Source organism: Primulina eburnea, chromosome 9 (assembly GCF_022965805.1).
Source record: "Primulina eburnea isolate SZY01 chromosome 9, ASM2296580v1, whole genome shotgun sequence".
In the NCBI taxonomy this organism is placed as follows: domain Eukaryota; kingdom Viridiplantae; phylum Streptophyta; class Magnoliopsida; order Lamiales; family Gesneriaceae; genus Primulina; species Primulina eburnea.
In genome coordinates, this window is record NC_133109.1 from 19,808,642 (window position 1) to 19,880,730 (window position 72,089).

Here is a 72,089-nt window from a genome sequence, read left to right on the forward strand (position 1 = left end):
CATTTTGACATTCTTGAGTCCACTCAAATGCAGTGTCTTTTGTTAACAGGTTACAAATGGGTTTAGAGATTAAACTAAAGTCCTTTATAAACCTCCTATAAAATCCAGTATGCCCCAAAAATGAGTGAATTTCTTTAATGGTTTTTGGAAGGGGTAAATTGGCAATGACATCAACTTTGGCTTTATCGACTTCAATTCCATGAGATGACACGTAATGTCCCAGAACAATCCCAGAAGTAATCATGTAATGACATTTTTCCCAATTTAAAAAAAGACCTTTTTCCTCGCATCTTTTTAAAATTTTTTCCAAATTTTCAATACAATTATCAAATTTATTCCCAAAGACAGTTAAATCATCCATGAAAATTTCCAAACAATTTTCAACCATGTCACAAAAAATGCTTAGCATACATCTTTGAAATGTTGCTGGGGCATTGCATAAACCAAATGGCATCCTTCTGAATGCAAATGTTCCAAAAGGACATGTGAATGTAGTTTTTTCTTGATCTTCGAGTGCAATGGGAATTTGATAATAGCCTGAATATCCGTCAAGAAAACAGTAGTAGGGATGACCAGCTACTCTTTCTAAAATTTGATCCAAAAATGGTAATGGAAAATGATCTTTTCTAGTGGCATCATTTAATTTTCTGTAATCAATACACATCCGCCAACTAGATGGGACTCGACTTGTTAACAATTCACCTTTTTTCATTTTTTATCACTGTGATGCCATATTTTTTTGGAACTACTTGCGTTGGACTTACCCAGTTACTATCAGAAATAGGATATATAATTCCAACATAAAAGTAGTTTGAGAACTTCAGTTTTCACAACATCTTTCATTTGTGGATTTAATCTCCTTTGTGGTTGTTGAGATGTTTTAGCATTTTCTTCTAAATGAATTTTGTGTGTGCAAATTAGTGGATTAATGCCCTTGAGATCTTTTAGTGTCCAACCAATTGTATTTTTATGTCTTTTAAGCATATCAACTAATTTACCTTCTTCATCACTTGCTAGTTTGGAAGAAATTACCACCGGATATGTTTCATCTTCTCCAAAAAAATGCATAGTTCAATTCTTCTGGCAAGGTTTTTAACTCCAATATGGGTGGTTCGTCTTTGTTATCATATTTTACTTCAAATTCTTTCTCTGATCCTGGTAACGAGTGATACTTGATAAAATCATCAAGATCAATTTCAATTGAACAAATATCTAATTGATCACAAGTACTCCCTTCTTGAATGTTTTCTTCCACAAGAGTTTCAATAATATTTTCATCTTCACTTTCATCTCCTTTGTCATGTGGTTGCTTACAAAGATTAAAAACATTGAGCTCCAAGGTCATGTTACCAAATGACAACTTCATTATTCCATTCCTGCAATTTATAAGAGCATTAGATGTTTCTAAAAATGGACGACCCAGAATTACAGGAATTGCATTACAAGCTTTGATAGGTTGTGTATCTAAAACTATGAAATCGACAGGATATATAAAGTTATCAACTTGGACCAATACGTCTTCTACCATACCTCTTGGCACTTTAACAGATCTATCTGCAAGTAAAAGTGTTACCGAAGTAGATTTGAAGTCGCCTAGATTGAGTTCTTGATAAATTGAATATGGAAGTAAATTCACACTAGCTCCAAGATCAAGCAAGGCTTTTTTAATCTTTCATTCTCCAATAATATATGGAACAGTAGGATCTTTGTATTTCAAAGTATTATTATTTTGAATGATTGCACTTACTCGTTCGGCTAAAAATGCTTTCTTTTTCACATTCAATTTTCTTTTCACAGTGCATAAGTCTTTCAAAAATTTGGCATATGATAGTACCTGCTTTATTGCATCTAATAAAAGAATATTAACTTTTACTTGTTTAAAAATATCATATATATCAGAATTCAAATTTGATTTTTTTGTATTTTTCAATGCATGAGGGAATGGTGGTGACACTGTCTGTTGAACCACCTCTTCGCAAGTTATGGGTTCCACTTCCTTACCCTTTGGAGTTGATTTATCATCATCTTTACAAGGCTCAAGAATGGATTTTTCCACAACCTTACCACTTCGAAGGGTAATAACAGATTTTACCTGATCCATCGGTTGAGTTCTAGAAGTTCCAGTTTGTGAATGATGATCCTTGGGATTAGGCAGAGGTTGTGAAGGAAATTTATCTTTTTCATGAACATTAAGTGTAGATGCAAATTAGCAAGAGTATTTTCAAATCTGTCATGGTTTGAGCAGTTTGAGTATTGATAGACTCTTGCTTTGCAATGAAAGAATTCAATGTATCTTCCAAATTTCTTTTAGGTGGAGGAACATAAGGTGCATAATTTTGAAAATTTTATTGATTTTGGAAATGTGGTTGTGAAAATTGTGCAGCATTATCATTCCTCCAACTAAAATTTGGATGATTTCGCCAACCTGGATTGTAATTTCGAGAAAATGGTTCAAAATTTGGCCTTTTGAAATTGTTCAAAACATTGACTTGTTCGTGGAGACATTCTTGAAAAGAGGGCAAAGTGGGAAAATCTTTTGTAGAATGATCACTTGTATCACAGATGTGATACGCAATTTCTTGAATAGATTTTAATTGACCTTTTTTTTTCAATTCAAGTGCCTCAACTTTTCTTGCCAAAGAAGTAAATCTAGCTTGGAGATCATGTTCATCTTTGAGAGTGTACATACCTCCACCAGATATGGAAGATTGAATCTTGTTTGATGGTTCGATTGTACCTATAGTGTCTCAATTTTGAGCATTTTCAGCTAATGAATCGAGATACTCAATTGCCTCGTTTGGATCTTTATCTTCAAATGTTTCATTACACATAAATTCAACCATTTCATATCTTTATGTGTTAAGCCTTCATAAAATTGAGAAACAACTCTCCAAATTTCAAAACCATGATGTGGACAAAGATTAAGCAATTCTTTGTATCTATCCCAACACTGATAAAAAGTTTCTCCTTGTTTTTGAGTGAAAGTGATGATTTTCCTTTTGAAAGAATTTGTTCTATGAGATGGAAAAAACTTTTTCAAAAATTGTTGTTGCAATTCATCCCAAGTTCGAATGGATCCCAATCCAAGATTTTGTAGCCAAGTTTTAGCTTTATCTTTTAATGAAAAAGGAAAAAACTTAAGTCGAATGATGTTCATACTACAATTTACATCATTATATGTGTTGCACACTTTTTCAAATTCTCGTAAATGCATGCATATATTTTCAGAATCTAAGCCATGAAAGTTGGGTAAAAGTTGGATAATACAAGGCTTAAAATTAAAATGAGATGCATCAGGGGGAAAAACTAGACATGAAGGTGCACTAGTACGTGTAGGATTCATGTTGATCTCCAAGTGTTCTTGAATGGGTTCTTCTGCTATGTTTTGTAAAAATAAAGGGTTATTTCGAATGAGTCGACCACTAAGTGTACGTGACCAAATGCTCATGCAAATGCAAAAGAAAAAGAATAAAAACACACAAAAAAATTCAAATAAAGAAAAATAAAATATAAAAAAAATTAAATAGACTTGAAATTAAATTATACTTCCCCGGCAACGGCGCCAAAAACTTGTTGCAACTTTGATTATTGCACTCCCAAGAGCAGGTTGTCCACAAGTAGTATAATTCGATGAGTTCGAATATCGTATCCACGAAAAAGCTAAGGTAATGACAAGTCCACTACAATGTTTTTTTTTTATTTTTTTTAATCGTTTGAATCTTTAATTGGTAGTTTTTAATAGTTCAAATTTTAATTAAGTAGTTGAGTTTAAAGGATCCACTCTTGGTATTTTAATAAAGTTAACAATAACGAACATTATTGAAATCCACTTAATAAAATAGTTTCAATATATTAAATAATCATATTTATATTATGTTATATATTATTATCTTATAAGTATATAATATATTAAAACTTATAAATGTGTCAAAGTATTTATTGTGCTATATATATATATATATATATATATATATATATATATATATATTTGTAAACACTAAATCAAGGTTCCCACTTTAAATGGTTGGTAAAACAAAACTAACATTTAAATGGTACCAAGAAATTAATATTATGATATATTTATATATAGTAAATCAAGGTTCCCACTTTAAATGGTTGGTAAAACCAAACAAACATTTAAATGGTTCCAAGAATTTAATATTATAATATATTCATATATAATTGGCATCCACTTTAAATGGTTGGTAATACCAAACTAACATTTTAATGGTTCTAAGAATTTAGTGTAACATACAGCAACAATAAATCAAAACTCCCACTTATAAGTAGGGTATAAAAATGCTTAAAGAAATAAATATAACATAAACAATAAATAATGATGAAATAATTCAAAACATAGATTCTTACCTTTTTGTAACTTTATTATCATGCCAAGAGTTTCACCTTTTAATCAAAACTTTAGGAAGTTAGCTTTCATTATTCAAAGTGTAAAACTTTGAATATGAAATTAACATGCTAATTATATTTAAATGAAGAAATAAAGGGAAAATATAGAGAGAAATATTATGAACTCAAAGGTTTGTTCATAGAATGAGGGATCTCTCAATACATTACAATGCATCCCTATTTATAGCCAAATTTGGGGATACAACCACAAATAAATATTATTTTTTACATATAAGTCTTCATTGGTGTTCCAAGAAATTAATATTTTACTACACATCACTTTTGAAAATCTTCCCATCAGAATTTTCTTCTCTACATAAAAACAAACATGTAGATATCTGAGTTGCTTGAATTGTGGTATTTTTTCTAACCATTTGACCAAGTAATTTGAGAGACGTGGTCAAAATACTAGAGTATGTTAAAACTGCCACTTCTTTGATAACTTTAATTGTTGCTTAATTTGATCCCACTTGTGAGAATATTTTTATCTCATGCTTGCCACCAATATTGTTGATATTAACATCAACTTGCTACAGGTCCAAGAATCATCTTAATCTCATTTGCAACGCCAAGTTTATTCTTGTTTTATCGAACCTGTAAAAGATAGTAAAAACTTATAATTACACAACAACTTATATTTTATATAATTTATTATAAAAAATATAATATTTAAATATTTAATAAAACAAAAACTATATATTTATATTATAAAACATTTAATTAATATTCAATTTTTTATCTTTATCATACACGGACCCACGGACGGACCCTGGCACGGGGTCCGTGCCTTTGCTTCTTATTGGTGCCATTTTTTGCGACCCAACACGGACCCGGAGCCGGACCAAGGCACGGGGTCCGTGTTCCTTCAATTGCCGAGTATCCCTTTTTGTGCACCTACACGGACCCGGAGCCAGACCAGGGCACGGGGTCCGTGTCCTTTCTTTCTTGTTGGTATTCCCTTTGTGCACCTACATGGACCAATACACGGACCCAGACCCGGGGTCCGTGTACTTCATGTTTTGGGAAATGTTTAATGTTTGCTTTGGGGTTTCATGTGATGGGTTAGTACATTGATTTGAATGATGTCAATTCCCAAGTGTTTAGAAAGTCTTAAGTAATTTATGGAGTTTGGTGGTGAGCATGTGTATTTACGTCTAAGTTATGCAAGTTAAGTGATTTTAATTCATGTTAGTATGTGTAACAACGACACCAATCAAAGTCCAACGAATCCATCAACGCCAAGTAAGTATGTTGACGTGCAAAAGAAAATATTTTAATTTTTTCAGGTATACTAAATGTCTTGTGACCAAATTATGAATGGGTTTGGAAGTCGGTGAACGTGGCCGAGGACCTCTCCACCCCGTTAAATTATGAACGGGTTTAGATCGTGATTGGAAAGCGTTAAATCATGAACGTTGACCAATCAGCCCGTTAAATTATCAATGGAGATTTCATGTATGTTGCAGTGGATACGTCCCTGTCATCCAAGTACTGTGGTTTAGTCTGATCAGGCGATTATGTTATGGGTCACTTGCTTTGAAACATATCTCTACGCAAAATGATGAAGTATGTATGTTCAAGTATGTTCAAGTATGCAAGCATGTTTAAGAAAAGTTTATGGCATGTCTAAGTATGTATGTACGTATGATCAGGTTTTGTTATGCAAGTTCAGTTTCAAGTATGCATGTCCTATTTTAAAGTTGCATGAGATTTTATTACGTAGTACTTGTTACTTCCAGTTTATACGTGTTGAGTCATTAGACTCACTGGACTTGAACGATGCAGGTGAGGATGTTTATGAGGAGGCTAGGGTGGTGACCAAGGAGCTGGCTTGGACTGAGCGGGAGGCTAAACCCAAGGACCATCCATGTTCTGAAGTTTTTATGAAATGTTTAAAAGTACTGTGATTTATAATACTGGTTTTTTGAAAATACTTTTGGCAAAATTTACGATGAGATTTCTTCATTACAATGGTTGTTGAGATGAACAATTTATTTTATCAAATTTTGAAGGTTCACTTCTTATTCAAGAAAATTTTTAATTTTTCCGCAAATTTTAAGTAGCAAAAGTACGGTACGTTACAGTTGGTATCAGAGCCGCATTCGTGTAAAGGGTTATGCCTACTTTCAGTCGCAAGAAGCTCACGAATTCACATCTCAAGTCTGTAAGTTTTAAGGTTTCAAATTTATGTTATGTAGTAAGCCTTGATTCAGCATGTTCACATTTTTAGTTCAAAGTACGTGCATCTTATGTTGTCTATAACATGTTCTTGCATGTGGGGTTTACGTGTTGGGTAAATTTTGGAACAGTATGCCTCCTAGACGTGTGATCGACCGTGAAGCAAGGGATGAGGACAGGGAGCCTCGAGAGGTGAGAAGAGACGCTCCTCCACCTCCACCGCCAGATATGCGGGCACAGATGCTTGCAGGTATGACGCAGTTCTTCGTACAGTTTGGGAGGGACCAGACTGCAGTAGATGCTGGGAAGAGACCCAAACCGGAAGCAGTGTATGAGAGGTTCAGGAGAATGAATCCGAAGGAGTTTTCGGGTACCACCAACCCGATGATAGCTGAGGGATGGATCAAGTCCATCGAGGTAATTTTTGACTTTATGGAACTGACTGATGCAGATAGGGTTAGGTGTGCCACGTTCCTTCTGTCAGGGGACGCCAGGTTATGGTGGGAGAGTGCGTCTGTGGCAGTCAACTTGCAGGTGCTGCCTTGGAATGGTTTCAAGTAGGTCTTTTACTCCAAGTACTTCACTGAGGAAGTACACTCTCGCCTAACCAGGGAGTTTATGACACTGCGACAGGGAGACAGTAGTGTTGCAGAATTTGTTAGGAAGTTTGACAGGGGATGTCACTTTGTGCCCCTGATAGCTAATGATGCCCAGAGTAAGCTGAGGCATTTCATCGATGGATTGTGGACGATCTTACGCCGTGATGTGAGAGTAGTTGGTCCAACTAGCTATGCAGTCGCTATATCTAGAGCATTGGCGCAAGAGCAGGATCTGAGGGATATCGAGATGGACAGACAGGGCAAGAGGCCCTATCAGGAACCGCCGCAACACCAGCAGCAGCAGCATCAGAGGCCTCAGTTCAAGAGGCTGTTTCAGAGGCAGCCGAGGAAGAAGCCATATCAGGGACCGCCAAAGGGCAAGGGTCCAATTCAGCAGCAGGTGGCGCCTCAGAAGCCCGGGAATTTCCCAGTGTGTCAGAAATGCAATCGCCAGCATCGCGGACAATGTTTATGGGGATCCAATAAATGTTTTAAATGTGAAGCCAGTGACCACGTGCTTAAGGACTGTCCGTAGTGGGTGCAGCCGACCCAAGGGAGGGTATTCGACATGCATGCTCAGGAGGCGAACCCAGACACTACACTACTGACCGGTAAACTTTTGTACCTAAGCTCAGTATTATTGTTTTTTGCCTTGCATGTTGGAATTTATTTGGGATTATTAGGATGCTAGTTTTATTTTGAGTGGGATATTAATTTCTACTATGCTTGATATTAATGTTAGTAATTTGGGAAATAAGTTTGTGTTGTGCTAACGTCTCTCGGAAAATATTTTCATTAAGATATTAGCTACTTAGGCCTTGATAGATTCAGGAGCCACCCATTCTTTCATTTCGGAAACATTAGCTAGTCACTTGGTGATAAGTGCATTTTGTGCACTTAAATTATCTTTATAATTCATACAGATTGTTAGTTTTTTTTTTTGGCAAAATTATGCCTTTGGTGTTGTTTTTGGTGTAATTGCAGGAGCCGAAGTGCGGCCACGACATGGGCGTGAAAATGAACCAAAATGGCGCTTAGTAGAAGAAATGTGAGCCAAGCAAGCGCAACTAGGACAGAAAGATCGGCGCACATGCGCCTCCCAAAGCCGCGCACATGCGTGACCCATACAGTGAGCCTCGCGCATATGCGCCGCTCATGGTGCGCATATGCGCGAGAGACAACTGGCGATATCCAGAGAGCAGCGCGCATATGCGCTGCTCATGGCACACATATGCACGAAAGAAGAAGGCCAGCACCAGAAGCACCCGCGCATATGCGCGAGTCTAGGGCGCGCATATGCGCGCGGCGCGAACTTTCAGTAATAAATAGGCTTCGGCGTGTTCTTTTTAGGGGTTCTGAAATTTTACACGCAGCTGCCATCAGAGAGTGCAAAGGAAAAGCGAGAGCCAACGACGGAGCGCGAAGAACGGAAATAGAAGACGTTGAATCCGGACACGGAGACACACTTCCATCTCTCGCCAACACAGTTTCTACTTCAGTTCTTTACTTTTACGTTTTTAATGATTACAAACAGGTTTTGTAATGATTTAAATTCGAGTATGAACTAATATTATTTTCTAGAGATTGACGTAGTCGAGGTCGAACCTATGTATTGACGTTTTGAATTTTCATTGATTTAATTCATCGTGTTTATTTGTGATTTCTTGTCTTTAATGCTTTTGGATTACTGACCATAATTCGACTGATCTAATAATTGAGATCTAACACTCGAGAGAGGTGATCGAAATTAGGACAGGGGAAATCGCATTGTCAGATTTTTATAGCGTACAAAAGACGTATAACTTTGGCGAATCCGTAACAGGACCTTGTGTGCATTTATTACGTGTTACATGATTTTGAATAGACATATTAAAATCGGTATTAGGTAATACTGTTCTATTTATCACTCGACAGAGGGAATAGAAAATATTGTGAGTTCTTGGTTAATAAATATGTTGTGATTTAATTAAATGTTAGTCAATGTTAATTTAGCACAGGTGAGACTCGACGAAATCATATCTCTAGATTTATTTACTCATTGAATTTCTACTGCGTGTTAGAATTACAGGAATTGTTATTTTATTTGACTTGATTTTAAACCAACTATTTGATTTGTCTAAATAAAGTTGAGCTATGTCAATTATGGTAATTAATATACAAGTTTAAATAATTACTCTTCGTGGGATCGATATCTGTACTCAAACCAGTACTAAAACTTGACACCGTTCACTTGCGGTAGTGAAAACACGCAACAAGTTTTTGGCACCATTGCCGGGGAGTAAACTGTTTAATTGCATATTAATATCGTTACTAAGTAGTCTTTACTTTAATTTAGATTTTATTTTATTTAATTATTTTGTTACGTTATAATGTTTTCTGTTTTGCAGTGCATGCTAAGATCGCACACCCCTGATTTGCTTATCTTTGATACTGAGATCGAAAGAACTGCAAGGAGACTAAGAAAAGCGAGAAGGGAAGAAATCCAAACAATGGCTGAAAACAGAGAGGACGCGAGATATAACCCGCCAGACGCCATACCTATCGTAGACCACTTCAGACCAGTGATCAACAATCATTACTCTAGTATTGCAAGAGGGACCATAAATGCAAAAAATTTGAGTTGAAGCCCGCACTGATAAATATGGTTCAACAGAACCAATTTTCTGGAACTGCCACGTCTGATCCTCATGTTAATTTAAGGAAATTCCTGGAGATCACGGATACGGTAAAAATTAATAATGTTTCTGATGATATTATTAGATTGCGCTTGTTTCCATTTTCTCTCAGGGACCAGGCGAGAGGATGGATCCAATCACTTCCTTTGGGAAGTATCACTACATGGCAGGAGTTGGCGACGAAATTTCTTTCTAAATATTTTCCCCCAGCTAAGTCCGCGCAATTGAAGATTGAGATCAGTACTTTCAGGCAAACTGATTTTGAGCAGCTTTATGAGGCGTGGGAAAGGTACAAAAAGTTATTGCGGAGGTGCCCTAATCATGGTTTTGAATATTGGGTCCAGATTGAGCTTTTCTATAACGGGTTGAATGGTCAGACACGGGCAACAGTGGATGCAGCAGCAGGTGGCACGATATTTGCCAAATCTCCTGCTCAAGCCTACGACTTGCTTGAGAAGATGACTATTAACAGCTACCAATGGCCGTCTGAGAGGTCAGGAGTACAGAGGACTGCTGGAGTGTATGTTGTGGGCCCTATCACATCACTCGCTGCACAAGTATCAGCATTGACTACACAGATAGCAACCATGAATAAAGTGAGCTCATCAAATATGAAGGACCATCTCCTGTCGTTGAAGAAGCACATTTTCTTGAAGAAGCTCAGTATATCAACAACAGAAATGTTGGAGGGTTTGGCGGATATCGAGGTAACCCTCCCCCTAATACTTATCACCCTGGAGTGAGAAATCATGAAAATTTTTCTTATGCAAACAATAAGAATATGTTGAATCCTCCACCGGGGTTCAATACATCAAATGGGGAAGGGAAGCCATCATTTGAAGATTTAGTCGGAACATTTGTTGTTGAATCTGGTAAAAGGATGTCTAGAACTGAATCTAGACTGGACAACCTTGAGACACACATGGCGAGTATTGCTGCGACCTTGAAAATCCTGAAATCGCAAGTGGGGCAGATAACGAAGCAACTAACGTCTCAACCGTCAAGCGCAGTTCAAAAGACTACAGGCCCAAATCTGAGAGAGGTGAATGCCATTTTTGTACATCATGAAGAGATTTGTGTGGTAGGCAGAGAAGAGAGGGAGGTTGAACTCACATTTGTTCGGGATGAAAAGCTAAGTCCAACCAAAAGAGCCAGAGGTAAGAAATCTGAGAGGTATGATTTAAATCAATTCATTGATATTTCTTTACTTCCCTACCCCCAACGATTTTTACAAATACAAGCTGAATTTCAAAAGAAAAAAGGTCTTGAAGATCTCAAGAACCTAAACACTAATATTGAGTTTGTGCGGAAGGTGAAGTTACCGAAGGAACACGAAGAAATCGTCCTCAGAAGTTGCTAGATCCCGGTGAATTTATTGTACCATGTGAAATAGGGGGTCATTTAGTAAAAAAAGCTATCTGTGACTCAGGAGCAAGTATAAATATGATGCCAAGTTCTCTCTACGAGAAACTTGGATTGAGCAAGATGAGATCCACCGAATTAAGCGTGCAGCTGGCAGATAAATTGGTGAAGGTGCCATTGGGTATTGTGGATGATGTTGAACTGAAGATTGACAAATTGAAAGTTCTAGCAGAATTCTTGGTACTCGATATGGAGAATAGTCAGGACGTTCATGTCATTCTAGGACGACCATTATTGGCTGCTGTTGGAGCTATCATTGACGTGAAACGAGGAAAGATGACCATGGAAGTGGAAATTCAGCTGGTGGAAATAAGGGCATCCAAGAAATCATACGACCCACCATGAACAGGAGAAAGTCGGGCTGACAAAGTTAAACCAAGCGCTGTGTGGGAGGCAACCCACACTTATTTATTTTTGCATTCGTTTTGTTTTTATTATTTCAAATCCTTAGTTTATTAATTTTAACTTTCTCTATTGAAGTATTAATTTTCATTTTGTTATTTTTGCAGGTATTTTTTTTAAAAAAAATATTCGAAAAGAACTGATGTACAGAGCGCCCCCACGCACATGCGCGACGTATTTGTGCGCACATGCGCGATATTGGCAGAGGGCTCGGCGCACATGCGCCACTCAAGGCGCGCACATGCTCGAAGAAGACAGAGGCCTCGGCGCATATGCGCCAATCCGGGCCCGCATATGCGCACAAAGTTTATGTATCACACTCACAAGGCAGTAGAGTCCGCGCATCTGCGCCACATTAGAACGCGCACATGCGCGAAGCACCTCCAGCGAGACAGTAGAAGCCGCGCATATGTGCCACTAAGGACGCGCATATGCGCCATTCGACAGTACAAATGGATAGTGGAGTCCGCGCATATGCGCCACCTCAAGTCGCGCATATGCGCGCGACTCAGTTCAAAGAAAAAAAAAGGGGACATCGCGAACAAACTCTCATAAACACACTCCCCTCTAAACAAAACCCTCACCGCCGCCCCTCTCCCGAAAAGACGCCGCCACACCTCCCCCGAAAGCCGACCGCCGCTGCCAATCACCGTCGTGATTTACGCGTGTCTCTTAATTCCGGTCATTTTCTGGTACACGTAAGGGTTTTAACCAAATATTTTACAATTTGTCGGCATACTTGGAATATTATGTTCGATCTTTAGGGGAACTTCTGTTATTGTGAAGTGGGCGCTTCGATTTGTTTTATATTAGTTTGCGATTATTTGGTTTGCACGTCTATTGCTCACTGGATTAATTGGTGTGGTTAAATCATATTGTTCAAGTTTTGGAAGTCCGATTATCTTCGATTTTGGCGTTACTGTGGGTTGAGTTTGGTGTTGATTGTGATATTTTGATACATTAATTGATATGGCGCCGAAAAAGAGGTAAAAAAAGGGTGCTTATTCCTCGTCAAGCTTCGACTCTCACAGGTTTTGGAACGAGGAGGCCCAGCAGATATATGACAGTACTATGAAACGGCCCATAATACCGGAACGAGGGTTCAATTTGTCCATTGCACGTGGTATGATCATAAATGAACTGGAACGAAGGCAATAGGTTGAATTCGCTCAACATCCGTCGGACGCCGTCATCTCAATTGTGCGAGAATTCTAAACCAACCTCCGGATTCGGCATGACGAATCTAAAGTATTGGTCCGAGGGAAATTGGTGACGTTCGATTCTCGAATGATCAACACGCTATATCAGATGCACAGTTTCGATCAGGACGAATACAGTGAGTTCCTCGAAGCAGGAGTTAATTACACAGAGGTCATCCGGACCATTTGTGATGCCGGCGCTGTCTGGAAAATGATCGCGAGCGGGCCTACATCTTTAAAGAAATCCAACATGGGGCCTAACGCCAGCGCTCGGACATCTTTTGTACTAGCCCGAATTCTCCCGTCTTCTCACTACTACGATGTCACTAAAGACAAAGCCGCATTGGTTTATGCCATCCTAAAGGGCAAATCAGTTGACGTGGGGAAACTCATTTATGGCTCGATTATGAGAGCTGGCCCAGGGTTAGCCATGGTTGCTCTTCCTTGTCCTCACACGGTTACCGAGCTATGCCGCCAGGCTGGCGTCACATGGGCCCCTGATGAGCCGGTACTCAAGCCGAAGGCTCCCATTGTTGCTTTTTTTGGAGCAGCATCTTATGTTCCCCACGAGTATCCAGCTGAAGAGGAGCTCCCGCATCCACAGCTTCTAGGACCACCACCGGCAGCAGCCAGAGAGCGTAGGGGAGACAAATTGAGGCGACTAGAGAATGAGATGCAGGATCAGAGACAGTTACTAGTTGAGCAGCGCCAGGTGCTAGATTCACTTCAGTACCGCACCGACCATTTTATGGGATTCATGATGGATTTCACTTCCGTTCTTGCTCAGCGGTTCCCGCCTATAGGTCCAGAGGATCCCATGTTTCCCCAGCCACCTGCTTGGCCACCTCAGTATCCAAAACCCCCACCACAGTATCCAGGACCTCCTCCACAGGCACCACCCCAGCACATGGATGAAGATGTCGATGATGATGACGGCGAGCATTGACGCTCGTCGTGTGAGTTATGCTTGTCCCGTTCTTTCTTGTTTATACATTGAGGACAATGCATATTTTATGTTTTTGGGGGTGAATTGTTTATTCGATCTGAGTTGATTTGCTGCTTTAGTTAGTGTTTAATTTTGATGTTTACTAATTTATAAAAAAAATATTTAACTTAGTCTTGATGTTCTTTTCTTAGTCGTTAAATTTTTTTTGAATTGTGGAATTAAGGTAATAACCAAACAATGATGAGAGTTGACCCGAAATTCATGTTGTTCCTTGATTACGAATCCGAATGCATGCTATCTTTACTTAACCGTTTACACATTAATTCACGATTGCTATGATTGTTGATACACCCGATGTCAAGAGAGTGTTCATGTGATTTGTGACTTGGAATGTATGAATGGACTCCAAAACCTGCATGTTGATTACCTGTTATTAAGTTGCATGTTTACTAACACAAAAATGATTCTGGCAGTCTTTGAAATATGTTGGCCTGTTTTTCCTTGAATAAATTGTCAATTGTTAGCCCTTTGAGCCTAAATGAGAATGAGATGTGGAATTCTTTCTGTTTGAATACCCGAAAACATGATCTGTCTGTGTTTGTTGATTGGTAAATTGAAAGTAGTCTAGAACTTGGTTTGGCACTCTTCGAGGCGAGATACGGGTACTGTGTGACTTAGGGATGATTTAGGCGATTTTTGGAACGTTTGAGCCTTTCAAGCCTACCCATAACATCATATACACCCTAGTGTCCCATGTTTGAGCTTAATGAAAATCGAATGGAGTGTGCCAAGGCACACAAAAGCCCCCATTCGTATCAATTCTAAACTCCTACATCAACTACCAACTTTTGAGCATATACACTAGTACCTACCAAAAACTGAGAGAAAACGAACCTGTGTATCACTACAAAAGTTCTTCTCCCTTGTGTGCATATAAGAATATCATCGAAAATAAAAAGATGAAAAGATGAAAAGAAAGAAAGAAATGTCTATGAAAAAAATAAAAGAAGAGATGTTGAAAAAAAAAGGGGGGGAGAAAGAAAAAGTTGAATAAAGAGTAAAAGAGTATGACATGTGATGTGAAAAAGTGGATAAAATGGTGAATATGTTGTGGCAAGGCAAGCGGAAATGAAACAAAAAGGAAGGAGACACATGTTGAAAAATAAACTGGTTTGTTTTCTCTCACTTTTGATTCCCTATCTTCATTTGTATCCATTAGCCGTAGCCTGACGTTATAAGCTTAAAAGACCTATTAACCAAGTCACATGTAGCCAATATACTAGTGGAGAAGAGTTGTCAAAGTTAAGCCTATGGACACTTGAAAAATGCCGTCGATAGACACAGAATTTGATTGTGTACATGTGCGCATCTCATGATATTGGATTTTATTTTGTTACTTATTGTCTTCATAATACCACTTTGTTTAGCCAAATGTTACCCTATAATTCATGTGGATTTGTGAAGGTAAATGTGTGTCTCAATGATTTTGCTAATTACGTGTGTGTCGAGGAGTCCAGAATTTTATGAGATAAAAAGTTGTGAACTTATCTTGACATTTGGAGTGGGTAAACAAGAATAGCAAAACATACACGCACGTGAACTGTGAGTAATGCGGCATGTGTTTGATTCAAAATCATGGAAACTGTAATCTCTGAGGCTAGTGGTTATCCTTTTATTCCACAATTCTTGTTTGTGTAGTTACTTTCTTTTAGGATGTGTTTAGTCTAGTCTAGTTAATGTTTTATTTATTTTTATTTTGCTCGGGACTAGCAAAAGTTTAAGTTTGGGGGATTTGATAAGTGCATTTGTGCACTTAAATTATCTATATAATTCATACAGATTGTTAGTTTTTTTTTTTGGGCAGAATTATGTGTTTCTTGTTGTTTTTGTTGTGATTGCAGGAACCTAGGTGCGGCCATGACATGGGCGTGAAAATGAACCAAAATGGCGCTTAGTAGAAGAAATGTGAGCCAAGCAAGCGCAACTAGGACAGAAAGATCGGCGCACGTGCGCCCCCCAAAGCCGCGCACATTCGCAACCCATATAGTGAGCCTCGCGCATTTGCACCGCTCATGGCGCGCATATGCGCGGAGACAACAGACGATATCCAGAGAGCAGCGCGCATATGCGCCACTCATGGCGCGCATATGCGCGCAAGAAGAAGGCCAGCACCAGAAGCACCCGTGCATATGCGCGAGTCTAGGGCGCACATATGCGCGCGGCGCGAACTTTCAGTAATAAATAGGCTTCAGCGTGTTCTTTTTAGGGGTTCTAAAATTTTACACGCAGCCTCCATCAGAGAGTGCAAAGGAAAATCGAGAGCCAACGACGGAGCGCGAAGAACGGAAATAGAAGACGTTGAATCCGGACACGGAGACGCACTTCCATCTCTCGCCAACACGTTTCTACTTCGGTTCTTTACTTTTACGTTTTTAATGATCACAAACAGGTTTTGTATTGATTTAAATTCGAGTATGAACTAATTTTATTTTCTAGAGACTGACGTAGTCGAGGTCGAACCTATGTATTGACGTTTTGAATTTTCATTGATTTAATTCATCGTGTTTATTTGTGATTTCTTGTCTTTAATGCTTTTGGATTACTGGCCATAATTCGACTGATCTAATAATTGAGATCTAACACTCGAGAGAGATGATCGAAATTAGGACAGGGGAATCGCATTGCCAGATGTTTATAGCATGCAAAAGACGTATAACTTTGGGGAATTTATAACAGGACCTTGTGTGCATTTATTACGTGTTACATGATTTTGAATAGACATATTAAAATCGGTAATAGGTAATACAGTTCTATTTATCACTCGACAGAGGGAATAGAAATATTGTGAGTTCTTGGTTAATAAATATGGTGGGATTTAATTAAATGTTAGTCGATGTTAATTTAGCATAGGGGAGACTCGACGAAATCATATCTCTAGATTTATTTACTCATTGAATTTCTACTGCGTGCTAGAATTACAGGAATTGTTATTTTATCTGACTTGATTTTAAACCAACTATTTTATTTATCTAAACAAAGTTGAGCTATGTCAATTAAGGTAATTAATATACAATTTTAAATAATTACTATTCGTGGGATCGATATCTGTACTCAAACCAGTACTAAAACTTGACACCGTACACTTGCGGTAGTGAAAACACGCAACACTTGGGTATCAAGACCATTGGGCTCGATGTGAATTATTCAGTAACAGTCCCATCAGGGGAAGAGCTGTCAGCTACTAGCGTGGTCAGAGACATTGATCTGGAATTGCAAGGCCACTTAGTGTATGCCGACTTGATCATCTTGTCGATGCCAGAATTTGATATCATTCTGGGAATGGACTGGCTGACGAAGAACAGAGTCTTGATTGATTTTCAGAAGAGGTCAGTTTTGGTTAGACCGATGGGCATGTAGCAGTTTCTGTTTGAACAAGCCAGATGGAGAAGTTTACATAGCATGATCTCTTGCATGCAGGCTCGGAGGCTTATTTCTAAGGGGTGTCAGGTCTTCCTGGCCAGCGTTATTTCTGCGCCTGACGTACCCACTCCGTCGGTATCAGATGTGCCACTAGTCAGAGACTTCCCAGACGTCTTTCCTAACGACGTCACGGGTCTTCCACCAGAGAGAGAGGTTGAGTTTTCAATTGAGCTCGTGCCAGGCACAGCGCCAATCTTTAAGGCATCGTACCGATTAGTTCCAACTGAGATGTTAGAACTCAAGCAGCAGATTCAGGAGCTTCTCGACGAGAAATTTATCCGCCCTAGTTTCTCACCGTGGGGCGCACCAGTACTCTTTGTGAAGAAGAAGGATGGGAGCATGAGACTTTGCATCGATTACCGAGAATTGAACAAGGTAACGATCAAGAATAAATACCCATTACTTAGGATCGAAGACTTGTTCGATCAGTTGCAGGGAGCTTCAGTGTTCTCTAAGATAGATCTTCGATCGGGGTATCACCAGTTGAAGGTGAAAGATGCAGATGTTCACAAGACAGCCTTCAGAAACAGATATGGGCACTACGAGTTCTTGGTGATGCCGTTTGGACTGACGAATGCTCCAGCAATTTTCAGGACCTCATGAACCGAGTATTCCAGCCCTACTTCGACCAATTCTTCATAGTGTTCATTGACGACATTCTTATTTACTCGAAGGGCCATGAGGAGCACAGTCAACACTTGAAGACAGTTTTGCAGACCTTGCAGAGTCGCAAATTGTTTGCGAAGTTCAGTAAGTGCGAGTTTTGGTTGGAGAATGTAGCGTTTCTGGGTCATATTATATCTAGCAGTGGGATTGAAGTGGATCCAGCCAAGGTGGCAGCGGTTAGAGATTGGGTTGAACCAAGAATGTATCAGAGATCCGTAGCTTTTTGGGTTTAGCCGGTTACTACCGTAAGTTTATTCAGGGGTTTTCGCGCATAGTAGTGCCGCTCACGTCACTGACCAAGAAGAATGTTAAGTTCATGTGGAGTGGCGAGTGCCAGAAGAGCTTCGATACTTTGAAGCAAGCTCTTATCTCAGCACCAGTGTTAGCCATGCCGACAGGGCAAGGTGATTTTGTGCTATACACCGATGCATCTAAGCTCGGGTTAGGCGCAGTGTTGATGCAGCAGGGTCGGGTTATAGCTTATGCTTCCAGGCAGCTGAAGGTGCACATGAAGAATTACCCGACGCATGACTTAGAATTAGATTTCGTTGTCTTCGCATTGAAGATTTGGAGACATTACTTGTACAGCGAGAAATGTTAGATATTTACCGATCACAAGAGTCTCAAGTATTTCTTCAAGCAGAAGGAACTGAACATGGGACAGAGGTGGTGGTTAGAGTTGGTGAAAGACTACGACTGCGAGATTAGCTACCATCCGGGAAAGGCTAATTTTGTCGCAGACGCCTTGAGCATGAAAGTGGTAGTTGTAGCACAGTTGTCAGTGCAGAGATTTCTTCAGTCTGAGATTCAGAAGTTTGGCTTAGCGGTTTATCGCAAGGGCGGAGCTCCGAGGCTATCTAATCTGACAGCCCAATCTTCTCTGCTAGACCGTATTCGTGCAGGTCAGTCTTCAGATGAGCAGTTGCAGAAATGGAGACTGAAGGATGAAGCCAAGGGCAGTGTATTCTACACTGTGTCAGATGGTATTGTGAGATACAGATGTAGAATGTGGGTACCCAGTGTTGATTCGATCAGAGAGGATATTCTGACAGAGGCACACGCATCTCCGTATTCTATTCACCCAGGAGGTACCAAGATGTATAAGGACCTACAGATTTTGTATTGGTGGCCAGGGATGAAGAGAGACATCCGCAGATTTGTGTCTGAATGCCTCACTTGTCAACAGGTGAAGGCAGAGCATCAGAGGCCAGCATGATTGCTTAAGCCACTCCCCATCCCAGAGTGGAAATGAGAGAATGTTACAATGGACTTTGTAGTTGGGTTGCCAAGGTCAGTTAGAGGATCGAATTCCATTTGGGTTATAGTGGATCGACTCACTAAGTCAGCGCACTTCTTGCCAGTAAAGACAACTTTCTCCATGACGCAGTATGCGGAGCTTTATATCAGGGAGATTGTTCGATTGCACGGGATCCCGGTTTCCATTGTGTCCGAGAGGGACCCGAGGTTCACATTGTCTTTTTGGAAGAGTTTGCATGCACCCATGGGGACGAAGTTGCTTTTCAGTACAGCTTTTCACCCGCAGACAGATGGCCAGTCTGAGCGAGTGATCAAGATTTTGGAGGATTTGTTGAGAGCCTGTATGATCGATTTCCAAGGGACTTGGGAGTCGAAGATACCTCTAGTGGAGTTTACATACAACAACATTTTCCAATCATCTATAGGTATAGCTCCCTACGAGGCGTTGTATGGAAGGAAGTGCAGATCACCAGTTTATTGGGATGAGGTTGGTGAAAGGACAGAAACTTGGTCCGGAGATAGTTCAGCAGACTGCAGATGAGGTGGTCAAGATTCGAGACAGAATGAAGACCGCCCAGAGTCGCCAAAAGAGCTATGCCGATAAGAGGAGAAGAGATCTCGAGTTTGCCATAGGTGACCACGTTTTCGTGAATATAGCGCCCATGAAGGGTGTTATGACGTTTGGGAAGAGAGGCAAGCTCAGTACGAGGTTCATTGGACCGTTTGAAATTCTAAACAGAGTTGAGACACTAGCCTATCGTATTGCCCTTCCGTCGAATCTGGCCGGGGTACACAATGTGTTCCACGTCTCAATGCTGAGGAAGTACCTAGCTAACCCTTCGCATGTTCTGAGCTATAAACCGTTACAGTTGGCTCCAGACCTGTCTTATGAGGAGAGACCTGTCCAAATCCTAGACAGACAGGAGCGGAGACTACGAAACAAAGTGACCAAGTTGGTCAAGGTCCGATGGCTAAATCAATCAGTGGAGGAAGCCACTTGGGAAGCAGAAGTAGATATGAGGATTCGCTACTCGGAGTTATTCGGTAAGACTTAATTTCGAGGACGAAATTTTTATAAGTGGCGGAGTAACTGTAGAGCCTAAATTCAGTACACGTATAACCCATGCATTTATTTAATTGTTAAATATTTTATTTAAGTTTAAAATGATTTAGTGATGCATGATTTATATAAGTTGCATTATTTTAATGTTTATGTGGTGCACGTTAAAATGTTTTTCAAGTTTCATGTTTCAGGCAATTACTCGAGGCGGGATCGAGGAAAAGAGACCGGTGACGACTTTGGCGATTTTAAATGTGGTATTTTATTTTAAGTTGAGGTTGAGGTGTTTTAACTAATTGATTAAGTTGTTAGTATTTTTAAAGCCTAATTTATTTATTTAGTGATTTAAGAGTTGAAACTTTTAAAGTTAAGGGAGAGTTAGTATTTCTAAATTAGTTGCTAATTATTAATTAAGCCAATTTTTACACTCCCTAATTTACTAATCACACACACACACACTTTTACACACACTAAAAAAATCTCCTAAACACACACACTCACTTCACTATTCAGATTTTTAATTTCTTTGGAGAGCAAAAACCTAGGGTTTCAAAAGAACTCAGCAGCCGCCCCTCCCTTCATAGAATTTCAGCACTTTTTGGTGAGTTTTATTGCAAGAAAGTCGAGCCGCAAGTCGTCTCGGATCAACCTCGCTTCTTTCCCGCGTCGGTATCGTCATATCGGTATTTCTAATCATCAAAAGGCATGTACAATCTGTTATTTCTGCATCGATCTTGTCATATTATGCGTTGTGTTATGTTTATGCATAAAAATTCATGTGTGACGTTCGTCGTTTAAGCGAGAAATGGTTTGGATCAGTTTTGAAATAATTTTAGATCTAAAACTCGTTTTTGCTGTCATTTTTAAAACCGCTATTTTTCGGTCGTGATTCTGAGAAAACTTTCAATACGAAAATTGTAGAATTTTTTGATACCTTTGATTTGACAGTAAATTAGAAATATTTGGATAAAAATTGAGTGATTTATGGCGTTTTTCGTGGGACTGCTCAAATTGCGTTTTTTTCATAAAATTATGTATTGATGCGTTTTTGAAGTTTAATTGTTGCATGCTTTGTTGTGGATGGACGGGTGATCGTTGTTGTGTCCAGGTATGTTTAGCATGTTGTTGGGATGTATATTGAGGTGTCGTTCCACGTCATTAGACTCTTGGGAGAACGAGTAGTCGTGTAAACCATTTTGTGTCAAAAGTTTTGTTTAAGGATTATTGAGTTATTTGGGATATGTGGTTGTTTTGGGGGCAATCGTATAGGCTCGAGTCATTGATGTAGTGTCCTAAGATGGTCTCATGGTGTCGATTAATGATCCGTGCAATTGAGTCTAGACTGTTAAAAAAAATATGTTCAGAATTTTCGGATGTTGGCTTGTCCCGCAGGTACACGGACCCACGGACGGACCCTGGCACGGGGTCCGTGCTTTTGCTTCTTATTGGTGCCATTTTTGCGAGCCAACCAGTACCCGGAGCCGGACCTGGGCACGGGGTCCGTGTTCCTTCACTTGCCGAGTATCCCTTTTTGCGCACCTACATGGACCCGGAGCCGGACCAGGGCACGAGGTCTGTGTCCTTTCTTTCTTGTTGGTATTCCCTTTGCGCACCTACACGGACCCAGACCCGGGGTCCGTGTACTTCATGTTTTGGGAAAAGTTTAATATTTGCTTTGGGGTTTCATGTGGTGGGTTAGTACATTGATTTGAATGAGGTCAATTCCCGAGTGTTTTAGAAATTCTTAAGTTATTTATAGGAGTTGTTGGTGAGCATGTGTATTTACGTATAAGTTATGCAAGTTAAGTGATTTAAATTCATGTTAGTATGTGTAGCAACGGTCCCGATCGAAGTCCAACGAATCCCTCAATGCCAAGTAAGTATGTTGACGTGCAAAGGAAAATATTTTAGTTTTTGAGGTATGCTAAATGTCTTGTGACAAAATTATGAATGGGTTTGGAAGTCGGTGAACGTGGCCGAGGACCTCTCCACCTTGTTAAATTATGAACAGGTTTATATCGTGATTGAAAAGCGTTAAATCATGAACGTGGACCAATCAGCCCATTAAATTATGAATGGGGATCTCATGTATGTGGTAGTGGATACGTCCATGTCATCCTAGTACTGTGGTTTAGTCTGATCAGGCGATTATCTTATGGGTCACTTGCTTTGAAACATATCTCTACGCAAAATGATGAAGTATGTATGTTCAAGTATGTTCAAGTATGCAAGCATGTTTAAGAAATGTTTATGGCACGTTTAAGTATGTATGTACGTATGTTCAGGTTTTGTTATGCAAGTTCAGTTTCAAGTATATATGTCCTATTTTAAAGCTGCATGAGATTTTATTATGTAGTACTTGTTACTTCCAGTTTATACGTGTTGAGTCTTTAGACTCACTGGACTTGATCGATGCAGGTGAGGATGTTTATGAGGAGGCTAGGGGTGGTGACCAAGGAGCTGGCTTGGACTGAGCGGGAGGCTAAACCCGAGGATCGCCCATGTTCTGAAGTTTTTATGAAATGTTTAAAAGTACTCTGATTTATGTTACTGGCTTTTGAGATTTTTGCAAATACTTTTGGCAAACTTTACGATGAGATTTCTTCGTTACAATGGTTGTTGAGATGAACAATTTATTTTATCAAATTTTAAAGGTTCACTTCTTATTCAAGATAATTTTTAATTTTTCCGCAAATTTTAAATAGTAAAAGTATGGTACGTTACACGTACACTGCAGCTTTGCGGAGTTCCCACTATTTGTTGCAGTCTGCTGTGTATTGTTGTCGGTTAAATGTCCTTTTCGTTAACTGATGACGTGTACAGCTTGAAGGATCAGCTGATAAGAAATAACTGATAAGCTCACAACTGAGTGTAGCAACTGATCAGCTTCCAACTGATCTGTCAGTTGTCTGCGTAAGTTCAGTTGAGCTGGTTCAGTTGCCTTTATTAATCTGCGCATTAATCTTCAGTTATAGGAAACTGTCAGTTTGAGTATTTGTTCAGTTACTTACAACTTCTTAATCATTTAATCCAATTGATTTAAGCACTAGTTTATCAAACAACCGAAATTTAGTTTCCAACAAATGATGAATATGATAATATATTTTGAATGATGGAAGTTGGTTGTGACTAATACGAACACGAACACGAACATGTAAGGCCAAGGCTCAATGGATGGGTAATATTGTCGCTGATGTCCCCGCCGTCAGGTGTCGCAGTTATACGTAGATGGATCCATCGATTAGAGCTGATACGAAAATCACAACTAATGATCTGAATTCAAATAAAGAAAATGAACACGTATATAATGAGATATGTTATGTACATGTTTATTCTTTGACACGTTATGTTTAAACTCATGCTTTTAAGATCGTGAAAGGTATTTTAATTACAATACTTTTCACTGTTGCATGTTATGTATATATACTTGCTATCATGGTTCAGGTGTGTTGAGTCTTTAGACTCACTACGTGTGATTGATGCAGGTGAGCATGATGATGTAGAGACTGGAGGCACTGAAGACTGAGTAGGCGGAACTGGGTGTGGGCACGTTAAACCGAGGACCTTTCATTTTTCTGCATATTATGATCATGAGTCATGGGTGTAAACAATATTTTAAATGTTTTCACATCTCTTTTTACGTTGATGATTTTGACAGACTTTGAGTTCTTTTAAAACAGTAGATTGGAAGATTTAATTCATTTTAATATTTAATTAAGTGTAGTTATTTTTATTCAGTGGTTGGGAGACTTTTTAAAATGCATGATTGACTGCTTTTATTGCAAGCATGTATTTGAGTATTTCCGAAAATAGCTTTTTAAAAAAATAAACAGTTATTTTAAGCAGATGACGTATAACCATTTGTGCATCACAAGCAAGAGTTTTAAGAGATGAAAACTCTAGTTTTATCATGTTTATGCCATAAAAACAAAAATAAAAGAAGTGTATCATGTTTTTCATGCAATCATGTATCAAAATGCCTAATATGGTGTGAAAGATGAGTGAAGGAAGATTAAGGGTGTCTTCGCGTATTTCCGCACGAAAAACAACTTGTGATGCGAGGAACGTTGGCGGAGAGAAGACCTTTTGCTGAATTTCCTTCAAAAATCACGTGAAAAGCCTTAGTTGTGTGGTGTGTGATCGTGTAGGATGATTGAGGAAGAATCATTGTGTTTTCTTTAGGTGGGCGTGAGTTGTATTATAAAGGCCCGAAAATTCGTGTCTGAAAATTTGCAGAAAAATTTAAAATTTTATTTTTAAAGTAATTAAAATGCCTCATTCATAAATTAAACTGATAAGTCAAGTTTAATGTTCACAATAGCAGCGGAATAAATTATTGTTTGCAAAAATAACCATTTAACATAATCCAACGACGGGTAAAAATATTTGATCAATAAATGATAAATGCTGAAAATGAGGTCCTCGGGTTCCACTACTGTCGACCCAAGCTAGATCACTGGTCCCCGCCCTCGGTCCCGACCTCATCAGTACCTATAACAATCAAGTCTAGTGAGTCTAAAGACTCAGCATGCATATATTGTAAATAACGAGTAAATAATATAATAAAATTGCATGCAAGTGAAAATATCATGTCATGAGGCCTAACGTAAAATATCGTGTCATGATTAATTATAATACGTGCATAACGGAACTAAAAAAATCATAGTGAAAATGTTTTCTCCTTGGAGCCCTGTCATAAAATAGCATGTCATAATTTTGTTGAGAATATGTTCTACGCTAATGGCCCCGAGAACTGAACTGCACCGGTAAGTGACCACCGGGTAATGTGATAATCGTCTGATCAGACTAATGCCACAGTATACTGGGTGGAACTGAATTGAACTGAACCGATAAGTGACCACCGGGTGATACAATAATCTCATGATAGTGAAGTGGCCACAAGCAATATCGCATAAATCTCAAAAATGAATCTTTTATATTTTTATGCACGTAATATAATTAAATGGCGTAATTAAATATCCTGTAATAATTTTACCACATGGGTTGGATCGTATCCAGGCTCGCTGTGACCTAAATTTAACATGAAAAATATGCAAATGATTTTCTTGACCAAACTTTGTAATTGAATCCAAAAACGAGACAATTACGCCCAACGATTTCGTATTTAATCATGACTCCGTGCCAACCCGAACCAACACCAAACCATCATTTAGTCATGATTAAAATGCACTTAAAATGATGAAATAATGCTCCTAAAATGGTACAAGTCGAAATTTTGGTGAATGGAGGCCAAAACATGAAACGCTCTTTTGAGAGTCAATTTGGTACATCGCACCGTAAATTCTAGTACGAGCTCTAAACTGATCCAAATCACAAACGGCCAAAAACATGACCTTCATAACTTGATTAGGCACTGTCCAGTCCAAGGCTATAGGCTAAAAGCCAACCAAGAACTCAAACGAGCCTCTGAACCAAAGCAGCAAGTTGCTGTCCAGAAATTCCAGCAACCGCACCTGTACTCACATCGCTTCGTTTGCGAGACTATTGGTCATTGGGGCTTGAACCACCGACCAGAGCCTCTTCTCAACATCCTAAGGTGTGGTTTGAACCATGGCTAAGGGCCCTAGGCCAACCACAATCCAACCCAACACCTAGGACAACACCAAGATTCAACCGAGAACTCAAAAATCTGTACGGTGATGTTTATGAAATTTTGTTTTGTTGCTGTCATGCATCATACCAGTGGCCATATGGTTGACCATGACTTGATCTAGACATCATGGGGTATGGTTTGAACCAGGGCTAAGGGCCAGAGGCCAACCAAGGTCCACTCCAAACCACCAAAAACCAAGGGACACATGCAGAAATGAAATGGGGATCGAAGGGGCTGTTCTTGTTTTGATTTGAAAACCGATTCCACCATGGACCAGGCCTCAAAAGGGCAACTTGGTCACGTTTTAGACATAATAAGGAGATGTTCTAACCATGGCTATAGGCCCTTGGGGCAGCCAAGACCAGAAACTCTCCCCTTGACAGCAAGGTGACAAAAAATAGAACCACAAATGACACTAGGAGGGAGTTGCTGTCATGGATCGATTTCCAACATGCATGGGCTTGAACTATTGGACCAATATGATCCTAACATGTCCTAGTACATGTCTAGATGCAGATTTTGGAGCCTGGACACGAGCCAGCCACCTGAAACCATCAAACAATACCCAAAACCGTGAAGCAATGAAGTGATCGTAAAATTCTGCACATGATTTTTCCAAAAATGCTTCTTATGTATTTCGGTTTTTGCTTCAAAAAAATCATGAGTATGATGTTTTAAAATATTAATATGGCATGATTGAAGAGTAAATAAAAACATATACATGCCTTGGTTCGTTTTGAAAGAAAAACGAACGAAACGACGACGCGGCGCGGAGGAGACAGAGTGATCTTCTTGTTCTTGCTTCTACTCGATTTCTCTCTTGATTTTTATGGCTTCCTCATGTTTTTCTACTCTCAATTCTCTCTGAATTTCAGTGCAAGGGAGAGGGGGAAATGGTTAGGAGAAATGAAGGGGAGTTGCAATATAGAAGGGATTCAAATGGCATGATCAAGTCTTGCTCCCTTTTGAATTTGAAATGGTTTGATATCAAATATTCTTGGAGGGATAATGGAGGTGTAAAGGACCGATTCTTCATGTCAACCAAGGCTAGGATAATGATGGATTAATAATTAAATGGTGATTAAAAAAATGAAGGGTTATCATACTAAGAAATAACAAGGAATGAGTCAAAGGTGGTGAGTTGTCAAAGAAATGTTATATCACTTAGGGGGTGGCCGAAATTAAGCTATTAAGTGGAGGGGAAATATTGCTTAGTTAGTGTATTTTAAATCTTTAGAACCTTACCTATTCTTTAAATAATTTAGTGAATTAACACATTAATTATGGAACCTAAATGAACTTATTTCCTACTTACCTCAAGTTACTTAAATGATTCCTTAAACATCCTTTTAACTTAAATTAACTTATCATTTAGCTCAAATAAACTCTGGCAATGTTTTCTTAACATTAAATTTTATCTCAAAACTCCAACTCCAGTCCGGTCTCACTTAATTAAGTGAAAAGATAACAAGTAAACTACTGCATAAAATAATTAACTTTAAAGAAAAGAATTTAAATACTCATGCAATAAAAATCATTTTAATTTAAATACTAGAATTATGCATGGCTTATGCGTAATCAACTTTACGGGTTCTACAACCGTTCCCACCTAAAAAGAAATTTCGTCCTCGAAATTAAAACTCACCGAATAACTCGGGGTACCGACTCCTCATCTATGGCTCAGACTCCCACGTAGCTTCCTCCTCTGAATGGATAAGCCATTTGACTTTGACTCGCTTAACCAGCTTGTTCCGAAGCTTCTTCTCATGTCTGTGTAAGATCTGCACTGGTCTCTCCTCATAAGACAGGTTCGGAGTAAGCTGCAACGGCTAAAAGTTCAAGACATGCGAAGGATTCGCCATATACTTCCTCAGCATAGAGACGTGGAACACATTGTGTACTCCGGCCAGATTCGGCGGAAGAACCACACGATACGCTAGCGTCCCAACTCTGTCGAGGATCTCAAATGGTCCAATGAATCTCGGACTGAGCTTCCCTTTCTTCCCAAATCGCATGACACCCTTCATAGGTGCTACCTTCACAAAGACATGGTCGCCCACGGCAAACTCTAAATCTCTCCTCCGCTGGTCCGCATAACTCTTCTGTCGACTCTGAGCAGTCCTCATCCTATCACGGATCTTGACTACTACATTGGCTGTCTGCTGAATAATCTCCGAACCCAACTCTGATCTCTCTCCTACCTCATCCTAATGAACAGGAGATCTGCAATTACGGCCATACAGTGCTTTATACGGAGCCATACCTATAGACGACTGAAAGCTGTTGTTATAGGTGAACTCTACCAATGGTAGCTTTGACTCCAACTCCCTGAAAAATCAATCACACCAGCACGGAGAAGATCCTCCAAGATCTGATTAACTCGCTCTGACTGCCCATCTGTGTGTGGATGGAAAGCTGTGCTAAACAGCAACTTCGTCCCCATAGTCAAATGCAAACTCTTCCAAAATAAAGAAGTAAATCTGGGATCTCTGTCAGATACGATAGAAACTGGAATACCATGGAGTCGGACTATCTCTCGGATATACAACTCTACATACTGAATTATGGTGAAATTCGTCTTAATAGGCAAGAAGTGCGCTGATTTGGTAAGGCGATCAACAATCACCCAGATAGCATTTGATCCTCTGACTGACTTCGGCAAACCGGTCATGAAATCCATGGTAACATTCTCCCACTTCCACTCGGGAATAGGAAGAGGTTTAAGCAAACCTGCTGGTCTCTGATGCTCTGCCTTCACTAACTGACAAGTCAGACACTCGGATACAAAACGTCTGATATCCTTCTTAATCCCTGGCCACCAATACAATAACTGCAGGTCTTTGTACATCTTCGTACTCCTAGGGTGAATAGAGTACGGCGACATATGTGCCTCTGATAGAATATCTGCTCGAATAGAACCACTGCTAGGAACCCACATTCTATCTCGGTATCTCACAATACCGTCGCTGACAGTATACAGGACACTGCCCTTGGTCTCATCTCTCTGCTTCCACTTTGTCAACTGATCATCTGCTGACTGGCCACTGCGAATACGGTCTAGAAGAGAGGACTGAATAGTCAAGGTAGATAGACAAGGAACTCTACTTCGAGGATAAGTATCTAGATCAAACCTCTGCATCTCAAACTGAAGAGGTCTCGAAACTGTCAAATGAGCCATCACTGCGACTTTCCTGCTCAGTGTATCTGCAACTAGATTAGCTTTGCCCGGGTGGTAGCTAATATCACAATCATAGTCTTTCACAAGCTCCAACCATCGCCTCTGACGCATATTCAGCTCTTTCTGCGTAAAGAAGTATTTGAGGCTCTTGTGGTCAGTAAAGATCTGGCACTTCTCCCCATACAAAAAATGCCTTCGAATCTTCAAGGCAAATACCACGGCGGCCAACTCTAGATCATGGGTAGGGTAATTCTTCTCATGGGTTTTGTCGAGAAGCATATGCTATCACCTTCCCATGCTGCATCAACACTGCGCCTAAACCGAGCTTCGAAGCATCGGTATACAACACAAAATCTCCGGGCCCTGACGGCATGGCCAAAACTGGTGCTGAGATAAGAGCTTGCTTCAAATTATCGAAGCTCTTCTGACACTACTCGCTCCACACAAATTTAGCATTCTTCTTGGTCAATGATGTGAGTGGAACAGCAATAGAGGATAATCCCTTAATGAACTTCAGATAATATCCTGCTAGCCCAAGAAAACTGCGGATCTCTGATGCATTCTGCGGCACAACCCAATCTCTGACTGCTGCAACTTTCGCTGGGTCTACCTCAATACCGCTGCTGGAAACAATATGGCCTAAGAATGCCACCTACTCTAACCAGAATTCGCACTTACTGAACTTTGCGAATAACTTATGCTTCTGCAAAGGTCTGCAACACTGTGGTCAGATGTCTGCTGTGATCCTCTTGATTCTTGGGGTAGACGAGAATGTCGTCTATGAATACTATCACAAACTGGTCAAGATACGGCTGAAATACGCGATTCATGAGATCCATGAAGATCGCTGGCGCATTCGTCAGACTGAACGGCATCAAAGGAACTCATAGTGGCCATAACGAGTTCTAAAAGCAGTCTTGGAAACATCAGCATCTTCCACCCTCAACTGGTGATAACCGGAACGCAGATCTATCTTGGAGAATATCGAAGCTCCTTGCAACTGGTCAAACAAATCCTCAATCCTCGGAAGTGGGTATTTGTTCTTCACCGTAACCCTATTCAACTATCGGTAGTCGATGCAAAGCCTCATAGAGCCATCCTTCTTCATCACAAATAAGACTGGCACGCCCCATGGTGAAAAACTCGGGCGAATGAACTCCTTATCCAGAAGTTCCTGAATCTGCTTCTTAAGTTCTACAATTTCTGTCGGTGCTAGCCGGTATGACGCTTTGGATATCGGAGTCGTACCTGGCATAAGCTCAATAGAAAACTCCACCTCTCTCTCGGGTGGCATACTAGAGACGTCCTCATGAAAAACGTCTAAGAAGTCTCTAACAATCGGAACATCTGCGGCTGACTGACTGGGTGCCTAGAGGACAGATATAAAGTTGCTAAAAACGCCCGAACCCTCTATACATGAGCTTCCTAGCTTTGACATAAGGAATAATGCGCGGTAAGGGAAGGTACCTGTCCGGCACGAATAAGAACTGCGTCATCCCAGGCGGTCGGACTAGAACAGATCTCCGCTGGAAGTCAATCAAAACTCTGTTCCGCAATAGCCAGTCCATCCCTAGAATGATGTCAAACTCCGGCATCGGCAGAACGATAAGATCCTCATAAACAAGATTACCATGAAGCTCGAGGTCTATGTCTCGGATCACATTAGTAGCTGCCATCTCGTCACCAGAAGGTAATACTACTGAGTAGGCTATATCTAGCCAATGGTCTTGACCTTGAGAAAATTAGCAAAGGCCTCTGAAATAAATGAGTGAGTGGCCCCTGAATCTATCAAGGCCTTCGTAGCGGAACCAGATATAAATATTCTCCCTGAAAGGTTGGAATATTAAGCTTAACCCAATAATCACAAGAACTAACTTATAGACATGCAAAGGTCAAAGTTCTTCTAGCTTAAATTCCCAAAATAATACTGAGTAGAGCATGCAATCCTACTGCAATTTTATGTTCAAAATCTTAACCCAAAAACATTAACTCCCAAATATAAACTTAAAGCGTAAAGGTACCTGTCCTAAGCATGGTCTCCGGGTTAGTTTCCGTAGCATGGAGAGCAAAAACTCTGTCCTTGGGTAGGCAGATTCCTCTGAGGGCACTGCGGTAGCAAGTGGTCTAGGCTACCACACTTATAACACTTCCCGGAACCATACATAAATGCTCCAGGATGGCGGCGTGAGCACTTGGGACAGACTGGATGCTCAAAAGTCCTCGAGGCTGGGCGTCCCCGCTGCTGCTGACCTCTGTTTCTAGGCGGCCCGTGAAAAGGTCTCTTGTTCTGATGCTGCTACTGAGGAGGAGGAGGGCGGTGTGGTACTGGAATCGGTCGCTTACCCTGGCAATCCCTCTCAATGTCACGCTGGTCCTGCTCTGCAGCTAGAGCTCTGGAGACGGCAACATCATAAGTAGTAAGACCAGCCGCCCTAAAATCACGGCGCAAGATCGGCCATAGTCCATCCAGAAAGTGTCTCAACTTTGCTCCAGCATCATTCGAAATTAGGGGCACGAAATGGCAACCCCTCTCAAACTTACGGATGAACTCCGTAACAGTCAAATCTCTCTGCCTCAGTGTAATAAACTCCCTCTTCAACGTGGAACGCACCTCATCAGTAAAATATTTGGAGTAAAATACCTCCGTGAAGCGTGTCCAGCTCAGTGTAGCCAAGTTCAGGGCTACCGACGCTCCTTCCCACTATAAGCGGGCATCTCCTCCGAAAAAATAGGTGGCACATTGAACTCTGTCTGCATCTCCAAGCTCCATGAACTCGAAGATAACCTCAAGGTACTTGATCCAGCCCTCGGCAATCATGGGGTCCGTCGTCCCTGAAAACTCCTTCGGACGCATCTTCATGAATCTCTCATAGACAGCCTCGGGCCCTGTCGGCCTGGTCGCCACAGCATTGTTCCCCGCAAACTATGCGAAGAACTGAGTCATCCCAGCTAGCATCTGGGCATTCATGTCAGGTGGAGGGGGTGGAGGTCTGTTCCTCTCTTGCCTCTGCTCCTCTCTGTCCTCCTGGCGAGGCTCATCATCTCTCGTGCGCTCAAGAATACGTCTAGGGGGCGTACTGTTCCATACATAACCCATACGTAACCAACATGCAAAATTCCATAATTCATTTTAAATTTAAATAAATACTGAACAATTAAAATCTTAACGTAAAACATTTCATTAAAACATGCTGTTAAAACAATTCATGCTTTAAATAAAATGCGTAATGTAAAACTTACAGACCGAAGAAGTGACTTCATGAGCTTCTCGTGGTCAGTAGTAGTTCAACCCTTTACAAGAACATAGGCTCTGATACCAGCTGTAAAGGCCCAAAAATTCGTGTTTGAAAATTTGCGGAAAAATTTAAAATTTTCTTTTTAAAGTAACTAAAATGCCTCATTCATAAAATAAACTGATAAGTCAAGTTAATGTTCACAATAGCAGCGGAAGAAATTATTGTTTGCAAAAATAACCATTTAACATAATCCAACGACGGGTAAAAATATTTGATCAATAAATGATAAATGCTGAAAATGTGGTCCTCGGGTTCCACTACTGCCGACCCAAGCTAGCTCACTTGGTCCCCGCCCTCGGTCCCGACCTCATCAGTACATACAACAATCAAGTCTAGTGAGTCTAAAGACTCAGCATGCATATATCATAAATAACGAGTAAATAATATAATAAAATTGCATGCAAGTGAAAATATCATGTCATGAGGCATAACATAAAATATCATGATTAATTATAATACGTGCATAACTGAACTAAAAAAATCATAGTGAAAATGTTTGCTTCTTGGAGCCCTGTCATAACATAGCATGTCATAATTTTGTTGAGAATATGTTCTATGCTAGTGGCCCCAAGAACTGAACTGAACTGCACCGGTAAGTGACCACCGGGTAATGTAATAATCGTCTGATCAGACTAATGCCATAGTATACTGTGTGGAACTGAACCGGTAAGTGACCACCGGGTGATACAATAATCTCATTATAGTGAAGTGGCCACAAGCAATATCGCATAAATCTCAAAAATGAATCTTTTATATTTTTATACACGTAATATAATTAAATGGCGTAATTAAATATCCTGTAATAATTTTACCACATGGGTTGGATCGTATCCAGGCTCGCTGCGACCTAAATTTAACATGAAAAATATGCAAATGATTTTCTTGACCAAACTTTGTAATTGAATCCAAAAACGAGACAATTACGCCCAACGATTTCGTATTTAATCATGACTCCGTGCCAACCCGAACCAACACCAAACCATCATTTAGTCATGATTAAAATGCACTTAAAATGATGAAATAATGCTCCTAAAATGGTACAAGTCGAAATTTTGGTGAATGGAGTCCAAAACATGAAACGCTCTTTTGAGAGTCAATTTGGTACATCGCACCGTAAATTCTCGTACAAGCTCTAAACTGATCCGAATCACAAAAGACTAAAAGCATGACCTTCCTAACTCAATGAGGCACTGTCCAGCCCAAGTCCATAGGCTGAAAGCCAACCAAGAACTCAAACAAGCCTCTGAACCGAAGCAGCAAGTTGCTGTCCAGAAATTCCAGCAACCGCACCTGTACTTACATCGCTTCGTTTGCGAGACTATTGGTCATTGGGGCTTGAACCATCGACCAGAGCCTCTTCCCAACATCCTAAGGTGTGGTTTGAACCATGGCTAAGGGCCGTAGGCCAATCACAATCCAACCCAACACCTAGGACAACACCAAGATTCAACCGAGAACTCAAAAATTTGTACGGTGATGATTCTGAAATTTTGTTTTGTTGCTGTCATGCATCATACAAGTGGCCATATGGTTGACCATGGCTTGATCTAGACATCATGGGGTATGGTGTGAACCAGGGCTAAGGGCCAGAGGCCAACCAAGGTCCACTCCAAACCACCAAAAACCGAGGGACACATGCAGAAATGAAATGGGGATCGAAGGGGCTGTTCTTGTTTTTATTTGAAAACCGATTCCACCTTGGACCAAGCCTCGAAAGAGCAACTTGGTCACGTCTTAGACATAATAAGGAGATGTTCTAACAATGGCTATAGGCCCTTGGGGCAGCCAAGAACAGAAACTCTCCCCTTGACAGCAAGGTGCCAAAAAATAGAACCACAAAGGACACTAGGAGGGAATTGCTGTCATGGATCGATTTCCAGCATGCATGGGCTTGAATTATTGGACCAATATGATCCTAACATGTCCTAGTACATGTCTAGATGAAGCTTTGGGAGCCTGGACACGAGCCAACCACCTGAAACCATCAAACAATACCCAAAACCGTGAAGCAATGAAGTGATCGTAAAATTCTGCACATGATTTTTCGTCAAATGCTTCTTATGTATTTAGGTTTTTGCTTCAAAAAAATCATGAGTATGATGTTTTAAAATATTAATATGGCTTGATTGAAGAGTAAATAAAAAAATATACATGCCTTGGTTCGTTTTGAAAGAAAAACGAACGAAACGACGACGCGACGCGGAGGAGATGGAGTGATCTTCTTGTTTTTGCTTCTACTCGATTTCTCTCTTGATTTTCTATGGCTTCCTCACGTTTTTTCTCTCTGAACTTCGGTGCAAGGGAGAGGGGTAAATGGTTAGGAGAAATGAAGGGGAGTTGCAATATAGAAGGGATTCAAATGGCATGACCAAGTCTTGCTCCCTTTTCAATTTGAAATGGTTTGATATCAAATATTCTTGGAGGGATAATGGAGGTGTAAAGGACCGATTCTTCATGTCAACCAAGGCTAGGATAATGATGGATTAATAATTAAATGGTGATTAAAAAATGGAGGGTTATCATACTAAGAAATAACAAGAAATGATTTAAAGGTGGTGAGTTGTCAAAGAAATGTTATATCACTTAAGGGGTGGCCGAAATTAAGCTATTAAGTGGAGGGGCAATATTGCTTAGTTAGTGTATTTAAAATCTTTAGAGTCTTACCTATCCTTTAAATAATTTAGTGAATTAACACATTAAATATGGAACCTAAATGAACTTATTTCCTACTTATCTCGAGTTACTTAAATAATTCCTTAAACATCCTTTTAACTTAAATTAACTTATCAGTTAGCTCAAATAAACTCTAGGAATGTTTTCTTAAGATTAAATTTTATCTCAAAACTCCAACTCATGTCCGACCTCACTTAATTAACTGAAAAGATGACAAGTAAACTATTGCATAAAATAATTAACTTTAAAGAAAAGAATTTAAATACTCATGCAATAAAAATCATTTTAATTTAAATACTAGATTTATGCATGGCTTATACGTAATCAACTTTACGGGTTCTATAACCCTTCCCACCTAAAAAGAAATTTCGTCCTCGAAATTAAAACTCACCGAATAACTCGGGGTACCGACTCCTCATCTCTGGCTCAGACTCCCACGTAGCTTCCTCCTCTGAATGGATAAGCCATTTGACTTTGACTCGCTTAACCAGCTTGTTCCGAAGCTTCTTCTCATGTCTGTGTAAGATCTGCACTGGTCTCTCCTCATAAGACAGGTTCGGAGTAAGCTGCAACGGCTCAAAGTTCAAGACATGCGAAGGATTCGTCGTATACTTCCTCAGCATAGAGACGTGGAACACATTGTGTACTCCGGCCAGATTCGGCGGAAGAGCCACACGATACGCTAGCGTCCCAACTCTGTCGAGGATCTCAAATGGTCCAATGAATCTCGGACTGAGCTTCCCTTTCTTCCCAAATTGCATGACACCCTTCATAGGTGCCACCTTCACAAAGACATGGTCGCCCACGGAAAACTCTAAATCTCTCCTCCGCTGGTCCGCATAACTCTTCTGTCGACTCTGAGCAGTCCTCATCCTATCATGGATCTTGACTACTACATCGGCTGTCTGCTGAATATTCTCCGGACCCCTCTGATCTTTCTCCTACCTCATCCCAATGAACAGGAGATCTACACTTACGGCCATACAGTGCTTCATACGGAGCCATACCAATAGACGACTGAAAACTGTTATTATAGGTGAACTCTACCAATGGTAGCTTCGACTCCCAACTCCCTGAAAAATCAATCACACAAGCAAGGAGAAGATCCTCCAAGATCTGAATAACTCGCTCTGACTGCTCATCTGTCTGTGGATGGAAAGCTGTGCTAAACAGCAACTTTGTCCCCATAGTCGAATGCAAACTCTTCCAAAATGAAGAAGTAAATCTGGGATCTCTGTCAGATACGATAGAAACTGGAATACCATGGAGTCGGACTATCTCTCGGAGTGTTTGACATGCCAGCAAGTTAAGGCAGAGCATCAGAGGCCATCCGGAAAGCTTAAGCCACTTCCTATTCCCGAGTGGAAATGGAAAAATATTACCATTGATTTTGTAGTGGGGTTGCCGAGGATTATCAAGGGATTCAATGCCATTTGGATGATAGTTGATCGTCTTATGAAATCAGCGCACTTTCTACCTATTAAGACGAAATTCGCCATGACACAGTATGCATAAATGTATATTCGAGAGATAGTCCGACTACTAGTGTTCATTGTTTCTGACTGAGATCCGAGGTTCACGTCGTCCTTTTGGAAGAGTCTGCATTCGGCAATAGGGAAAATTTTGTTATTCAGTAAAACATTTCATCCTCGAACCGATGGTTAGTCTAAAAGGGTGATTCAAATTTTTGAGGACCTACTCCGAGCTTGTGTGATCGATTTCCAAGGAAGTTGGGAACATAAGTTATTTCTAGTGGAGTTCACCAATAACAATAGCTACCAATCGTCTATAGGAATGGCTCCTTACGAGGAACTTTATGGAATCAATTGTATATCACTCAGACATTGGGACGAGGTTGGTAAAAGTGGGGAATTTGGTCCAGACTTGATCAAGCAAACTGTAGTAGCCCGAATTTCAAATTGGGTAATTAACGGATTAATGGTGATTAAGAAGGTTTAATGTGTAATTTTGACCGTGGTCATGATCGGACGGACCGAAGATGGTTCGGTAGCACCGAAGAGTTCGGACGATCCGAAGTGGGTTCGGTGGATCCGATCATGAGGTGTCAAGAGTTGATCGACACGTCAGTTTGCATGCAAGTTCGGATGATCCGAAGTGTAGGTTCGGTGGATCCGATCATGAGGTGTCAAGAGCCGATGGACACGTAGGAGTTCGGACGTTCCGAAGTGGGTTCGGTGGATCCGAACATAGCCTATAAATAGTGCTCGGATTTCCTCATTTTGTATTGTCAATTCTTGAAGTTGTGTCTCATATTTGAGAGGTTTGGAAGGTTTCGAGGGTTAGTTTGTCGGTCGAGCGTTAGCCAAGAGCTGCCAAGATTAGTAGCGTAGTGACGCCTGAGTTACGAGGCAATCGACATCAAAGGGCTGTCGACGGACGAAGGTAAACCCTAAACCTTTGGTAGTACTGGTTTTGCTAGTCGAGCATGGTAGTATTGTTCATTGGGTATGCTTTTGATGCGTAGGCTTGTTCTAGACCTGATTAGCGGTGTTGCGTAAGGCTAGGCTTGCTGTGATAGAGGTACGAAAGTACTATCTGAGATATCCTGGTCGAGTATACATCCTTATATGTGTTGCATGATTATGTGGTGCATTGATATATGTCATATGATGCATGCTATTATGTCACGTTTTATGATGCATGTTGCATTTCATGTTGAGCCGTATCTCCTTCGAGATAGCCTTTACTGTTGAGCTGTATCTCTTTCGAGATAAGCTATATCTTGTGGGGCCGCTCAGCCCTGTCTTGTGTTGTGGACGCATGGACACCGAGAGTACACAGTGGCCGACGGGTCCGGAGGGCTTCGGTGATCCGGGACATTTTAGGTCCACGTCTGTTCTTGTAGTGGATGCAGTGACCCAGAGGAGTACCGCGCGGCACTATCCACTTGGCGCCTCTAGACTGAGCATTTTGAGATCCTTTGTGACTCCTATTTCTTGACTACCCTGGTATAATATCATAGCATGTGCATTTCATTAGTTATATCATGCTTTTACTGGCGTCTATCGCTCACTCCTCGGTTTGTTTATCTTGGACACCCCATCCCACGGGCAGGCCTAGGTGGAAGTCAGGAGAGAGAGGGGCATGAGTAGAGGTTGTTTAGTTCTCGATATCTTTATTCGATATGTTGAATATTTCGGATTTTTCGATTGGTTGTATAATATCTTTGTACAGTTTCCGCTTTTATTCTAATTGTTTTTAATTAATAATCGATGCTTAGTCTGATTGTAGGTGATCTGAACGGTGACTCCAAACACGAGGTACATACGAGACATGATGAAGACTGGACAAAGCCGACAAAAGAGCTACGCTGATAAGCGAGAAAGAGAACTAGAGTTTGCAGTGGGTGACCACATATTCATGAAAATAGCAACTATGAAGGGTGTTATGAGATTTGGAAAGAAAGACAAACTCAATCTAAGGTTCATAAGACCGTTTCAGATTCTAGAGAAGATTAGGACATTAGCTTATAGAGTGGCGTTGCCACCAATGCTAGTTGGAGTGCATAATGTGTTCCATATTTCGATACTGCGAAAGTACATGTCAAATCCTTCACATGTGCTGAATTACAAACCATTGCAGTTGAATCCTAATACGTCATTTGAGGAAAGACCTATACAAATTTTGGATAGGCAAGAAAGAAGGCTCTAAAACAAAGTTATTCAAATGGTCAAAGTCAAGTGACTAAATCACTTGGACAAAGAAGCTACTTGAGAAACCGAGAGGGACATTAGGAGTCGCTACCTTGAGTTATTCGGTAAGTTTTAATTTCGAGGATGAAATTTCATTTAAAAGAGGGAAAAATTATAAGTCCCAAAATGAGATAACGTAATCCAACTGCAAGCAAATCTAGGAAAAATTGAAAATGGCTAATTAAATTATTTTAATTGCATTTATTGAATATGGTAGGCATGTTTACATGTAAAATGTAGTTTCTACTAGAATGCATAAAACAGTGTTTTAAAGGATATTCACGACGTGATCGAGGAACGGAGACCGTACATCATATACGGGAAAATATTTTTATTAAATGATTATTTTTAATTATTTAATACATGCTATAATTTAAAATTTATTTTCAAAAATGATGCTTTTTGAGGTGTGTTTACGTGCCATAATACACGCCTTAATCTTCATTCACACATCTTTACACCATATTATAGGTTTTGATACATGGTTGTATGAAAAACATGATACACTTTTTATTTTTTCGTTTCTATGGCATAACATGAACAAAACTAGAGTTTTTATTTTTTAGAACTCTTGCTTTCGATGCACAAAGGGGTTGTCATGGTAGGGATACTAGAAGGGACGTTTTTCCACATATTTAAGGGTCTTTAGGTGCATGTTTAAGGGTTAGACAAGATAGGGTAACATGATGCACGAAAATTGGTTTTTTAGAGTCCTAAGGTTTCGTACTTCGGTTCTAGGTGGGCACTGCTACGGGCTGCCATTTGGGATGTGTTCCAGGGGCCTAATGGAGTCTAGTCATGATCCTAGATGGGATGTGCAAGGGCTGGACGCAATCCAGGAGAGGGCTGCACGTTTTGGAGTTTGGGGGGAAACCAGAGTTCAGTTGGGTCTCCTTGGAGGGTGGGTTGCTGGCTATTGTTAGGGCACACCTAGAGGTCCTAAAGGGGCTGAGCTAGTGTCCTAGATAGGTTGAGGGAAGGCTGATGCGAATGCTAGTTTATGGGAGAAGGCCCCAGAAGGAGCCAGTTTATGGGAGAAGGCCCCAGAAGGAGACCGAATATCGTATTTCCATCGAAATGATATGATGATATGTTAGGCCAAGGCTCAATTAACGGATGAGAGTGTCGCTGATGTCACTGCTGCCTGGTATCATGTTTATATATAGATGGATCTACCGACCTATAGCTGAATTGAAGTCATAAATTAACGATCTGAATTCAATAAAAGAAAACTTATACGTATATGATGATAGGAAATGTTTATGATGAATGGTTTAAAGCTATGCATATTCATGAAAAGCTATTTTTAGTAAAAAAAAAAAATTTATTGATACATGTGACTATATATGTTATACTTGTTATCACGATTATGGTTTGCTGAATCATTAGATTCGTTAGGTGTGATCGATACAGGTGATCATGAATTTATGGAGGACTTGATGGTTGAACTAGCTGGACTGATGGTGCATATAACCCGATGATCTTTGTTAGTTTTCCGTATTATGTTTTTGATTTAAGATTATTTTAAATATTTTTATGACTTTTGATGCTTTTGAGAGGTTTTGAGAGGATTTAAGATGTATATGCTTTATTTTGAAAAATGATAAGTTTAAGTTTGGTTGATGTTTTCAATTTTATGTTTTAAATGCTTTCTTTTGAATTTTCAAATATTAGGTTTTTAGATTTATTTTTAAATGATACAAAATATTTATATTTATATGTATGTGTATGTGTTCGGCCAATAGCTTAAGAAGGAAAAAAAAATTGTTGTACAATAAAAAAAATGAGTAGTGAACGTTTCACCAAACATCTAAGCGCAACCTAACTTCTTAAGTTTGGGACTCCATTGTAACATGCCATCCAATCAAGGGGAAAAAAAATAAGATGCCAAAAAAAATTTCCAAACTAATTTTCATTAAAAACATGGTTAATTATAAAGTTGAATTTATTAATTTGAGCATTCTATTCTTATTTTCTTAACTTTTGAAATTGAAGAAATTCAGTATTCATGGTGAAGTACTCGCCAAAATAATATTTAAGAGATTTGATATATATATCTTTAGACATGTTTGATTTGACAAAAGAAGAAACAAATGAATCTGAGAAACACTACCGATATTATTATCTAAACCCAAACCCTCACAATCTCCACACATGCACAGCCAGTTAACAATGGCCGCCACGAAGGCCCGATTAATCCTGACCGTGCGATCATTCGGAACCACTGCGAGCTCGTTAATCGTCCCCACACGATTCTTCTCCTCCACTGCCTCCATTAGTCCGCCGCTCATTAGGTTCGTTCAACCTATGTCCGCCTCTCGCTCGGCCGCGCCCGCCTTATCACATTCCATGGCGGTAATCTGTCCTAATTACACCAGATTCAACACAATACGCTGCCGGGTTAATAGATCGGGTTCGGGTTATTCGCCCCTGAATTCCGGCTCAAACTTCAGCGACCGGCCGCCCACTGAGATGGCCCCACTCTTCCCCGGCTGCGATTATGAGCACTGGCTTATTGTGATGGATAAGCCTGGTGGGGAAGCGGCAACCAAGCAGCAGATGATTGATTGCTATGTTCAAACCCTAGCTAAAGTGCTCGGAAGGTTGACCTTTTTAGATCTTTTTACCCTTGATGCCGTCTTTCGTTCATAATGTTAGTAATGTACTAGAAATAAAACTTATTGAATGATATGGGTTATCCTCAGATTTCCCTCTTCCTTAAAAGCAAAATTCTTAGAATTTTTACATACTTTTTTCTCGATATTTCGCCATAATTACGCTGATTTGCCACAGAAGTTGAATTACTAGATACGCATATTCTTATATTTGCTGTTTGTTTCGTGTGTTGATGATAGTGAGGAGGAGGCCAAGAAGAAAATATATAATGTTTCTTGTGAGAGGTACTTCGGGTTTGGATGTGAGATTGATGAGGAAACATCTAACAAGCTTGAAGGTTCGTGCGTGAAAATAGCTTTGTGTAAAACACAGGGTTGTTACTTTTGGTATGGACTTTTCGTGGCTTTGGGTTATAATAAGCTTGTGTCATGTGTTTATCTCTTCCTGTATGCAGGTTTACCTGGCGTTCTTTTTGTTCTTCCAGATTCTTATGTTGATGCTGAGAACAAGGACTATGGAGGTAATTCTTCCTATATAAATATTGAAATCAAATGATTTTTTGCTTATAATCTATGACAACTGATTGACAATCTTTCTTTTTTACTTACATTTTCATGTTTCGGGTTGGAATTTTCACGTCTTTTTTTATGCATTTTAGGATTGTTCTTTATTTTACAGTGGGTTTTTACCATTTTTATTGTGTTCATAAACAAACTTGAACTCGATTATCTTTCATCTGAAATAATACATGAAAATATGGATAAAGAGAATGAGATCTTCCATTCTTGGAGAAGAGAATATTTTTGTTATTTGGTTTGCTGAAACTGCATTAGCTTCGGTGTCCATTTGAAGTTATTTTTTGATTAAATAAATGGTCACATTGCACTATTTAGTGGTTCAGAAGAACCTCTTCCTGAGTTCGAATAAGCTGTCTAATCCTGATTGTAAAATATTCTATGGTCTGGGCAGCTGAGCTATTTGTAAATGGAGAGATAGTTCAGCGATCTCCAGAGAGACAAAGGAGAGTTGAGCCTGTGCCTCAGAGAGCTCAAGACAGGCCAAGATACAATGATCGAACCCGGTATGTCAGGCGCCGTGATAATATGCGATGAATGGTGTTCTTTGTTTGGTTTGAGACTCAACTATTTGGTAGTCAGATGGTGGCTTTGTATCAACAGCGCATGTGATTATGGATGTTACTTTTTACTGAAATGGTATGGGCTAATAAACTATGTCTCCTATTGTATCAGAGATGTGGATGAGTCAATCTCATGCCTATAGAACTAAGGACATCATGGTTTAAGGTGATAAATTGTTGATTATATGCTAGGTGTAATGAACTGGTATCACTACATCTTTTGTCCTTTTGCTCCAGTTCTGCTTAAATCTTAGATAGTTTTAAAAAAAAGAAGTATGAAACAAAAAATATTTGTTCATGTAACATTTCATGCTATATTTCTGGTTTCTTGGTTTGAATTTTGTGTTCCGATAGTCATCACTTCAAACCGCCCTTCTTCAAGTGGTATATTATTAGTAGTTCTTGATACTTCTGCATCAGTTTTGCCTTCATTGTCCTCATCATCAGATTCTGAGGCATCTAAAGTCAACAAATCAAGAACCGAAACCGCAGGATCCTTTCCTCCCGCGCATTCATATGATTCTTCTCGAACGATACTATGATCGTTTTCATTTTCTACTGGTTTTTTTGCTTCGAGTTCTTGCAACTTAAGTAGAGCTTTGGTGGCAGCATTTGCTGGCCACCCATCATCATTCAAGCCTCTGCAAGTTAAAAAAATAGGAGCTTTGGCAAGTCTAGAAACTTTTTTTGCGTTGATCTATGCGCATACTTGGTATCTTTTGACCTCCGATGGGATTTCAAAATAATTAATCCAAAAGCACAAATTAGAAAAACTAAAAAAACCGATATAATTACCTTAGAGGTTCCAATCCAGCTGTAGTAGAGGATGCTTCCAAATGGGATACAAAATCCATGGGCACCTGTATTGCATTATCCGACAAGTATCCGCCTTGTCTCGCAATTTCAACCAGAAACTGCGAATCCAAGATCAACTGTTTATGGATTAAAAAAAAAAAGATTAACCGACTCGAATTCTGGATTAAAAAAAAAGATTTAACTGACTTGAAGTTTTCACGTATCGAATATAGGGAATTTTTCTCATAAAGAACATGGATACCTGAATGAATTCTTCACGATTATTTGACAAATCTTGTTTGTCAACCGTCCAGATTTTGGATTCACTTGAAATCCATTTAAATACAGCATCCGCTAGCTCCCTACGAAGACCCATCAACCAATTTTTTTCCATGCAATCTTCATTAGCAAGCTTTTCTAGCTTCTTTAACTCTAAATATAGTTCCTGATCAATATACATAATCGCTAGATGATCTCAGAAAATTCCATATGGGTTCGAACTAATGGCATGACAACTTATGTTGGTCTAAATTACAATTTGATTCGTGTCAATTCTAGACATCAACAAGGTCAAAGTGACCACAAAGACAAATATGCATAATTCAAACACTTCAAATATCAACATTTGAGCATACCAGATAAGGAACGGATGGAATGAGATCATGAATCGTGGACTCGTCCCTGTTGATATGACTCTCGGAACTACATGCTTGATGATCATCATCCGGAGAGAGAATATTTTTCATGTACTGCTTGAAAAAACCGGCTCTGAGTCGACCGTAAACGTCTTGGACGAACAACAGAAAGTTGTGAATCTCAAATTCCGAACCATGGATTCCCTCAAATATATTTCTCATAACGCTCGACGAGAATTGCATTAATGTATAAAGATTAGCCAGAATGTAAATTTCTTGAGTTGGAGACTCTGGTAAGTTGATACTTAAACCTTCTTTCTGTAGGACATATGTGTCACCTGTGAGTGCACTTTCAAGAATAACAATATACGCCACGAACAGATCCAGGATCCCTTTGAGAATCCAACTTTCCATTTGTAGAGAAATTAAAGGCGAAATTTCGTCTGCGAGCGACTACCATCAAGGTAAAAATAATTAATTGTTAGCTCACTTAACTCAAGAATAAAACATACGAGGGGCTTAACGAACCTGAAAGACCGTCATGAATTTCCTACCGCTGTTGGAGAGATAGATATACTCCGGCAGTTCATCAATGATACCTTGATTCCTTCCTGTCAAGATCCCTGATACGAGATATCTATCGAGAACCCAAGTGTCAGACGACGTAAAAATACCAACAACTTTATTCAAATGGTTGATATGGCTTCTCAGAACCTCTTCTATGCAAGGGCGAACGTGCTCGATCAAAGATGGCTGCAGGAATAGCCTTTGAGGCTCTAGCAAAGAGCAGTATGACATTGCAATCTGCACAGTATCTAAGGCTAGCACGAATCTACCATTTATTTGGGGAATGGATGAAACATATTTTTCAAAACAAGATGCGAAGAATTTTATCTCTTCGTCTGCCCATTGAGTTAGTTCCGAATCTTGAGCATGATTTTCTCCATTTAAGGCCACAAAACACCTTGCACATTGAGATATCATTGAACAAACCAACCTCGCTGTTTCTTGAACATACGATACATCAGTTAACTCTTTTGAAGACTGTACATCATATCTACGAGATGCAATGCGAGAATGATAATACTGGAGCAATAGCCTAGTAGCAAGATGTGTTTCACCAAGTTGGGACAGTCCAAGAAGCGCCTTCTGCAGCTCTGGTGCAGAAACCCTAGAATGTATAGCCATTGATGAATATTGATCATAAAGAATAGCCCTTTTCTCAGATATGACCGAGTGATAGAACGTTATCTCATTCGATGAAAATTTTTCACCCGAGAACAAATTTTGGAAAATCTCGCCTTCCATCTTCAGCAGAACAAGAGCATCTTGTAATCTGTGCTCAGAAAGAAGAGTATCCAACATTTCTGAAACTTTTTCTGTGTGAGTTTCCAATAGGTTTGGAGAAGATGGCTCGAGATTCAGAGGTTCTTCGACCATTGTTTCTATGGTCTCCGCAGAGAGAACTTCTAAAGAAATTCCGTCAATGAGGTTCTGTACGAGTTTCTTCTGCGAAGAAGCCTGGTGTTTCAGTCCCACCACTTCGCAACTCAAGATTTCTACCTCATTTAATATTCTGAAAACAAAAGTATACATGTTTCAATGCCTCAAAATACCATGTTACAACCTTGCAGTTAAATTCTTGACCCGCCCACCACCAGATATCTCGAATTTCTTCGCAATTCTTTTACTCAGTAGTATGATCAACACATTAAATATTAGGACAATATCCGACACTAGTAACTGTTAGAGTAGATGCCCTGCAAGCCAACGGTTGGCTAGGGAATTTATTGACTCAAGTGTAATAAACAATCTTTATTTTAATATAATTTATTTTTAATGGTTTCGTTATACTTTATCTGTATACCCATGCAAGCAGCATAGATAAAGTCCTTGATTATGCTTTAATACAAATGAATCGTAATTCGATGTTGAAACTCATTTGTAAACACTGCATATTCTAAATTCGTTCCTAGTCGATTCAGCCGCCTAAAACATGGATAAAGGTCGCTTGAGCTCGAGACTAGCATCTGTGATGTTGTGTACTGCGTTTCTTGGTAAGGGCATAGAGATGTCCAAACATACAGATGGGTAGTCATATGATGATTATACCGAATAACCCTCCCTCGGACTTTCCAAGTGGTTATCATTCATCGAGAGGATAAGTTCGTGGTTATGATTGTACACCATTAGTCCTTACGACCCGGGACAACACTGAGGCTCTATATGCTAGGGCTGTGCTTTGACTCGTTTACCGGCTCCAGGAGAGTCATCAGGTGGCGAGGTTGGGTATAGTTGCGATACATATAGGAGCCAGTGCATTGTAGTCGGGGATTCACCGCTCACCTGCGGGTGTGGATATCCTATGTGATCTAATGAAATAATAGTGCATGGAATCTCTGGCCAGAGTATGAGATGTACGTTGGAGAAGGAGTTCTCCAATAGTACACGCGATGCCACTATTATAGTTATCACATAGTTATCGAATAAATATGCAACCCTCGATGAACCAATGGTTGCAGATTCGATTAGGATATATGAGATGAAGGGACCGTATTGTACGTTAATCATAATCGACTGGTTCTTGCAGGCACTATCAGTGATATCTAGGGGATCATGGGGCGATGCTACTAGACGCTCTTACCATGATCCGATGGGTGCAATCAGAAATGAGTTCTGACATTCTTGATCAAGGTGTTGATGAAAAGAATGGGGCTAACTAGGGTAAGCCCGAATAAGAATAAATATTATTCTGAATCACAAAGAGTTGTGAACCCACGGCTGGCTGTATCCCTGAACCATTGAGGGTCACACAAGCACTGGATCGTTTTTTCCCGTTGAGAGAATAAATTCAAGGAGTTGAATTTATATTATGATATAGTAAATTCAAAGAGTTGAATTTATGATAATTAAATTTTGAGAAAATAAATTCAAAGAGTTGAATTTATGAGATAGTAAATTCAAGAAGTTGAATTTATGAAATTTGGAGAGAATAAATTCAAGGAGTTGAATTTATAAAATTTGATAATTTAATTTATTAAACTCAAAAGTTGGGTTTATTAAATATTAAATTTTGGAGGTGATAAAATTCAAGGAGTTGAATTTATAATTTAAATATTAAATTCAAATGTTGAATTTATAATGTATTTAATTTATTAAAGCTCAAATGTTGAGTTTATTAAATAATAAATTAAATATGATGGGTAATATATTTAATGGACTTGTAGGAGTACAAGTCCAATATATTAAATAATTAAAGTTTAATGGACTTTGATTAATTAATTAAACTAGTTGGACTAGTCCAATTAATTAATTTAGCTCATTAATGTTAATTAAATGGGTCCAATTATTTTATTATGGTAATTAGACCAGAGATGTTTTATTTAAATGGGAGACCTAAAAACCTAGTCTCCATAAGATATGCATTGAGATTGCATTTGATAAGGCATGCATTTTAGAATCTTAAATTTACTTAATTAATTGGATTAATTAAGTAAATAATTGTAAGGCTCGAGAATTATCAACTGGCATTGATGTTAGACTGGTAAAGGTAAGAATGCATGACATTTAAATCAGAATTGTGAGGTTTGGGCCGAAGCCACACCGCACCCGCGGTACAGGAAGGACCGCACCCGCGGTGCATTGACAGAAAATTTGGTGAATTTGTGCGAAGCCAGACCGCACCCGCGGTGCTAGTAAGACCGCACCCGCGGTGGTGCGACCGCACCCGCGGTCCGAGAATTTCAGAAAATACAAGGGCTGCCGTGAGCACAGCGCACTCTCGCTCTTGAGATACCGCACCCGCGGTAGTGCGTGTCATTTGAAAAGCATAAACACTCGTCCCTTTGCATGCAATATATGATAGGTGTCTTCATTTCCCTTGCATTCAGAACAAGAACCGAGACCCCTCTCCATGGAATGCTTTCAAGCTTTCTTCATAGCACACTTGGAATTGTGAGAGATTTACACATCTGATTTGGAATCCGAGTGAAGATTCTTGCTCCTGGTATCACAAGCTTCATAAGGGTATACTTTTTACTCACTTGCACCATGTTTCGAAATATATGTGTTGGGGGAATTCAGATTTGAGTTAGAATATGTGTTCTTGATATCTTGAGCTTGGTATATTCGTTACCGGATTGATTTTCGGAAACCGTATGCTATTATTCGAACTTTCAGCATGTATTATGTTAAGATTGTATAGATTTCAGCTTGTGTATTGAAGTGTTGATGAGATTATGAGGTGATTGTGAGTGAGTATATTGGTTTGAGATTATCGGTATCGAAGAAGTACGCCGTTATGCCGTCAACTTGTACCGAGACTGATTATTGATTATTCCAAGACTTGTTTGAGTTGTGTTTTGATATAGAACATTTGTATATGGTCATTTCAGATTAGTCTTGACAGAGTGACATTCCGACTTCAAGATCTCGACACAGACAGTGCGACAAGAAAGGTATAATTCATGTGGTCACGGGATTGCACAATTCGATTCAGATTTGATACGAGTTTCCCTAAATCACATACTAGATTGTTATTACATTTGATTATGTAATGTCTTGTTTATTGATTTATATTCGAGTCCTGAGATAGGAGATATTGGCAGATTTGTCAAAACTAGACGTTTCGGTGTATCGACGCATAGGAGCAGATTTGCTATATGTGTAGACCCTCGATACAGAGTTGACCGAAGTCTTGGAATAAGACGTACCGTCACCCCGAGTGGTTGGGTAGGTGACAGACCGTCTTATTCACACCGGGATCCCTAGATTAGAAACGAATCGAGTCAAGAACTATATGTTGAGTACAGACTTGTATTCTTTTACCTGTTGTAGATTTTACATTCATGTTACTTGATATATGCTATGCTTTTGTATATGATTATTACATTGCATGCATCCATGTTTTATACTGGGATATGTTCTCACCGGAGTTATCCGGCTGTTGTTGTGTCTGTATGTGTGCATGGCAACAGGTGGGGCAGGATCTGGGTCACGAGGCAGATGAGAGATTGTTGATATCGTGGAGGTCTCGGGCGTTGCAGAGTCCTAGTGTTTTCTTATGAGACTTGTACTACTTATGTTTGTAGTTGGTATTTAAACACAAGCGTATGGTTGTACTAGACAGACGTGTATGTACATTATGTTGTTTATTTCAGTTAAAGACATGTTTTGCTTTAATTATACATTTGAATTAATGTTAAAAGCAAATTTTTGACCCACATTTTCGAGCAAAGATCCAATAAATCCCAAAAGAATTGAGTTAGAGCCCGGGTCCCCACAACAGGTGGTATCAGAGCCGTAGGTTCTGTAAATTGAGATAGAATAGAATGAGCGTGGTAGATCGAGTCATCTTCCTTGCTTTTGGGATGCTAGCATGCTTTATTGCTTTCCCTATTATATGTTGTTGTATTATCTGAATTGATTTACAGCATTTCAAGCCTGAATCAGAACCGATTCTCGATCAGAGGTATATGATCAGAGGAGGGCTGAGACAGATTGCATAATTTGTGTACTAATCAGTTTGATAATCAGATTTATGCCGCCTAGACGTATACCACAGCCAGAGCAGGGTAGTACATCCGGTGCACAGATGGATGTTACCGCTACGCCGATGGAGACCTTATTGAAGAGATTTCAGTCTTTCCATCCACCTACCCTGAAGGGCACAGAGAGTGCAGTAGAGTGTGAGAGCTGGCTTGATGATATCGAGATGTTGTTTGAGTCTTTGGCATATACTGATGAGCGACGTGTGAAACTGATAGGGCATCAGATGCAGGAGGTTGCCAAGAGCTGGTGGCTGACTACGAAGAGAGCCTTGGAGCACCGAGGCATTGATATCACGTGGAAAGTCTTCAAGGATGAGTTCTATCAGCGCTTCTTCCCCGTTTCCTACCGAAAAGATAAAGGAGCTGAATTTGCGAATTTAAGGCAGGGACAGTGGAACATCGAGGAGTATGTGGCTAAATTTTCTGCGTTGCTTCGATTTGCACCGCATGTAGCAGGGAATGACGAGGCAGTGGCCGATCAGTTCATCAACGGGTTGAACCCAGATGTTTTTACTTTGGTGAACACGGGACGGCCTAATACTTTTCAGAGGCACTGAACAGAGCTAAGGGAGCAGAGGCTGGCTTGATCAGGCAGCTAGGCGCTTCTTACAGTGTTCAGGGGCAGAGACAGCCACAGCCTACCACTCAGCTTCCACCACCTCCTCCTCGCTTCGATAGTGGATCTAGTGGTAGTGGCAAGAAGGAATTTTTGAAAGCTAAGGGCAAGCAATTTAAGAAATCCGGGAGCAGTTCATCGAGTTCGAGTGGATCTCGACAGAGAGGTCAGGGGTCAGATTACAGTGGCGCGTACTGCACTTCGTGCGGAGGGCGACATGCCACGGAGCAGTGTCAAGGAGTTATGGAACGTTGCAACATCTGTAGGCAACAGGGACTCTTTGCCAGAGTTTGTCCCCAGAGAGGTGCACAACGATTCCAGAGAACAGGGTCATCAGCACCAGTGCCACAGATGGAGAGACAGGCATCCTCTGTACACTCCTTTCAGCCACCCTCCACACAGACCCAGCAGAGACCAGGAGGTAGTCAAACGGTGAGTCAGCCTCCCAGACAGCAGGCACGTGTCTTTGCCCTGACAGAGGAGCAGGCACAGGAGGCGACAGATGACGTCATTGCAGGTAGCTGTTTTCTTTGCGGTTATCCTGCATATGTGTTGATAGACACAGGTGCATCTCATACATTTATATCTGAACATTTTGCATTGAGACATTCATTGCCTGTTGAGCCGATGTCTACGGTAGTGTCTATAGCTTCTCCGTTGGGAAGTGGTTTGATATTTGTGACTACTGTTAGACACTGTATGCTTCAGTTTGAAGGGCATGAGATCGATCTTGATTGTGTAGTACTTGGTTTAGCTGATTTTGATTGTATAGTTGGTATAGACATGTTGACCAAGTACAGGGCCACTGTAGACTGTTTCCACAAGATTGTCAGATTCAGACCCGACATGACAGATGAGTGGAAATTCTACGGCAAGGGTTCCAGATCTCGGATTCCTTTAGTATCTGCTCTGACTATGAGTAGATTGCTTCAGAGAGGAGCAGAGGGCTTTCTCGTATATTCAGTAGATCTACTGAAGTCGAGCCCAGCATTGGAAGATCTGCCAGTGGTTTGCGAGTTTGCAGATGTATTCCCAGATGAGATTCCAGGGTTACCTCCAGCTCGAGAGGTTGATTTCAGCATAGATCTTATGCCCGGTTCTGTTCCTATTTCGAGAGCTCCGTATAGGATGGCACCGATAGAACTGAAAGAGCTGAAAGCACAGTTGGAAGATCTTTTGTCCAAGGGATACATTAGACCAAGCGTGTCTCCTTGGGGTGCTCCGGTGCTTTTCGTTCGAAAGAAAGATGGTTCGATGCGACTGTGTATTGATTACAGACAGTTAAACAAGGCAACAGTAAAGAACAAGTATCCTTTGCCGCGCATCGACGATTTGTTTGATCAGTTACAGGGATCTTTGGTATACTCGAAGATTGATTTGAGATCAGGGTATCATCAGCTCAGAGTTAGAGACGTTGATATTCCGAAGACTGCATTTCGAACCAGGTATGGGCACTACGAGTTTATTGTTATGCCTTTTGGTTTGACAAATGCACCTGCGGTATTTATGAGTTTGATGAACCGCATTTTTCAGAGATATTTAGATGATTTTGTGATTTTGTTCATTGATGATATTTTGGTGTATTCGAAGAGTCTGACTGAACATGCAGATCATCTGAGAATTGTACTGAAGACTTTGAGAAAAGAGCAGTTGTATGCTAAACTGTCCAAGTGCGAATTTTGGCTGAGACAGGTTGTCTTCTTGGGGCATATTATATCTGGAGAGGGTATTGCGGTAGATCCGAGTAAATTTGAGGCTGTGATCAGTTGGCCGAGACCGATTTCTGTGCCTGAGATACGCAGTTTCATGGGTCTAGCCGGGTATTATCGTCGTTTTATCCGAGATTTCTCCAGTATAGCGAAGCCTATAACCCAGTTGACACAGAAGAACATACCATTTGTGTGGTCTGAAGATTGTGAAGCCAGTTTTGTAGAGCTGAAGAAGAGGCTGACTAGTGCGCCTGTCTTGACGATTCCTTCAGGTACAGGTGAGTTCGTTGTATATTGTGACGCATCTCACAGAGGACTAGGATGTGTTCTTATGCAGCGAGGGCACGTGATAGCGTACGCCTCTAGACAGCTGAAGCCGCACGAGACCCGTTATCCGATTCATGATCTTGAATTGGCGGCGATTGTATTTGCACTCAAGATCTGGCGTCATTATCTGTATGGTGAGAAATTTGAGATCTATTCCGATCATAAGAGCCTGAAGTATCTCTTTTCTCAGTCAGAGTTGAACATGAGGCAGCGACGATGGCTTGATCTGCTGAAAGATTTTGATTGCGAGATCAAGTACCATCCAGGGAAGTCGAATGCAGCGGCAAACGCCTTAAGTCGAAAGGTATGTTTTTTGTCCTTGTCGACTATAGGTGTATCGAGTTTAGTAGAAGATTGTTGCTTGTCTGGGTTGACATTTGATACAGAGAGTAGACCGTTGCGACTTGCTGCGATTCAGATTGAGCCAGATCTGATTTTGAGGATCAAAGAAGCGTAGAGAACCGATCCGAGCGTTCAGAAATCGATTGATATGGTCAGAGTTGGTCATATATCAGAGTATCAGGTTAGAGATTCTGTTCTGTATGTGAATAACCCCTTAGTAGTGCCAGAGATTTCAGATTTGAGACGACAGATCATGTCGGAGGCACACTGTAGTCGGTTCAGCATTCATCCTGGTGGCAGGAAGATGTATAACGACTTGAAGACACAATTCTGGTGGAAGCAGATGAAGACAGACATTACAGAGTTTGTGTCTAAGTGCCTGAATTGCCAGCAGGTGAAGGCAAAAAGAAAGAAGCCCGGAGGTTTACTTCAGAGTTTGTCTGTTCCTGAATGGAAATGGGATCACATTTCCATGGACTTCGTGACGAAGTTACCTCGATCTTCGCGGGGCTGTGATGCAATTTGGGTTGTGATAGACAGATTGACCAAATCAGCGTGCTTTATTCCGTACAGAATGACCTATCGACACGATCAGATGGCAGAGTTGTATGTCAGAGAGGTCGTCAGATTGCACGGTGTGCCGAAGTCGATCGTATCAGATCGTGATCCACGATTTACTTCTCACTTTTGGCACAGCTTGCAGCAGGCTTTGGGTACGAACTTACACCTGAGCACTGCTTATCATCCTCAGACGGACGGACAGTCAGAGCGAACTATCCAGACCTTAGAGGACATGCTGAGAGCTGTAGTACTAGATTTCGGTACTAGTTGGCAAGATTCATTGCCGTTGTGTGAGTTTTCATACAACAACAGCTATCAGACTAGCATCGAGATGGCACCGTTCGAAGCTTTATACGGAAAGAAGTACAGATCTCCATTGTACTGGGATGATATTTCTGAGGTACCAGAGTTGGGGCCTGATGTGATTCGTGAGATGACCGAAAAAGTGAAGATCATTCAGAAACGAATGAAGACGACACAGGATAGGTAGGCGAAATACGCCAATATCAGACGCAGACCGTTGATATTTGAACAGGGAGACAGAGTATTTTTGAAGATTTCACCTTTCAGAGGCGTTGTCAGATTTGGAAAGAAAGGGAAGTTGTCTCCTAGATACGTCGGTCCGTATGAAATTCTTGAGAAGATTGGCGATCGAGCATACAGACTTGCTCTTCCTCCTTCACTGTCCGGTATACATGACGTTTTTCATGTATCGATGTTGCGCAGATACATGCCGGATGATTCTCATGTCATTCAACCCGACGAAGCCGAGCTGGATCAGACTTTGAGCTATGTTGAAAGACCGATACAGATTCTTGATCGGAAAGAAAAACAGCTCAGAATGAAGTCCATTCCGCTGGTGAAGGTTCAGTGGAGTCGTCAGGGCATCGAGGAAGCGACTTGGGAGACAGAGTCTGATATGAGACAGAAACATCCAGAGCTATTTATATGATGTAAGTCTTCCTTGCAATTTTGATTAGACTGTTTCATATATACTTGCATGATTACTTGTTAACGAGTTCGAGGACGAACTCCTGTGTAAGAGGGGGAGAAATGTAAGGCTCGAGAATTATCAACTGGCATTGATGTTAGACTGGTAAAGGTAAGAATGCATGACATTTAAATCAGAATTGTGAGGTTTGGGCCGAAGCCACACCGCACCCGCGGTACAGGAAGGACCGCACCCGCGGTGCATTGACAGAAAATTTGGTGAATTTGTGCGAAGCAAGACCGCACCCGCGGTGCTAGTAAGACCGCACCCGCGGTGGTGCGACCGCACCCGCGGTCATGCAAGGACCGCACCCGCGGTCCGAGAATTTCAGAAAATACAAGGGCTGCCGTGAGCACAGCGCACCCGCGCTCTTGAGATACCGCACCCGCGGTAGTGCGTGTCATTTGAAAAGCATAAACACTCGTCCCTTTGCATGCAATATATGATAGGTGTCTTCATTTCCCTTGCATTCAGAACAAGAACCGAGACCCCTCTCCATGGAATGCTTTCAAGCTTTCTTCATAGCACACTTGGAATTGTGAGAGATTTACACATCTGATTTGGAATCCGAGTGAAGATTCTTGCTCCTGGTATCACAAGCTTCATAAGGGTATAATTTTTACTCACTTGCACCATGTTTCGAAATATATGTGTTGGGGGAATTCAGATTTGAGTTAGAATATGTGTTCTTGATATCTTGAGCTTGGTATATTCGTTACCGGATTGATTTTCGGAAACCGTATGCTATTATTCGAACTTTCAGCATGTATTATGTTAAGATTGTATAGATTTCAGCTTGTGTATTGAAGTGTTGATGAGATTATGAGGTGATTGTGAGTGAGTATATTGGTGTGAGATTATCGGTATCGAAGAAGTACGCCGTTATGCCGTCAACTTGTACCGAGACTGATTATTGATTATTCCAAGACTTGTTTGAGTTGTGTTTTGATATAGAACATTTGTATATGGTCATTTCAGATTAGTCTTGTCAGAGTGACATTCCGACTTCAAGATCTCGACACAGACAGTGCGACAAGAAAGGTATAATTCATGTGGTCACGGGATTGCACAACTCGATTCAGATTTGATACGAGTTTCTCTAAATCACATACTAGATTGTTATTACATTTGATTATGTAATGTCTTGTTTATTGATTTATATTCGAGTCCTGAGATAGGAGATATTGACAGATTTGTCAAAACTAGACGTTTCGGTGTATCGACGCATAGGAGCAGATTTGCTATATGTGTAGACCCTCGATACAGAGTTGACCGAAGTCTAGGAATAAGATGTACCGTCACCCCGAGTGGTTGGGTAGGTGACAGACCGTCTTATTCACACCGGGATCCCTAGATTAGAAACGAATCGAGTCCAGAACTATATGTTGAGTACAGACTTGTATTCTTTTACCTGTTGTAGATTTTACATTCATGTTACTTGATATATGCTATGATTTTGTATATGATTATTACATTGCATGCATCCATGTTTTATACTGGGATATGTTCTCACCGGAGTTATCCGGCTGTTGTTGTGTCTGTATGTGTGCATGGCAACAGGTGGGGCAGGATCTGGGTAACGAGGCAGATGAGAGATTGTTGATAGCGTGGAGGTCTCGGGCGTTTTAGAGTCCTAGTGTTTTCTTATGAGACTTGTACTACTTATGTTTGTAGTTGGTATTTAAACACTAGCGTATGGTTGTACTAGACAGACGTGTATGTACATTATGTTGTTTATTTCAGTTAAAGACATGTTTTGCTTTAATTATACATTTGAATTAATGTTAAAAGCAAATTTTTGACCCACATTTTCGAGCAAAGATCCAATAAATCCCAAAAGAATTGAGTTAGAGTCCGGGTCCCCACAATAATAGATTAGAAAGATAATTAGAATTTTTTATTCTAATGGCATGCAATTATCTAGAATAAAAAGGGTAGCCTCCAATTCATGAAAAAGAGATTTTCGAGAATCTCAATGAAAAACTCCTCAAATATTTTCGGCCATATCAAGAGGAATTTTGGTTTGTGCCGCCGCTCTCGTTTTTGATCTCAACGTAAAATCTCTTCTAGTTTTTCTAGTGCAAATCAGAAGAGGAACAATTTTTCTAGTCGTGGACCTAATTAGATGAAACGAAAGGAGTCTCTTGAAGAAAGTTCGTAGGGATTCATCAAGAGCTAGATCTGTTATACCGGATCGGTTGGTGTCCAGTGATTAATTCACCAAAGGTATATAACTCTAACGCCCTATGAATGTTATGAAAATCATACGAGCGTCCAAATCAAATATATTTTGATTGTCAAAATAAAATAAAAATTTTAAAACTTCCGCTGCGTTTGGGCGTGTAGAAACCGGGATCCAACAGTAACTCCAAACAATGAGCAAGGACAAGGATTTTGATTTCGTTACAAGTTGATTGTTTTCATAAATATCAAGAACTTACGCAAGAAAGGCAGTGTAGTTCGAATAGATGTTCTTTTGAAAATCCTCATCGGATTCTTGCTTCAGCTCAAGAAGTTCCGAACATAAGTGCTGGATACCCTACATAAACCAACCAAAAGCAATCCCATGAATTCTTGATACAGAATGTTCGAACTGGTGTGCCCAAAAAGTTCCAGTTTTATTCATAATCTTTTCCAATTGTAAGTTTCTCTTTCTCCTATTTTTTGTAAAACCTTCAATCCTTCGCCAAATTTTCAAATCTTCCCCATCCAAGTAAACAAAAGAATACCTGGCCTTAAGCTCAAAGGGGAGACAACAAATTTAAAAAGACTAGCATTCTAGGTAGAAGTACTTTCAAAGTTTCAAGTTTATTAACCGCTCAATGCACACTTCTTGAGAAAGCGGCGTAAGACAACTTATCATGGGCTTGTTTCCCTCAACTATTTGATATATGCAAGACTAGTGAATGCTGGCAGCGGGTATACTCTCATGGATCTGGACACATGGGCCAGATTACTATCCATCGACTTGGCACGAGGGTCGACATGGGAAAAACTGTATATGTGTGTTAATCCATCCTGGATTCCTTGTAATGTGATTACGTGCCACAACAACAATGGCGACTCAATTATCGCCTTTTCCCAGGTCACACATTTTGCTATGCCGCCTATAACAAGAACGTCCATCGTAGTTCGTAAGTGTAAGAGAAGACTCCAATATTATCCCAAAAACAAGCTTAAGTTCTCAAGCTTATTACTTACAACATAATTATTTGTGGAGCCACTGTAGGAGGAACTCGCTGACAAATTAAATTATGCTAAGGAAAATGTGTTTGATAAAAAAACTTTGACATATGAAAATACTCGAAAAGTTTTCAAAAACAAAAGTTTTGCTAGGAAAATAACCTTGGCAGTCATGGATTGGAGACGTTCTGTATCCTCGTCTTCATGACTCGAAATATACGAAGAATCCGCAGTTGAGCGGCCCTCCGATGATTCATGGTCAGCCATTTCTTGATCGTGGTCTCTGAATCGAAAACTTGGTTTTGAATATGAGGTTGATTCCATGTGGGAATGAAGATCTGATCAAATATCTTTATTATTTTTGGAAGTTGAATTTTCTTCGGGATGAATGAATATGAAGTTTGTTTTCCGAGTATTGTTGCTTGGGAAGCTTTGGTTTGCCCGTTGGATGGTTTGTTTTCCGAGTATTGTTGCTTGGGAAGCTTTGGTTGGCCCGTTGGATCGCAACAAATAATTAATTTGCCGGCGCTGGAACTTTGGAAATGAATGCCGTTTCGTCCTGGAGTGTTTTTATTAAAACTGTTTATTCGTCCTCATGTTTGCCGATTAGTAATTTTTGTCATCAATGAGTTTTATGTTTTGGATCTCGGTTTTCTCGTTCCCAAAACGCAGCGTAAGTTTAATTTTTTTTTAAATTTATTTTGACAATCAAAATATATATACTTGACCACTCGTATGATTTTATAAATTAAACATACATAGGATGTTTAAAACTTCTATCTTTGGTGAACAATTTTCACTTAGCTCCAATTACGCCGGTATAAACGAACGTAGCTCTTGTTTTAAATCCACATACGTTCTTCAAATCTTCTTTCTTTAATGTTCCTATCAAGTCCACAACTAGATCGTTTGTTTCTCTTCAAATTTACACTAGAAATTTAGAAGAAGTTTTTACGTTGAAGATAAAAAATCGAGAGGCGGCTCAACCCCAAAATTGCTTCAAGGTGGCCGAAATATTTGAGAGGAAATATAAAGGAATTTTCGAAAATTTTGAAGTGTGGTGGCTAGGTATTTATGTCTCACTTTTTTTATAAAACCTCCATGACCTAATTACCATAATATAATAATTGGCCCTATTTAACTAATATTAACGAGCTTGATTAATTAATTGGGCTAGTCCAACTAATTAAATTAATTAATCAAAGTCAATTAAAAACTTTAATTATTTGGTATGTTGGACTTGTACTCCTACAAGCCCGTTAAACATGCTTCCCACCGATTTTAATTTAATATTTAATAAACTCAACTTTGGAGTTTAATAAAATAAATCTATAATAAATTCAACTACTTGAATTTTATCACCTCCAAAATTTAATATTTAATAAACTCAACTTTTGAGTTTAATAAATTAAATTCTCAAAATTTTATATATTCAATTCCTTGAATTTATTCTCTCAAAATTTAATTATCATAAATTCAACTCCTTGAATTTACCATATCATAATATAAATTTAACTTCTTGAATTTATTCTTTCAACGAGAACAAATGATCCAGTACTTGTGTGTAGAGGCACGCACGTATTTCGTATTTGAAAATTTGCGAACAACTTAAATTTTTTTCTCTTTAAATAAACAACATGCCTCATCTATAAATAAACTGATAAAGATTTTAAAGTTTTAAAGTAGCAGCGGAAGTAAATAATGTTTTTAAAACCATAACTTAAAAATAATTCATCAACGTGAAAATTGAATTTGAATAAAAATTGTAAGTGCTGAAAATGAGGTACTCGCGGGTTCCTACTACTGCCGACCTAAGATGGCTCACTGGTCCCCGCTCTCGGTCTCGACCTCATCAGTACCTACAACAATCAAGTGTAGTGAGTCTAAAGACTCAGCATGCATATATCATGGATAACAAGTAAATATATCATAAAATTTGGCGTAACGTAAAAATATCGTATCGTAAAATGTAACGTCAAAATCGTGTCATGAATAATTATAAATACGTGCATAACTGAAAATCGTACGTAAAATGTTCGCTCAATAGAGCCCTGTCATAAAATAGTATATCATAATTTTCTGTTGAGATAATGTTCTACGCTAGTGACCCATAACATAACATATCATAACATGTACGTCTGATCAGACTAAACCACAGTATACTAGGAGGTAGAGATCATCGCAGCCCTTGGACTGTATATCCGTACCCATACATAAACATAAACCGGTCGTAGGCCACCGGGTGAAACAATCCCATAAGCATAATCCCATAAGCGTGAGGTTGCCACAAGACATATCGCATATATCTCAAAAATAAACATTTTATATTTATGCACGTAATATAATTAAAAATTCTATTTTATTTACCTAACGGGTTGGATCGCTCCCAGGCTCAATGCGACCTAATTCTAGCATGAGAAACATGAAAATAAACTTAACTTGACCAACATGTCATAACCGAACTAAAAACGAGACAATTACGCTCAACAAACTTAGTATCTAACCATGACTCCGTACCAACCCGAACCAACATCGGACCATCGTTTATTCATGATTAAATTACACCTAAAATACTGGAAAATAAATACCAAGGGCTGTATACACGAAAATTGTTCATGGTGGCCAAAATCATGAAACGTTCTTTCGAGAGTCAATTTGGCACATTACACCGTAAATTCTCGTACGACCTCTAAACTTAACCAAATCACAAAAGGCCAAAAACATGACCTTCCTAACTCATTGAGATACTTTCCAGTCCAAGGCCATAGGCTAAAATCCAACCAAGAACTCAAACATGACCTCTGAACTGCAGCAAAGCTGCTGTAAAATTCCAGCGGCAGCAGCTGTGCTGGCTTCGCTTCGATTACCAGGCTAATGGTAATTGAGGCTTGAACCACTGACCAGAGCCTCTTCCAAGCATCCTAAGGTATGTGTTGAACCATGGTTAAAGATCCTAGGCCAGCCACAATCCAAGCAACACCCGAAACAACGCCACACTCCCACCTGAGGATTCGCCATATACTTCCTCAGCATAGAGACGTGGAACACATTGTGTACTCCGGCCAGATTCGACGGAAGAGAAACACGATAAGCTAACGTCCCAACCCTGTCGAGGATCTCAAATGGTCCGATGAAGCTCGGACTAAGCTTTCATTTCTTCCCAAACCGCATGACACCTTTCATAGGTGCTACCTTCACAAAAACATGGTCGCCAACGGCAAACTCTAGATCTCTCCTCCTCTGATCCGCATAGCTCTTTTGGCGGCTCTGAGCAGTCATCATCTTATCACGGATCTTGACTACTACATCGGCAGCCTGCTGAATAATCTCCGGACCCAATTCTGATATCTCCCATACTTCATCCCAATGAACATGCGATCTGCACTTACTACCATACAGTTCTTCATACGGAGTCATACCTATAGACGACTGAAAACTCTTGTTATAGGTGAACTATACCAATGGAAAATTCGACTCCCAACTCCCTGAGAAATCGATGACACAAGCACGGAGAAGATCTTCCAAAATCTGGATAACTCTCTCTGACTGACCATCTGTCTGAGGGTGGAAAGCTGTGCTAAACAACAACTTCATACCCACTGCTGAATACAGACTCTTCCAAAATGCGGAAGTGAATCTAGGATCTCGGTCAGACACTATAGAAACGGGAATACCATGAAGTCTGACTATCTCTCGGATATACAACTCTGCATACTGAATCATGGTGAAAGTCATCTTGATAGGCAAGAAGTGCGCTGATTTGGTAAGACGATCAACAATCACCCAGATAGCATTTGATCCTCTGACTGACTTCGGCGAACCGGGCACGAAGTTCATGGTAATATTCTCCCACTTCCACTCGGGAATAGGAAGAGGCTTGAGCAAGCCTGATGGTCTCTGATGCTCCACTTTCACGAGCTGGCACGTCAGAGACTCGGATACAAAACGTCTGATATCCTTCTTCATTCCGGGCCACCAATACAACAACTACAGATCTTTGTACATCTTCGTACTCCCAGTTTGAATAGAGTACGGTGACATGTAGGATTCTGATAAAATATCTGTTCGAATAGAATCACTGCTAGGAACACACATTCTGTCTCGATATCTCACAATGCCTTCGCTAACTGTATAAAAGATACAGCCCTTGGCCTCATCTCTCTGCTTCCACTTCGCCAACTACTCATCTGCTGACTGTCCACTGCGAATACAGTCTAGGAGAGAAGACTGAATCGTCAAAGTAGATTGACAGGGAACTATACCTCGAGGATATGTCTCTAGATCAAACATCTGCATCTCAAACTGAAGAGGTCTCGAAATCACCAAATGAGCCATCACTGCGACTTTCCTGCTCAGTGCATCCGCAACTACATTAGCTTTGCCCGGGTGGTAGCTAATGTCACAGTCATAGTCCTTCACAAGCTCCAACCAACGCCTCTGACGCATATTCAGCTCTTTCTGCGTAAAGAAGTAGTTGAGTCTCTTATGATCGGAAAAGATCTGGCACTTCTCTCCGTACAAATAATGCCTCCAAATCTTCAAGGCAAATACTACGACTGCCAACTCTAGATTGTGAGTAGGGTAATTCTACTCATGGATTTTCAAGTGCCGAGAAGCATACGCTATCACCTTCCCATGCTGCATCAACACTGCGCCTAAATCGATCTTGGAAGCATCGGTATACAAAACAAAGTCTCCGGGCCCTGACGGCATGGCCAATACTGGTGCTGAGATAAGAGCTTGCTTCAAAGTATCGAAGCTCTTCTGACACTCATCGTTCCACACAAATTTAACATTCTTCTTTGTCAACGACGTGAGTGGAACTGCGATAGAGGAGAATTCTGAATAAACTTCCGATAATATCCTGCTAGCCCAAGGAAACTACGGATTTCTGACGCATTCTGCGGCACAACCCAATCTCTGACTACTGCAAATTTCCCTTGGTCTACCTCAATACCGCTGCTAGAAACGATGTGGCATAAGAACCCCGCCTTCTCCAACCAGAACTCGCACTTACTGAACTTTGCGAATAGCTTGTGCTTCTGCAAGGTCTACAACACTGCGGTCAGATGTCTGCTGTGATCTTCTTGATTCTTAGAGTAGACGAGAATGTCGTCTATGAATACTATCACGAACTGATCAAGATTTGACTGAAATACGCGATTCATGAGATCCATGAAGATCGCTGGCGCATTCGTCAAACCGAACGGCATCACAAGGAACTCAAAGTGGCCATAAAGAGTCCTAAAAGCAGTCTTGAGAATATCGGCGTCTTTCACCCTCAACTGGTGATAACCAGAACGCAGATCAATCTTTGAAAATACCGAAGCTCCCTGCAACTGATCAAATAAATCTTCAATCCTCGGAAGTGGGTATTTGTTCTTCACTGTAACCCTGTTCAACTCCCGGTAATCAATACAGAGCCTCATAGAACCATCCTTCTTCTTCACAAACAAGACTGGCGCGCCCCATGGTGAAAAACTCGGGCGAATGAACTCCTTGTCAAGAAGTTCCTAAATCTGCTTCTTAAGTTCTGCCATCTCTGTCGGTGCTATTCGGTACGGTGCTTTTGAGATCGGTGACGTACCTGGCATAAGCTCGATAGAAAACTCCACCTCTCGCTCGGGTGGCATACCAGAGACGTCTTCAAGAAAAACGTCTAGAAAATCCCTAACAATTGGGACATCGGAGGCTGACTGACTGGGTGCTTCGGGAACAGATACAAAAGTCGCTAAAAACGCCCGACACCCTTTATGCATGAGCTTCCTAGCCTGGACACAAGGTATAATGCGCGGTAAAGGAAAGTACCTGTCTGGCTCGAATAAGAACTGCTCTCTCCCCGGCGGTCGGACTAGAACAGATCTTCGTTGGAAGTCGATCAAAACTCTGTTCCTTCATAGCCAGTCCATCCCTAGAATGATGTCAAACTCTGGCATCAATAGTACGATAAGATCCGCATAAACAAGATTGCCATGAAGTTTGAGGTCTATGTCTTGGATCACATTAGTGGCTGTCAGCTCCTCTCCAGAAGGCAGTACTACTGAATACGCCACATCTATCCCAATGGCCTTGACCTGGAAGAAATTAGCAAAGATCTCCGAAATAAACGACTGAGTAGCCCCTGAATCTATCAAAGCTTTCGTAGCTGAACCAGCTATAAAAATTCTCCCTGAAAAGTTGGAACATCAAGCTGAACCCAATAATTACGAGAACTAAACTTATAGACATGCGAATGTCAAAGTTCTTCTAACCTATTTTCCGAAAGTATCACTGATTAGAGCATGCAATCCTATCGCAATTCTAAGTTCAAAATCTTAACCCAGACTCCCAAAATATTGAATTTCAAATATAAACTTAAAGCTTTTAAGATACCTGTCATAAGCATGGTCTCCGGGTTCGTCTCCGCTGCATGGAGAGAAAAAACTCTGCCTTGAGTAAGCAAACTCCCCTGAGGGCAATTCTTCAGCAAGTGGTCAGGACTCCCACACTTGTAGCACTTCCCTGAGCCATACATACAATCTCCAGCATGACGACGCGTGCACTTAGCACAGACTTGGTCCTCAACGGTCCTCGGGAGTGCCCGTCCCTGCGCTGCGGCTGTCCTCTGTTCCTGGGTGGGCCATGGAAAGGCCTCTTATTCTGATGATGCTGCTGAGGAGGGCGGTGCGGCACTTTGACTGGTCGCTTGCCCTGGCGGTCTCTCTCTATATCATTCAGATCCTGCTCTGCAGCTAGCGCTATGGAGACATCGACATCATAAGTAGTAGGGCCAGCCACCCTAACATCACGGCGCAAGATCGGCCGTAGACCATCCAAAAAATGCCTCATTTTGCCTCCAGCATCATTCGCAATCAGGGGCACGAAACGGCGACCGCTATCAAACTTACGAATGAACTCCGTAAAATTCATATCTCCCTGCCTCAGGGTCATGAACTCCCTGGTCAACCTGGAACGCACTTCGTCAGTAAAATATTTAGAGTAGAATAACTCTGTGAAGAACGTCCAACTCAGAGTAGCCAAGTTCAAGGCCACGAATGCTCTTTCCCACCATAAGCGGGCGTCTCCTCCAAATAGATAGGTTGCAAAACGAACCCTATCTTCGTCTCCAAGCTCCATGAACTCGAATATAACCTCGAGGGACTTAATCCAGCCCTCGACCATCATGGGATCTGCCGTCCATGAGAACTCTTTCGGCCTCATCTTCATGAACCGCTCATAGGTAGCCTCAGGCCCCATCGGCCTGGTTGTCACAGTGTTGTTCCCCGCAAACTGTGCGAAGAACTAAGTCATCCCAGCTAGCATCTGGGCGTTCATGTCTTTTGGAGGGGGTGGAGGTCCATTCCTCTCCTGCCTCCGATTCTCGCCGTCTTCCTGGCGAGGCTCATCATCTCTCGTGCGCTCAAGAATGCGTCTAGGAGGCATACTGTTCCATACATAACTCATACGTAACTAACATGCATAATTTCTATTATTTTTTTAAATTTAAATAAATACTGCATAAACGAAATCTTGACATAAAACATTTCATGAAAATATGCTGTAAAAGTATTTCATGCTTTAAACGAAATGCGTAAGCGTAAAACTTACAGACCGAAGACGTGACTTCGTGATCTTCTAGAGTTTAGTAGTAGTACAACCCTTTACAAGAACACAGGCTCTGATACTAACTGTAGAGGCCCGTATTTTGTATTTGAAAATTTGCGAACAACTTAAATTTTTTTTCTTTAAATAAACAACATGCCTCATCTATAAATAAACTGATAAAAGATTTAATGTTTTAAAGTAGCAGCGGAAGTAAATAATGTTTTCAAAACCATAACTTAAAAATAATTCATCAACGTGAAAACTGAGTTTGAATAAAAAGAGTAAGTGCTGAAAATGAGGTCCTCAGGTTCCTACTACTGCCGACCCAAGATGGCTCACTGGTCCTTGCCCTCGGTCTCGACCTCATCAATACCTGCAACAATCAAGTCTAGTGAGTCTAAAGACTCAGCATGCATATATCATGGATAACAAGTAAATATATCATAAAATTTGGCGTAACGTAAAAATATCGTATCGTAAAGCGTAATGTCAAAATCGTGTCATGAATAATTATAAATACGGGCATAACTGAAAATCGTACGTAAAATGTATGCTCAATAGAGCCCTGTCGTAAAATAGCATATCATAATTTTCTGTTGAGATAATGTTCTACGCAAGTGACTCATAACATAACTTTACATAACATGCACGTCTGATCAGACTAAACCACAGTATACTGGGCGGTAGAGATCATCGCAACCCTTGGACTGGATATCTGTACCCATACATAAACATAAACTGATCGTAGGTCACCGGGTGAAGTAATCCCATTAGCATAATCCCATAAGCCTGAGGTGGCCACAAGACATATCGCATATATCTCAAAAATAAACATTTTATATTTATGCACGTAATATAATTAAAAATTCTATTTTATTTACCAAACGGGTTGGATGGTTCCCAGGCTCGCTGAGACCTAATTCTAACATGAGAAACATGAAAATAAACTTAACTTGACCAACATGTCATAACCAAACCAAAAACGAGACAATTACGCTCAACAAACTTAGTATCTAACCATGACTCCGTACCAACCCTAACCAACATCGAACCATCGTTTAGTCATGATTAAAAGACACCTAAAATACTGGAAAATAAATACCAAGGGCTGTAATACACGAAAATTGTGCACGGTGGCCAAAAACATGAAACGTTCTTTCGAGAGTCAATTTGGCACATTGCACCATAAATTCTTGTACGACCTTTAAACTTAACCAAATCACGAACGACCAAACACATGACCTTCCTAACTCATTGAGGTACTCTCCAGTCTAGGGCCATAGGCTAAAAGCCAACCAAGAACTCAAACATGACCTTTGAACCGCAGCAAAGCTGCTGTAAAATTCTAGCGGCAGTAGCTATGCTGGCTTCGCTTCGATTACAAGGCTAATGGTAATTGAGGCTTGAACCACTGACCATAGCCTCTTCCCAGCATCCTAATGTATGGCTTGAACCATGGCTAAGGGTCTTAGGCCAGCCACAGTCCAAGCAACACCCGAAACAACGCCACACTCCCACCCGAGAGTCAAGCTGTGCACGCGTGGGCTGTAGCGCTTCTCTTGCTGTCTTGGTCACTCCAATGGCCATATGATCGACCATGACATGATCTAGACATCATGAGGTATTGTGTGAACCATGTCTAAGGGCTAGAAGCCAACCAAGATCCACACAATACCATTTTCTCGAAACCTTACTCACGCAGAAACAAGAAAAATCGAAGGGGTACTTGTCTTGTTTTGTTTTGAAAACCGATGGAACCATGGACAAAGCCTTGAAAGGCCGACTTGGTCACATTTTAGACATACTAGGGAAGAGTTCTAATCATGGTTACAGGCCCTAGGCCAACCAAAATCCGAACCCTCGCCTTAGACAAGCAAGAATCAGAAATTGAGACTCGAAATGGCAGCTATGAAAGGTTGCTGTCTAATGCGTGTTTCTGTGGTGAATGAACTCGAACCAATGGACAAATATCTTCCTATCACACTCTATAACAATCCTAAGCATTGAGCCCCTGGAAATCGAGCCAAACCCTGAATCCACAAAACCAACAAAAACCGTGAGGCATAGATGAAAGACAAAAATATTCTGCATGTTTTGATTTCGAAAATTGCTACAAGTTTCGGTTTTTGCTTCATGAATTATGAACATAACATGGTTTAAAAATATGTATATGAATTTATTGAAGAGAAAAGAATGATTTAGACATGCATGAAATTTGTTTGAAACGAAATCAAATTAATAAGACGACACGGCGCGGCGGAGACGGAGTTCCCTTTCTTTTCTAATTTTCTCTCTTGTTTCTCTCAAGAACCTCACGATTTTTCTACTGATTAAGCTCTGAAATTTTCTAGAATATGGAGTGGGAGGAAGTCTAGGAAATGAATGAGATGTTTACTAATTAAATGGAATTTGAAAGGCATGGTAAAAATCTTTCTATCCTAGTTGTTTGAGAGATAAGGAAGTTTTTATGATATCAAGGGATTTGTGGGATATATTAGAGGTGTGTTGGCCGAAAATTATATATCAAACAAGGTAGAAATATTGCTTATTTAATAATTATTGAGGATTAAAAAGAATGGAATTATCTTACCAAGAAGAGATAAGGAAATGAATCAAAATGGTGAGTTACCAAAAAATTTAAATCTTTTAAAGTTGGGTGGCCGAAACCTAGAAATAAAATGGAGGGAAATATTGCTTAATCTTGTATTTTAAATCTTTAAAGTTTTATTTATCCATTAAGTGTTTTAGTGAATTAAATAATTAATTAGTCTAGGATAGTAATTATCTTGCATCCATGGCAAATTTTTAAATTAAATTACTAACATATTAAGTTACAATTTCTTAAATAAAATAAGCCTAGATTAACTTATCTCAATTGGTCACATGTTTTTATTTAGCCAGAGGGTTGAGCAAGCCTGCTGGTTTCTGATGCTCCGCTTTCACATGCTGGCACGTCAGACACTCGGATACAAAATGTCTGATATCCTTCTTCATTCCGGGCCACCAATACAACAACTACAGATCTTTGTACATCTTTGTACTCCCAAGATGAATAGAGTACGGTGACATGTAGGATTCTGATAAAATATCTGTTCGAATAGAATCACTGCTAGGCACACACATTTTGTCTCGATATCTCACAATGCCTTCGTTAACTGTATAAAAGATACAGCCCTTGGCCTCATCTCTCTGCTTCCACTTCGCCAATTACTCATCTGCTGACTGTCCACTGCGAATACGGTCTAGGAGAGAAGACTGAATCGTCAAAGTAGATAGACAGGGAACTCTACCTCGAGGATATGTCTCTAGATCAAACATCTGCATCTCAAACTGAAGAGGTCTCGAAATCACCAAATGAGCCATCACTGCGACTTTCCTGCTCAGTGCATCCGCAACTACATTAGCTTCGCCCGGGTGGTAGCTAATGTCACAGTCATAGTCCTTCACAAGCTCCAACCAACGCCTCTGACGCATATTCAGCTCTTTCTGTGTAAAGAAGTAGTTGAGGCTCTTATGGTCGGAAAAGATCTGGCACTTCTCTCCGTACAAATAATGCCTCCAAATCTTCAAGGCAAATACTACGGCTGCCAACTCTAGATTGTGAGTAGGGTAATTCTACTCATGGATTTTCAAGTGCCGAGAAGCATACGCTATCACCTTCCCATGCTGCATCAACACTGCGCCTAAATCGAGCTTGGAAGCATCGGTATACAAAACAAAGTCTTCGGGCCCTGACGGCATGGCCAATACTGGTGCTGAGATAAGAGCTTGCTTCTAAGTATCGAAGCTCTTCTGACACTCATCGTTCTACACAAATTTAACATTTTTCTTTGTCAACGACGTGAGTGGAACTGCGATAGAGGAGAATTCTGAATAAACTTCCGATAATATCCTGCTAGCCCAAGGAAACTACGGATTTCTGACGCATTCTGCAGCACAACCCAATCTCTGACTACTGCAAATTTCCCTTGGTCTACCTCAATACCGCTGCTAGAAACGATGTGGCATAAGAACCCCGCCTTATCTAACCAGAACTCGCACTTACTCAACTTTGCGAATAGCTTGTGCTTCTGCAAGGTCTGCAACACTGCGGTCAGATGTCTGCTGTGATCTTCTTGATTCTTAGAGTAGACGAGAATGTCGTCTATGAATACTATCACGAACTGATCAAGATACGGCTGAAATACGCGATTCATGAGATCCATGAAGATCGCTGGCGCATTCGTCAAACCGAACGGCATCACAAGGAACTCAAAGTGGCCATAACGAGTCCAAGCAGTCTTGAGAATATCGGCGTCTTTCACCCTCAACTGGTGATAACCAGAACGCAGATCAATATTTGAAAATACCGAAGCTCCCTGCAACTGATCAAATAAATCTTCAATCCTCGGAAGTGGGTATTTGTTCTGCACTGTAACCCTGTTCAACTCCCGGTAATCAATACAGAGCCTCATAGAACCATCCTTCTTCTTCACAAACAAGACTGGCGCGCCCTATGGTGAAAAACTCGGGTGAATGAACTCCTTGTCAAGAAGTTCCTAAATCTGCTTCTTAAGTTCTGCCATCTCTATCGGTGCTAATCGGTACGGTTCTTTTGAGATCGGTGCCGTACCTGGCATAATCTCGATAGAAAACTCCACCTCTCGCTCGGGTGGCATACCAGAGACATCTTCAGGAAAAACGTCTAGAAAATCCCTAACAATTGGGACATCGGAGGCTGACTGATTGGGTGCTTCGGGAACAGATACAAAAGTCGCTAAAAACGCCCGACACCCTCTATGCATGAGCTTCCTTGCCTGGACACAAGGTATAATGCGCGGTAAAGGAAAGTACCTGTCTGGCTCGAATAAGAACTGCTCTCTCCCCGGCGGTCGAACTAGAACAGATCTTCACGGGAAGTCGATCAAAACTCTGTTCCTTAATAGCAGTCCATCCCAGAATGATGTCAAATTCTGGCATCGACAGTACGATAAGATCCGCATAAACAAGATTGCCATGAAATTTGAGGTCTATGTCTTGGATCACATTAGTGGCTGTCAGCTCCTCTCCAGAAGGCAGTACTACTGAATACGTCACATCTATCCCAATGGTCTTGATCTGGAAGAAATTAGCAAAGATCTCCGAAGTAAACGACTGAGTAGCCCCTGAATCTATCAAAGCTTTCGTCGCTGAACCAGCTATAAAAATTCTCCTTGAAAAGTTGGAACATCAAGCTGAACCCAATAATTATGAGAACTAAACTTATAGACATGCGAAGGTCAAAGTTCTTCTAACCTATTTCCCGAAAGTATCACTGATTAGAGCATGCAATCCTATCGCAATTCTAAGTTCAAAATCTTAACCTAGACTCCCAAAATATTGAATTTCAAATATAAACTTAAAGCTTTTAAGATACCTGTCATGAGCATGGTCTCCGGCTTCATCTCCGCTGCATGGAGAGCAAAAACTCTGACTTGAGTAGGCAGACTCCCCTGAGGGCAATTCTTCAGCAAGTGGTCAGGACTCCCACACTTGTAGCACTTCCTTGAGCCATACATACAAGCTCCAGCATGACGACGCGTGCACTTAGCACAGACTGGGTACTCAACGGTCCTCGAGAGTGCCCGTCCCTGCTGCTGCGGCTGTCCTCTGTTCCTGGGTGGGCCATGGAAAGGCCTCTTATTCTGATGATGCTGCTGAGGAGGGCGGTGCGGCACTTTGACTGGTCGCTTGCCCTGGCGGTCTCTCTCTATATCATTCAGGTCCTGCTCTGCAGCTAGCGCTCTGGACACAGCGACATCATAAGTAGTAGGGCCAGCCATCCTAACATCATGATGAAACTTAAATTAATAATTTATTATATGTTAAAACCTGTATTTTAAAATTTTAAGTTTCATTAAAATTATAAATTATGTTATTTCAGTATTGTTTGTTTATATTTAAATGTCTTACTAAATTTGTTTTATTTTCAGGTTTTTTTACGTGTTGGTAAAATAATGATAACTCAAGCTAGAAAATTCAAATGGAGGTGACTCAAACATGGTTGGAATCCTTGAGAAGTTATCTACAACTTTGCAGAAGACATGATTGCCTAAAAAGCTCATTAAGATGATCAAATTGTGCAAAGATCAAAAGGAGGACACATTTACTTTTACTATGACCATCATTTAGTAAAAAATTCATAACTATTTCAATATTTATCCAAATGAGGTGAATCAAGTGGCCAAACTCATCTACAAAAAATTTCCCACATGTTTGTGGCCTTAATCAGAGTCAAAGTGGTGAGAAAAGTCGTTGAACAAGGCATTGAAAGAAGGGACATGGAATTGGAGTTGAGGAGACAAAGAATACTATTACAACTACATGACATTAATAGAATTTTTGACCCTTTCTCTCATTTGGCCTATAAATAGAGGCCTTGTGCTAGCTTGAGAATCATTCTATCTCATTGTAAAATATAGTGTGAGTGTGTATCAAAGTTCTAAGTTCCAATATATTTTCTTTCATTTTCTCAACTATGAGTGATATTTTAGTGTTGATTAAAAGTAAATTCATGGCAAGCTAAATCTATTATGTCAAGGTGAAGAGGATGCATTCTTGGTGAAGTAAGATTGTTTATATTTTGTATATTCTTTCTTTATTTCTTTTCATTTAGCTAACTTATTTTCATTGTAGGTATAAAAATGAATTATTTCTTGTTATCAATTTACATCAAAAGCTTGATACCATTGAAGTGGTTATCTTGATTTGTTGTTTAGTTTTGATACAATAAATATTTCATCACTTATTATTATTGTTATATTATATATATATATATAGAGATATATATATATTTATATAATAATATCATAATATTTTATTTAGACGATAGCGTGGCTCTGCCGGTTGTTCTAAATGAAATATTATGATTTAATACTAACAATCTAACTTTTACTTTATCGCAACTAACTTTTACTTTCCGCATCTAACTTTATTTTCCGCAATTAACTTTTACTTTACCGCAACTAACTTATTAAATCAATATATTTCATTTAGGCAATAGCGTGGCTCTGCCGGTTGTTCTAAATGAAATATAATGATTTAATTTAACATTTACTTTATGCAATTATATATTTATATAGTTATAACTATAATCATAGGTACCATATATAAAATATCGGTTAATTCGGTATTTTCTATAATGGGAACTATATTATATTATGTGTGTGTTTTAATTTTCTTGGAACCATTATTTATGGTGGTTTCCTTTGTTTTACTTTTAGTTAAACAATGTTACATAAACCAAGAATAAATCTTCAA

At 40.2% G+C, this 72,089-nt stretch overlaps 3 protein-coding genes across 3 annotated transcripts; 2 read left to right on the top strand and 1 right to left on the bottom strand.

Moving 5' to 3' along the window:
- The first annotated feature begins 38,346 nt into the window (after positions 1-38,346).
- LOC140840790 (uncharacterized) lies at positions 38,347-38,724 on the top strand. Its single transcript, XM_073207953.1, has one exon. It carries the CDS (start codon positions 38,347-38,349, stop codon positions 38,722-38,724), a length of 378 nt encoding a protein of 125 aa, XP_073064054.1.
- Positions 38,725-40,844: 2,120 nt separating this feature from the next.
- LOC140841330 (multiple organellar RNA editing factor 2, chloroplastic-like) lies at positions 40,845-42,755 on the top strand. Its single transcript, XM_073208654.1, has 4 exons — positions 40,845-41,368; positions 41,621-41,718; positions 41,836-41,901; positions 42,351-42,755. The coding sequence occupies exons 1-4, from the start codon at positions 40,920-40,922 to the stop codon at positions 42,491-42,493; spliced, it is 756 nt and encodes a 251-aa protein (XP_073064755.1). The 5' UTR covers positions 40,845-40,919; the 3' UTR covers positions 42,494-42,755.
- On the bottom strand, positions 42,582-57,694 carry LOC140841329 (exocyst complex component EXO84A-like). Its single transcript, XM_073208653.1, has 7 exons — positions 57,390-57,694; positions 56,486-56,583; positions 44,478-45,525; positions 43,950-44,402; positions 43,577-43,759; positions 43,315-43,451; positions 42,582-43,160 (listed from the first exon to the last, which is right to left on the bottom strand). The coding sequence occupies exons 1-7, from the start codon at positions 57,549-57,551 to the stop codon at positions 42,827-42,829; spliced, it is 2,415 nt and encodes an 804-aa protein (XP_073064754.1). The 5' UTR covers positions 57,552-57,694; the 3' UTR covers positions 42,582-42,826.
- Between the last annotated feature and the right edge of the window lie 14,395 nt (positions 57,695-72,089).

Coding starts and splice junctions, on each gene's coding strand:
- LOC140840790 (XM_073207953.1), top strand. CDS start 38,347: ATGATGAAGACTGGACAAAGCCGACAAAAGAGCTACGCTGATAAGCGA.
- LOC140841330 (XM_073208654.1), top strand. CDS start 40,920: ATGCACAGCCAGTTAACAATGGCCGCCACGAAGGCCCGATTAATCCTG. Junction 41,369..41,620: donor CTAGCTAAAGTGCTCGGAAG/GTTGACCTTTTT, acceptor TGTTGATGATAG/TGAGGAGGAGGCCAAGAAGA. Junction 41,902..42,350: donor TGAGAACAAGGACTATGGAG/GTAATTCTTCCT, acceptor TGGTCTGGGCAG/CTGAGCTATTTGTAAATGGA.
- LOC140841329 (XM_073208653.1), bottom strand. CDS start 57,551: ATGGAATCAACCTCATATTCAAAACCAAGTTTTCGATTCAGAGACCAC. Junction 45,526..56,485: donor AACTACACTGCCTTTCTTGC/GTAAGTTCTTGA, acceptor TTTTGTTTTCAG/AATATTAAATGAGGTAGAAA. Junction 43,452..43,576: donor ATCGTGAAGAATTCATTCAG/GTATCCATGTTC, acceptor ATCCATAAACAG/TTGATCTTGGATTCGCAGTT.